At 46.3% G+C, this 71613-nt stretch overlaps 1 protein-coding gene across 1 annotated transcript; it reads left to right on the top strand.

Moving 5' to 3' along the window:
- Positions 1-35427: 35427 nt before the first annotated feature.
- On the top strand, positions 35428-70693 carry JAG1 (jagged canonical Notch ligand 1). The gene is made up of 26 exons (XM_019734916.3): positions 35428-35984; positions 36395-36700; positions 45182-45233; positions 50333-50587; positions 52414-52474; positions 56229-56359; positions 56798-56917; positions 57352-57465; positions 58673-58786; positions 59389-59502; positions 59894-59940; positions 60388-60561; positions 61054-61204; positions 62031-62195; positions 62649-62762; positions 63274-63387; positions 63489-63602; positions 63716-63832; positions 64324-64351; positions 64817-64902; positions 66065-66178; positions 66806-66915; positions 67009-67242; positions 67444-67575; positions 67767-67917; positions 68719-70693. The coding sequence occupies exons 1-26, from the start codon at positions 35904-35906 to the stop codon at positions 69174-69176; spliced, it is 3657 nt and encodes a 1218-aa protein (XP_019590475.1). The 5' UTR covers positions 35428-35903; the 3' UTR covers positions 69177-70693.
- The last annotated feature ends 920 nt before the right edge of the window (positions 70694-71613 follow it).

The raw sequence follows: 71613 nt of genomic DNA, 5'->3' as shown, positions 1-71613 counted from the left end.
GGGGAGGGTGTGGCCACCCTTGATAAAAAGCATAAAATCAAAGGGCAGGAACCATGGAAAAGAGACCCAGGGACATCCTAGAGCAAACCGAGCAACCCAGCCTACTTGGTATAAAGGAATTCCTCTGTTGGAGAACTGTTTTCCCTGCCCTACAATCCACCCATACGGTAGAAATCCACACAAACTAGCTTAAGCAAAGTGTGTGTGTGTGTGTGTGTGTGTGTGTGTGTGTGTGTGTGTGTGTGTTTATGAATCAAGAGTGTCTCATATAACTCAAGATTACAGAATTTAGTGGGGCATCATGAGGAAGCTGGAGAACTATCAGGAACAAACTTGTTCTCCTCTTTTCCTTTTTCTTCCTCTCTGTCTCTACATACTCTTCGATCTCTGCTTCTCTATGCTTGTGGAGCAAAAGCACCTGTGCCAGCCCGAGTCCACAAACCACTCTGACTCAAAGTAGATCTAGAAATACGAATATCTCATTCCCTGGGTTACTTAAAATCTTGGTCAGGACACAATAGAATCAACTCAGTTCCCATGTCAGATGTCTCCCTTCAGTCCAGTCATCTGAGACCAAGGAGAAAAGGATTGTCTTGTATAAAGATGGTATCAGGGGCTTGAGCAGGAGTGCAGATTAAGTTAAATGGCATGGAAGACTAATTTTTCCAAAAACGTCCATAGCAATATTTCTGGCCTCCTATATGCCTCAGAATCTTGTCACTTCATACTCTGAGACGTGGGGCCTATGTGCCCTCTTGAATCTGGGCTGGGACTTTTGACTGCTCTGATGTAGCCAATAGGCTATGGCAAAAGTGGTGCCATGAGACTTCCAAGGCTGCTAGGTCATTTAAAAGACACAGTTTCTGCCAGGTGCTTACTTTTCTCTTTCTTTCTGTTTGTCTTTCTACCTCCTCACCTTTGGGAACACAGCCACTAAGCTATGAAGAATCACATATTCCCTGGAAAGTTCAGTTGTCAGGGTTCCAGGATTCCCCCCGGCAACCCCACCAAGGCCTCAGCTGATGACAGCATCAGAGGACTTCCAGGCCCTACCTCAAAGCTCTTCTAAATGACCCTGAATCAGATGGAGATAAGCTATCCCCACGAAGCCCTGTGCAAATTACAAATCCATAATCAAAATAAATGTCATCATGAATGAATGAAGGAATATTGTTGCTGTTTGCTGGTTTTAGCCACTTGGCTGTGGGTAATTTGTTGTGCTGCCATAGTAACTCGCTTCAATGAGCATTGGCATTCCCATTTTCTTGTCCCTCATTGAACGTGTGACTTCCCGATTGATTAATGATAAGTCTGATCCTCTGCTTTCCTTGTCTGGTCTGCCCCCCTCACTACTACCCAAGTCACGGAGCAGAGAGGGTAGAATTCAGAGACAATAGATTAATAACTGTGAGGATTATTTGGAACTATTATTTCTAAGCAGTCTATTTGGTCTCAAAACAAATATCCCTTTTGGGGTTAGTTGCCCTTTGCCTAGAAATCCAGCATCCACAGGACATTGAGAGGTCCACAGTGACTCACTCGTGTGTGAGTGGGGGATCCTTCAGGATGCAATTTTCTTGGTCTCTTCTCATGGTGATATGACCAGAGATTCTTTTTCCCACTGCAGAGGATGAAAGCTAGAGAAGAAAGAATGAAAGGGGATAGTTGAATGAGCAGAGATTCTGTGTGAGGGGCAAGAATTGAAATCTACTGGGTATTCAGCGCATTTTTTGCTTTTAAGAATAAAATATGCAGCCAATTTGTCTGCTTCTGTCTTTCTAGGATGCCAGCATTCCCAAGAATGATAACTCCTTGGATTTCCATGGAATTGGGATGGGCTTGGCAATTGTGTTCCATGGCTGTTTCAGAGAGCTGTCTCCTGAGCTTTAAAAATGAGAAAAGCATACATAGTGAAAGCTCCGCTGACAGCTGGCAGCAACACCGCCAGGTAATGTTGTTCATCTCTGTGTCAGGCCCCATCACCACCCCCCCCCATTATTTTCTAGGCAGCACTGCCAACGAGACTGAGAAATGTCTCTCTTTCTTCCACACTCTGGCTTTTCAGGAAACATAACGCATGACGCTTACTGGAGAAAAGAACGTGCATAATTCTCAATGAAACTGAAAGGAAATTTTGAGAGGGTAAAAAATCAATCACTTGTTGAAAAGTGATTAATAAAGAGGATTTTTTCATGAGGGTCACAGATTCTCAGAGATACCTTCGTGTTTTTCAGTCAGCTCAGGCCCACACCTCTATCATGTCTCAGGAAACTCCAAGAAAAATACATTGTAAAATCCTGGTAATAAACACTTTTTACACAAAGCAAATGAGGGTAAAAAGAGGATACATTGGGTGCTGGATGTTGTGTTACCCTTCCTTGGCAGTTCTTCGGACTCTAGCTTTTCGTTTTTCTTTTTCTTTTTTTTTAATAGTTAGACATTTATCATTTATATACCTCACAAAGTGATAACCCTCCTCCCCCCATCTACTACCCCTCTGACATCGCACACAGCCATTACATTTCCACCGTCTCTATTCTAATGCTGTACTCCGCTTCTTGTAACTATATATATATATATATATATATATATATATATATATATATATATATATATATATAATTGTAGATGACATTCAGTATTATTCAGCTTCAGCTTCAAGCGTTCAGTGATGCCCGATCACTGCACTGTACACCTGAAGCTGAAGCTGACTCTAGCTTTTCTTAATGTTTGCGATTGATCCCAACCCTAAACTTGTCTTTAATGCATTTGATTTCATGTAGAATGACTGCTTTTTCTCAGTTTACTCACAGTTCTGAATCAAAATAAATTAAAAGATTTATCACAAAGTAAGCCAACTTCTCCTGCCCAACTTACCTCTTTGTAGATAGGGAATAGTCAGACCAGTCTAACAGATCGTCCAGTTTTGGAAGGCTGTCTATGAGTAGAAGATAAAATCTATAAACTCTTTATCCTGGCATTTGAAGTCATCCAGAGTCTGTTAACAATTCTCTTTCTCACTCTTTCCAACCCTCTGTCACCTAAACATGTGCAAATTTATGTTCATAGACTTTCTACCAACTTATACATTTTATCTTTTATCAAAATGCTACCCAACCTCCCAGGCCCACCTCTTTTATGAGACCTTCTCCAACTAAACCTGTCCACCTACGGCCTCTTCCCTCATCTGCACTACTTAGCATCAACTAACTCCGATGATGACTGACACTTCAATTATCTTTGCTCCTGAGTGAGAACGTAAGATACAAAGACAAGAACTACGTTTTATACAGCCCCCCTGAGCTCCTAATATATTTTAAATTTGGAGCATAAATATAAAAGCATGTGTCAATGTTCTTGGTTGCAAACAACAACAACTGACAGCAACAAAAAACATAAGGTATCTAAGAATCTAACAAAAGATATACAAGTATTTTACAGACAAATTCTTCATTTAAAGGTCATTAATAAATAGCTTTAATAGACAAAGCAATGAAGCATTTTCGTGAGTGGGAAAACAAAATTGTAAAAACTGTGGATATGCAAATTAAAATATGATTTTAATGTAATTCCACAGTTTTTCATGGACTTTAACAATCGGATCATAAAATCTATATGGAAGAACAAAGGCTCAAGAATAGCTAAGTCAATTTTGAAAAAGAGCACTGAGGATGAATGAAGAAACTCATTTACCCAATATCTAATATTTTTATGTCTGGTGATAGTGATGAAGGCAGTGTGGTATTGGCACAAGAATAAACAGAGGTCAACAGAACAGAATGGAGACCCTTGAAATGGACCCGTTCATACCCGAAAATGTGACATGTAACAGAAGAAGCACTGTAGATTATTGGGGAAACAATGGACTGACTATGTATTAATGATGCTGGTGGGACAGCTCATTACATATGGAATTCTATCCCTACTCTACACCATACACAAAAATCTATTCCAGGGGGCCTAAAGGCCTAATAGGGACAATATAGAAGAATCTGCTTGTGATTTGAGGGTAGTGAAGATTTTTTACCCAACATATCAAAAAACACAGATCACAAACACAGAGATAAATAAATTCAACTACAATAAAAGTTAATGTTTCTGTATAGCAAAAGACACTGTTAAAAAATGCAAAGTCAAGCCACAGACTGAAAGAGGGTATTCAATGTTTGTAATGACAAAGAATTACTATCCAGAATATATAACTTACTCCTACAAATCTGTAAGAAAAAGATAAACGACTCATAAGGGGGAAAAAATAGGTGAAAAATGTGATTTACTGAAGAGGAAATCCAAACATCCAATGATCATCTGTAAAGGTAATCGATTTCACATGTAATCTGGGAAGTGGAAATTGGAATAAAATACCATTTCCCACCCAACAAAAAGAGGTAAAAAATGTTTTTAAGTATGATAATAGTATTAACAACATGAAACAATAGGACACAGTGATGGGCATGAAAATTGATGCAACCACTGGGGGGAGCAATTTGGCAGCAGCCAATATATTTCAACATAAATACACGCAGTGACCCCCGAAATTCCACTCTGAGAAATATACCCCAGGTAATGCTTCTAGGTGATTCCAATGCTGCTTTGAAGGTCAGGTTACTAAAAATTACCTAAAAGTGACAGTCAACACCCCTTTCCAAACAGAGGTAGCATATGAGCTACAAGCTCAACCACATGTGCCCTTAACACCTCAAGGTCTTTAAAGAGGACTCTAACACCACCAAGTATTCATTCCAATGGTTCTCAAAAAGTAGAGGACACTTAACACTGACAGTAAGCTTGATTTTTAAATAGTGGGTAATAGCATCCAATAGTATTCCAAGTCTTCATGGCCACTTAGCACCTCACTATCAGAACGCAGATATGATTTAAAGGAGCTTAATTCCCAAGGATAAAAGGTGCTAAGAGTGGTTTTGTACCTTGCTCACTGTGACCCATCTGAGTCTTTAACCCAAATAAACTTTAACACCAGGGAAAAGGACAGCCCTGAATGAAAATGTCATCATGTACACAATTTTAAATCTGTATCTTACCTGAGAAGACTTTTAAATAGAACCAGGTTTGCAAGAGAGAAAAAGGCTCCGCTATTGACATGGAATGCTTCGAGACCACGTTAATTCAGGTTCCACCTTTACAACCAGAATGGATTAATTATTCTGTCCACTTTATACGAAGAAAGAGAGGCAAAGGCAACTGCAAAAGGTAAACTATGCAAGATTTCCAACAAGGAGCCAATCTTTTGTCTGTTGCTTTTAGTGGCTTCCAGTCTGACCTATTAAAGGTATACCCTCAGCCCCCCAAAAAGGGGAAAGAAACTATAGCTTTGTATTCCCAACGCATGTATCTTTGCTTGCAATCTTGCATTCAATTTCAGTGTAATATGAAGAGGCCTATTCTTTTACAAAACATTCCCTCTTCCCACCAGGCTTGTTTGTTATTTTATGTGTTTCTGCATCATTTGTAGACTCTGCTTTGATCTGCATTCCTCCTGGATGTGGGGTTTCCTTTTCAGCTACCAAAAGGAAAGCTGGTTTGTTTGAAAATCTGTTTATTTGGATTTTTTGCTAGCCTAAAGTCCCTATCTTTATCAGGATGCGCAGAGCTCCGTGTCTGCCAGTCTCAGACATCACTTGTTTTCCCTAAGGAGAAGGCAACTTGGAAATAATACAACATGCCTATTTGTATTTGGAATATTCTGGAAAAGAAGTTTTGGAGGTTTCAGTTTAAAGCTTAAGAGAAGTGATTCTTTACCAGATATATTTAATCAGCAGTGGATCTCTCAAGTTTAACTGAGAAAAAAAGAGTTTCCTCTGTCATTCTCAATTAGGAATTTTCTCAGCAAGCAGGAGCTTACTGGTGTACATAACCAACGGCATCTGCATTTATTGGTATGAACCTGCACCTTCCACAGAGCAAGGAAATCTAGGGCAGTGTGGCATCGCTTTCCTTGTCTAAGCCTGGTCATGTGGACCTAGGAAAAAAGAAAGTCAAAATCATACGAAGGTGACACTATCACTATGTCGCTGTTTACAGAATATTTTCCTTTTAAAAGTCAGTGCTTGACTCAGGGATGGTTACTAGGTTGCAACTAACACCCCAGTTCTGATTAATGAGCTCAGACTGCATGAAGAACCTTGGGTACATTAGGGCTCCGTGGGAAAAGGGAGCCATGGTCACGTGATTAGGGATGCCTGCCGTGGTGTGGAAGGATGTGACACACATAGGTGCTAAATGCACCTAAATGCACAGTGTATCAGATAGTTATCTCTGATGTGCATGTCTGGTGGGTTGCAGGGGTGGGGATTACTTTTGGGGGCAGGGTTATACGTTCCTTAAACCAATCCCATAGTTTACTACGTAGTACCTAGAAGTGATATTGGCTCTCAACCAACATTTCTTCCTAGGAACAGTTCTTAGGAAGACTGAAGCAGTCTATAGACAAAACACAGGGAGGAAATAAAGGCTCTCTAAATGGGGAAAAGAGCAGACATTCTCCTACATCCTCCAAATGCCTCTTTGACAGAGAAACAGGATGTGTTCCCCAAAGAGCTTATGAGACAGTCACCTCATGGGATGGCAGCGGCCAGGACCCTCTCTTTGGAGGGTTAGCCAGCAGGATTCAATCTGGGAATCCAAACAAACTTAGGAAAACAATAGGCAGGACCAGGAAGGAATGGGAATTATTTGTCTGTTTTTAATAGAATCCTGCCTTCAAATTTCAGCTTTGCTCCAGGAAAAAAAAAAAAAAAATCAGTTTTCTTTAAAGTTACACATGAACAGTTTCTGGCTTCAAAAGATAGAGATCAAAATAAACTCCAGTTGTTGCCTATGAACTACCTCTTTTTGCAGGGATGCGGGGCCTCACTCAACTTAGGCTACCTTGGGACAGGTGGCAAGTCTACAAAATAAGACTGGTTGGGTAAAATGACTCCACACTGAGATTTCTCAGTTATTCAAGCAGTTACAAACACCAAATAGCAATTGAGATGGACTTGTTTACACCAAACTCTGGGCTGTTCTGATCTCTCAGCTTGGCTGTCCAGAAGAAGACCTTTGAGTCTCCCAGAACCAGCAGAATCTTTGCACCCCCCTTTGGTAACCAAACCTCAGAAGTCCACATGTTTGAAGAAACCAGGACTATTTGTTAAAACAGAGCGCTTTGTTTTGGCAGAACATTTTGATTAGACTTTGCTCCTACAAAGACATGTATTCACATTATATATGCTATTTATGAGGTCCAGAAAGAGAGTAAGGTGGGGTCAAACTAAATTGAAGACTTCATCCTGGCAGATCAAGGAGAAACAAAAAAATCCCTTGTGGAAAGTTTTGGGTTTGAGATTCAAACTACAAAGGAAGCTCAGCAGAGTAGACAAGAGTGTCAAAAAGATGGGTAGGAGGAGAAGGAGGAGGCCTTCCTTCACGACAATCCTGTAGGCGCGAAAAAAGTATGAGGGTTGTTGGCATATAGACTCTAAATTTGCAAAATTTTATAACACAGCTCACTCTCCTCTTATGCCTCCATGTCTCACGTGCTCAGATGCGACCCAGTGAGAAATGGTAGCTCTCCTTTGAGGAACATTGACATCACACACTCTGGTTTCCATAAAACATCCTCCAAAAGGACCAACATTTGACCTGTATAAATAAACTTCCACTGAGAAGCCCCATCGGAGGCCAGAATCCCAACTAATGGCCCCTAGAGAATTTACTAAAGTTTAATCCTTCCCCTAGGATATAAGCAGAGGCATACGGTCAAGAATCCTGAGCGGGTCTAGGGCAGACTATTCAAAAATTGTGGACCTTGGACCAGCAGCAGCAGCATCTGGAAACTTGTCAAAAAGCAAATTCTTGCCCCCCCCCCCCAGACTGAATGAATCAGAATTGTGGTTGGGGGGGGAGCAACTCTGTTTACCAAATTTTCAAAGTGGTTCTTGTTTGCACTCAATTGTGAGAAGCACTAGGCCAGAGATAGTTTAGGTATCTGTCTAGCAGCTTTCTGAAACGTCAGTCCCTGAAGGATTTTGTAAATGCAGAAGGATAGTGCAGGAGGGCAGGTAGAAGAGTGTGGGTGCCCAGGACCTCGGAGTGAAAAGGGAAGTGGGTAATCACCAGCTGTGCCTTAGTCTGAAGCTATTAAACCAACAGGAATATATTAACTTTGATATTTGGTGGAACACAGGACCCTTCCTGCCATCCTTCTCATTTTTCCTGTGGCAATGCCTCAATTTGGGCCCATCTGGACTTCACCTCCCAGCTGCCCATTCAATTCTATTGTTGTGACGTACCAACAACCTCTCAGACGCACACACCAGCACCCTTTTTCTCCTCACGCATCTGGTTCTCTCCCAGGTTCATTCAGTCAAGCCCAGGACTCACCCTCCTCATTGATCATGGCCTGGCCCCCCATCCACTCTGCTGTTTTCTCAGGTAGAGTCAAACTTCATCCAAAATTTGGTGTTACTGCTATCCTAGATGCTTCAGTTTCAACTCAAATGAACCCAACAAGTTCATAATTGAACAATTGTATAACCTACTGCCTCATTCGTTGGTTACAGTCGACCTTTCTTCCTCTGAAAGTGCCATAGAAACACAGACCTCTTCAGAGCTAGGAATCGTCTCAGAGCTCAGATGTACCAATCATGATGTCTTTTTAAAGAGCTCCTTTAGCCTTAGTTTCTGGGATTTTTTTTTTACATGTTTTAGTTCCTACTCTGTTCATTCAGAAAAAACTTCACTCATTTCTCACTCCCCTCTACTCCTGGATTGAGGTTGACTTTAGGTCGCCACCCCACACCCCATGCAATGATGACCCTGGTGATGATAATGGTAATTGCAACTAAACCACGCGGAGAGCTTACCATGTGACAGCCATGGAGCTAAGTATTTTACATACATCCTTTCATTTTCCCAACAACCCTATGAGGAAGGGATTCCAACCCAATTCTGTCTTCTATTCTTTATGCTTTATTGTCACCATAGTCATAAGAGAAAATACATGCAAAAGTAATTTTGATCTGTGTTAAAATTATCTATCTACAAGAAACACATTCTTCTAAGGACTCTCCCACTCTTTCTGATCTGTCCATTATTCAGTCCCATTTCCCACTTGACAAGTGTCAAGGTGGTATTTGTGTCTCAGTTTCTCTTTCACCACATCTGCTGATCCCCGTTTTGTTATGCGTCCTAAAGTTTTCTTTCACCTTACTTTTCTGGCTCAGCGCTCCTTGAGACACACACCTGATGGACCTTCTGTGGAGGAGGATGCTCTGGTAATGTCATTAATTGATTCACCTGCTTAGTACATGGTTTGTCCAGAGCCAAATTTCAAACTTGGCTACACCTTGGAAGATTTAAACAGTCTCAGTGCCCAGGATCCAACCTAGACCATTTAAACTAGGGTCTCTGGGGGTGGGGCCCTGACATCAATACTTTGGAAAGTTCCCCAGGTGATTCCAATCTGCAGCTAGATTGTGAACACTGTCTACACTGACTGCATGTTTAATGTTCCTGCTACCGTTCTAGTAGTTTTTTGTTTCTTACCAATTACAAAACCCTCCAGGATGGCCCTCATATCTGTGTTTCTCTGATATGCTTCCTGGACCATCCTACATCCAGTGGAAGCTTAATCAATGTTTCCTGCCAAGGAACTGAGATTTCATGGGGGTCTTATAACAATTTTCCTCATGGGGAAGTCACCCTAAATTAGCCACCTGAGATAATTTATTCTCCAAATCCTGCTTGGGTCCCAAAATAAGCCAGAAGGAATTTATTCTTTGATGTATGAATGAAATTTGCTATGTTCTTTCACTTTCCCTGTAACTGTATGAACCGTGGAACTCTTATGAAGAGTCTTGTCCCAGCCTAGAAAGACCTAAGAGGGTCTGGGAGCATGAGTTCTGGAATAAAAAGAGTAGATTTGGTGCTCATTCTGGATATATCAGTATCTTATGACGAAATTTCTTAAAATTAAGGAATTTGGCTATAAGATCACATATTTGTTGGTGGCAGGGGAGAGACCCCAAGATATGTGGCTATAATTGGCAATAGGGTAAAACAGTCTTAGTGTTTTCTTTCACCGTTTCTAAGATAAAGTGTAAAAATTTGGGGAAATCCTTACACTGAATAACCCATAGGTGAAAGGCTATTCACACGCTCTCAAACCATCTCTACTTTGCCCCAGCAATTTTGCTATCTTTTCTGAAGTGAATGCACAGTAAAAGAAAATCCAAGTGTTACTTTTCCTTGAAGACCTTATTTTCACCACTGTCAGAGGTTATGAGTAAAAGATTCTAGATTAGGGAAGAGTCGGCTTCCCGGATAGGATGTCAAATCATGTGACACCTTTCATCTCCTGTCCAACATATGAATTAAGCCCAGGTTTACCTCAGCCAACCACACCTCAGTGAAAGAGAGTGAAGAGGATTTTCAACAGGATTAAATGATATGAATAGCTTTCAGGTTTCCACTGGGGGCAGAGCTGGGGGGAGGGGGTGCTGCAGCAGCTGCTCCGAGGAGAGAATAAAGGATTTGCTGAAGCTTTGTGACTCGGTGTATCTGCTGAGGATTGATCTGAGAGCCTTTCTTAGCCTCCTTTTGGCGGGAGAAGAAGGGCTTCTTTTCAAAGTCACATTATCTGGCAACAAAGCCTGACCCAGGAGGGTGGTGTTTGGGGGATTGCACACTTGCTGGGGAGAGAGGTGGGCTCAAAGCTTCCCTCAAGAAGAAGGCATATGGGACTCAACAGATGGGCCTAGAAGCTGGGAGGGGTTGGGGGAGGTAAGCCTAGCCTCCCTGACTTTCCCAAAACCTCTGACCTCAGCCTTCTCCCAGGTGGCTGGTGCTCTTGGCAGCTACCTCCCTGAGATCCTGAAGTGAAGGCTTTGAGAACTGTGTGTGCTTGGGAGCTGGGGGCAGTGTGTGGCATGCAGCTTAGAAAAATCATCAGCTATTGCTAGAGCAGTGCAAAATGGTGCAGCTGCTCTGCAAAGCAATTTGGCAGTTTCTTATAAGCATACACTTACCATGTGACCCAGCAATCCCACTCCTAGGTATTTACCTAAGAGAAACGAAAACTATGTTCATACAAAACCTTGTACACAAAATGCTTACAACATGTCTGTTCATAATCGCCAAGAACTGAAACAACCCAAAGATCTGTCAGCTGGGGATAAATAAACACACTGTGGTCAATCCCTACCATGGAATATCACTTAGCAATAAAAAAGGATCAAACTGTTGATACACCAAACAACATGGATGAATCCCAAATGCATTATGCTAAGTGAAAGAGGCCAGACTCAAAAGGCTGCATACTATATGGTTGCATCTACATAACATTCTAGAATGTGAGAGCATAAAGCTGTAGAGAATAGGTGGAGGGGCTGAGTGCAAAGGGGCAGCATGAGGAGATGTGTGTGTGGGGGGTGATAGAATATTTGTATCTTGATTGAAGTGGTGATTACACAACTGTATGCATTTGTCAAAATGCGTAGAACTGTGCAGCAAAAGAATGAATTTTACTATATGTAAATAAAGAAAATAAATTAGTAACAGTTATGTCACGAAAGGTGTGAAGAGAGGTTTTAAAACTCCCAGCCCTTGTAGCAGCTTTCAGTATAATTCCACACTGCCTTTTCCTGTCAGTGGTACCCAGGAAAGCAAAATGGATTGTTCTAGATTCCCATCACATTTTCTTGCAGGTGGTGAACAGGTGACCACATGCTTCCCAGAGGAGATACTGGTAGGACACAAGCAGTGGGTTTCTTACTCTGACAGTCCCAATTCCTCCCCCTTAGCTTTTCCTCCCTTCTCTCAAGAAGAGTATGTGACCTTGGCATTTTTCCTTGGACTCATTCTTTTAATATACATCCTCCTTTTGTTTCCTCTTCAAATTTTTCACCGACAAATTGAAAGGCAAATTGTGCTGTGCATGACATGACTAAAGGACCATTCAGGACCTCCGATCCCACCAAGGAACATCCAGGTTCTGCACTGATGCCAGTGGAGTTGAGAACCTCACTTCTCCAAGTGTGTTCCAGGACCAGCAGAGTCAGCATTAGCTGGGAGCTCATGAGAAATGCAGACTATCAGGCCTGCCCTAGACTTATAGAATAAGGATCTGCCTTGTAACAAGATGCTCAGGGATTCATAGGCACATTAAAGACCAAGAAACCCTACTTCAGGTTCAATGACATGATCATTTAGATCCCCACTAGCTGTTGTGGGAAGAAGAGGGCCTTGGGTCTCAGCTAACACTGATTCTTAGTTCTACTGCTTACTAGCTGTATGCCCCTCATCTCAGTGAGTCATTATAAAAATATATAACCTTTGGAACCTCAGTTTTCTCATCTGTAAAATGGAGCTATTAATGTCAATTTTATTGTATTGCTGGGCGGGAGGGGGGGGGGTTAAATTATGCAATATAGGAATGCAGTGCTACTGGACCTGGCACAGACCATAGGTTTATGTACCTCAGTTTCCCCACCCTACTCCTCAACCTACCTGGCCAACTTGATATTTGTTGCCAGAACATTGAAGTCAAATCTCAAGCCAGATAAGACATTTGAAGGAATTAAATGGAATGTGGGTGGGCAGGGGAAGAAGCAGATGACTTTGCTAATTATCTATATATTTTCAGAGTATGCTATATTGGTGGTTATCAGTTTTGTCCCTGAAATAGCACCACCTGGGAACTTGTCAGAAATACAACTTCTAGGGTCCTACCCCAGACTTACTAAATGGAAACTCTGTGTTAGAACCTAGTAATCTGTAGTTTAATGTCTAGGTGATTTTGATACAGGCTAATGGAACATTATCAAGTGAAACCAAAACCCTACAATTGCATTACAATAGCCAAGATACAGAAGCAACCTAGGTGTTCATCAACAGATGATTAGATAAAGAAGATGTGGTACGGACATGCAATGGAATATTACTGGGCATAAAAAAGAATGAAATCTTACCATTTGCAACAACACAGATGGAGGGTATTATGTTAAATGAAATAAGTCATACTAAGAAAGACAAATACCATATGGTTTTACGTATATGTGGAATCTAAAAAAACAAAATAAACAAACAAACAAAACAGAAATAAATTCACAGATACAGAGAACAAAATGATGGTTGCCAGATGGGAGGGGGGTTGGGGAAAGTAGGTGAAAAGGTGAGGTGATTAACAAATTAATAGTTACAAAATAATCATGGAGATGTAAAGTACAGCATAGGAAATATAGTCAATAATATTGTAAGAACTATGTATGGTGTCAGATGGGTACTAGATTTATCAGGTTGGTCATATCATAAATTATATAAATGTCTAATCACTATGTTGTACTCCTAAAACTAATATAATATTGTATGTCAACTATAATTGACAAATAAAAGAAACTTCATTAACTTCCTAAAAAAACCCTACAATTTCTGCCTTTGTTGAAGGCCTAGTATAAAGAAGAGATACTTAAAGAGATTTGCTGGAAAGCTAAGCTATTCCTTCAGCTTCTAGATTACTGGTTTTCAAACTCAGTATTAAAATATACATGTGTGAAGGGTGGCCGGTTAGCTCAGTTGGTTAGAGCATGGTGCTAATAACACCAAGGTTGCCAGTTCCATCCCTCCATGAGCCACTATGAGCTGTGCCCTCTTTAAAAACAAACAAACAAAATCACATGTGTGAAGACATGTCTAGTTCTGTTGTGATGTATATTGCCAGTAATTTGCAACTGATTGTTCAACTAATTTATTCAGCAACTCCTTATATTGTTCTTGTTGCATGTCAGACACTGCTCCAGGCTCCACTAATACCGTGTTTCCCCGAAAATAAGACCTAGCCAGACAATCAGCTCTAACGTCTTTTGGAGCAAAAATTAACATAAGACCCAGTCATATTTTACTGTAATATAAGACCAGGTCTTATATAACATAACATAACATAACATAACATAACATAACATAATAACATAACATAACATAACATAACCAGGTCTTATATTAATTTTTGCTCCAAAAGACGCATTAGAGCTGATTGTCCTCATCCAGCTAGGTCTTATTTTCGGGGAAACAGGGTATAATAGAATGAAACCTTAAGTGATCCAATCATGAGCAGTAATTGGTTGGTTAATCAAAATGTTAGTTAAAAATGGAGTCATAAAATATGACATACACAAACCTTTTACTTTAACATAAAACATATGAATGGATATTTATTCTCCCATCTTTTGTTCTAAGAAAAAAACTTTCTAAGTTGCCAGTGTTGCATCTTATTGGTCATAACACATTATTTATAATTTTTAACTTTGTTTTCCTTAAATTGGAATGAAAGTTAAGACAGTTGGAAGCCATCTGAATGCATAATCCTTCTATATTTTTCAGATTTTCCCCCCCATTCTTTTAAAGTTGTCTGGCTTACATTCATTAAATAAGAATTCATTTTTAGGGGCGGCCGGATGGCTCAGTTGCTTAGAGCTCGAGGTCTGAACAACAGGGCTGCCATTTCGATTCCCACCAGGGCCGGTGAATTGCTCTCTCCGCAACTAGATTGAAAACAATGAGCTGCCGCTGAGATTCCGGAGGGGCAGCTGGATGGCTCAGTTGGTTAGAGTGTGAGCTCTCAACAACAAGGTTACCGATTCAATTCCTGCATGGATGGTGGGCTGTGCCCCCTGCAACTAAAGATTGAAAACGGCAACTGGACTTGGAGCTGAACTGCGCCCTCCACAACTAGATTGAAGGACAACAACTTGGAGCTGATGGGCCCTGGAGAAACAGACTGATCCCTAATACTCCCCAATAAAATTTATTTTAAAAAAAATTTATTTTTAGCGACTGACATTTATTCTCAAGTTATATTCAACTTAGTTTGCATAGAAGTGACAGCTTTCTTTTAGTACTCATATTTCATCATTTATGTAATAGTGAGTTAAATGATGTAATTACAATAACAAGTACAACGGGCATATACAGGGTTAGGAACACACCCAAACCGACTATTAGAAAATGCAATATTCCACCCCTCTTTGGAACAGAACTGGGTCTATTAGTTGCAAGAGTTCTCATGCTGTGCGTAGCAGTCAGGATTTATTAAAGAAGGGATGGAGGACATAGGTCAACCAATGATTAGGTTAAGTAATGATAGTTATAAGAGTCTCTATCATGATTGTATTAGGGGAGCCTGCAAGTAACTTATTTTTAAAGGTAATTTGAGCAGACTCAAGATTATTCCTATAATTATGTCTCCCTAACTCACATTTCAGCTTGCTTTCTCAAGTGGAGGCTATTAGGATGGTCACCCAGGTTATGCTTAGCTCACAGAAGTTTACTAATGGCAATTATTACTCATTGCATGCTTGCAAGCAATTTTTGTGGTTCCGTTTTTCTTTAAAATTTCACCTATACAGGCTGTATTAGCTATTTATTGCCACAGTAGTGCTGCATAACAAACCAGCTCCAAACTTACTGACTTAAAAGTACCAGGTGTTATTTCTCACAAGTCTATGCGTTGGCTGGGCCAATTAGGCTGATGTCAGTTGGGCTTCCGGGTGTGTCTACAGTCAACTGCTGGGTCAGATGGAGGCTGACTGCTTAAGGAAGATCTTATCTGGGACCGCTCAGTTCTCTTCCACACAATCCCTTATTCTCCAGCTTGTCCTATGGCAATGGCAGAGTCTTAAAGCAAGAGGGAGAACAGAAGCGCACAAGAACTCTGGAGGCCTAAACGCAGAGCTGGCACACCATCACTCAGCTTCATTCTGCTAGCCAAAGCAGGTCACGGGGCCAGCTCAGATTCAAGGGGTGGGAAGTAGGCTGCACGTCCTGGTGGGAGAAAATACAAAATTCCGTCCCGAAGGAGTGTGCATATGGGGCTGAGGGTAAAGAGTAGGGATGGTTTTTGCAATTAATCATAATTTATAATTATGAGAACAGGAAAGAATAGATGAAGAAAGCTTAAGAAATAAATTTAAATTCCCTGAATCCAAGTTTATAACCTTATTACTACTATGCACGGAATGGAGGTCTGGAAGAAATCGAGACATTTATAAAAACACGAAGTCTGGTATCTTTTGATATCAAATTGGCCATATCATCATTTCTTCTTGTAGAATTTACATTTTTTGAGAAAGCTAACTGGCTTATTTCACTACTTATGTGCTTATAAAAGACTTTTTGTAAGCATCCTACCTCACCAAAAAAAGGGGCCGATAGCTCATTAGTTTTAGTTTCCAGAAAAAGTTTACTGAATTTCATAAAAATCTACACATTTACGTGAGCGGAGATCTCAAGTTTAAAAAGAAAAGAACAGAAGAAATCCACTGTGTCACTAACCTGGGAAATCATAACAATGGAAACTGGAAGATTAGTGAGCTCAGAAAAGCTGTGTTATTAGAGTCCATATCGAGTGAATCTTTGGACAGGGTGATTTGTGAATGCCTTTTGAACAAGAACCATTAAATTGTTAGGAATTTAATCTGTATTTATTTCCCACACATGAGAATTTATTCAGTGATTAAATAAATAGTTGCCGAGCAGCTGTTAAAAAAACAAACAAAAAAGCCACTGAACTACATAGTTAAGGATCATCTTTAGATTAAGCAAAACTATCAGAAAGATGTATACTTGGGACCATATTATCGTTCCTCCCTTACCTGTTACTACTCTTGTCCCCACCCCCATCCAGCTTTGAGCAGCGCTTTTGTGCCCTGCCTTCAATTTTCAATGTATACCATTCTAAGAAACAGTTGCATTTCTCAGCATTCTATAATATAGGACCCAAGCCCCCCCACCAAATGTTTATAATTATATACCCACACATATGTGGATATCTTTCATAACAAAATACCAGGGAAAGCCTTACTTGGATGAGGGACAAGCTTGTTGGCTCTACATGGGTTAAGTTAATCTTGAGGCTGACTGTGTTGTCTTGGTCACTCTGGCTATCTGTGAACTTAGCACCTGTCGTGCAGAGTGTCATGCGGGGTCTCTGGTCCCACTCCCCACATAAGCACGCAGGATACGGTGAGGCCAAAAAGAAACATCCACGAAGCCATAGATAGGGGAGTGATACCACTATATTCTCGCTGGCAGCTGGGTTGGAGACACAGGAAACAGGAGCCACACTATCTGCAACCCGCCGTCCACTTCTCTGCCAACCAACCAACCCCTGCTAGCTGCAATCTGCCCTGCTAACTGCAATCTGCACTTACTAGCTCAGCCACCATCTTCTTGCTAGCCCCCATTTGCTGCTAGCGTAGCCACAGCAGTTATTATTAGTGGCCAATGGCTCACTGGTTAGAGCTGACAGCCAACTAACCACAGCTGATGGTCATCCAATCACAGTTGATGGCCATTTACTACCTGAGCCAGTACCTTTCCATGTGATACCAAGAACCTGGAAACTACACTCCTGGCTCTGTCCCCATAGCATCCAATTCTCAATTCAAGTAGTTATCCTTGACCTATCAACACCTGTCTCCATTTATTATTTTTTCTCCCTGATCTTGGTCTTTTACCTTTAGCTCTAGTTTCCTCAGCCATTGTCATGCAGGGTGTCATGCGGGGTCTCTGGTCCCGCTCCCCACATAAGAATGCAGGCCATGGTGAGGCCAAAAAGGAACACCCACAGAGCCATAGATAGGGGAGTCATACCACTATATTCTCACTGGCGGCTGGGTTGGAGACACAGGAAGCAGGAGCCACATGATCCGCAATCCACACTCCGCCACTTACTAGCTCAGCCACCATCTTCTTGCTAGCCCCCATATTCTGCTAGTGTAGCCACAGCAGTTATATTAGTGGCCAATGGCTCACTGGTTACAGCTGACAGCCAACTAGCCACAGCTGATGGCCATCCAATCACAGTTGATGGCCATTTACTACCTGAGCCAGCACCTTTCCACATGAGGCCGAGAGCCTGGAAACTGCACTCCTGGCTCTGTCCCCACAGTCATATTTGTTTACTTATATATTTCACCTGGAAGTTGCCTGATTTTTTTTTTCTTTTTAGAATATCCTGGTATATAAATGTATACTTGGGTAAGTAACTGTGAGAAATTCCAGTTATGATACTGAGCTCAAGATGAGACAACCAAAATACAGATTTAACTAACCAATATTTCTAACCAGTGATGCAGGACGGCAACATGGAGAGGAAAGAACATTTGATAATGTCTGCATAACGGTAGATTTTTGTATTCAACGTGGGTTAGACCTTAACGTGCATATAAATCACCTGGGGATCTTGTGAAATTGCAGATTCTGATTCAAAAGGGGGAGTGGGGCTGAGAGTCCGAATTTCTATCAAGCTCCCAAGCAGTGCCAATGCTGCTGGTTTTTTAGACCACATTCAGAATAGCAAGGGATAGAGTATATAAAAAGCCAAACTATGATGACCAACTTTGAAGCATTTAGAGTTGACTTATTTGCTGCAGCCATTTGGTAAATATGTGAGTGATGGATCCTTGAGAAGTCAGTTTAGAAAGCAGACAGGTCCATGCCATCTCACTCCTGCATACGAGGCTCTGCTAGTTCTCAATCAGTGGCATCAACTTCACATTTGTCAAAAACTGGCTCGTAGATTCTATTTGTGGGAATAGACCTGAATTCCCATCCCACTCGTTTATTTTGCCATGGCCTCATAGAGATGCGCTTCCTCCGAAATCACTTGTTTACTTATATATTTTCAACTTCCCATCCAGGATGGGGAATCTCCCTCTCTCCTGCCACTGATAAGTGGTCTCAGCAACCTCTGAGTGATTGTCTTCAATGGCAGGGACTACAAGATCTGACAATTAAATTCACGAACTTGTTGCAACGATGTTGCCGACCTTTTTTGATATAAGAGGGATCATTCATTATTAATTTGTACCAACTGGACAGTTAACCAAGTTTTTACTATTTAGAAGTGCTGAAAAGGCTGCATGAAAAAGAAGAAAACGAACTCAACTTTTCGCCAACAATTCATGGTTCTTGCATCATGGCAATGCACCAGCTCACATAGCACTGTCTGTGAGGGAGTTTTTAACCAGTAAACACATAACTGTATTGGAACACTGTGGGGACAGAGTCCCAGACAGCAGTTTCCAGGCTCTCAACCTTATGTGGAAAGTAGCTGGCTCGGGTAGTGGATGGCCATCAGCTATGACTAGTTGGCCATCAGCTGTAACCAGTTAGCCACTAATATAACTGCTGTGGTTATGCTAGGGGGTTGTTGGTTGGTTGGCAGAGACGCGGACGGCAGATTGTGGCTCCTGCTTCCTTTGTCTCCAATCCAGCCGCCAGCGAGAATATAGTGGCATGACTCCTGTATCTATGGCTCCGTGGTGTTCCTTTTTGGCCTCACCATGTCCTGTGTTCTTGTGTGGGGAGCGGGAGCTGAGACCCTGTATGACACATTGCTCAGTGAGCAGGGTATGGTGCCGGCCAAAGCTCTCCAAAGGGCGGTGGAGCAGTTTGTGCCTATGAACACTCAGTCTCAGGAAGCCCTTAAGGAGTGGCGCTGGGAGCAGGAGAGGATGTGGACGGTTCTCTGACCAGCATAGAAAAAACTGTGCAGCTGCCGGAGAGCTGGTGGACCCCCGTGGAGGGGTGGGAAGATGTGGACGGTTCTCCATCCAGCATAGGCCAGGGAAAGCGAAGGTCGTTGCAGCCATGTGGGCTGGGAAGTGCTTGCTGGGGTGGCCCAGATGCAGGACTTGAGGTCCCAGGAAACACTTGCTGAGTCCTCGGTGGAAGATGAGGGTGAGGTCAAGGTCATCCCTCATTCCCAGGTTGGGGAGAACTTGGAGCCCTAGCCCTGCAAAGAAGGTCCACATTGTGAGGCCAGCACACAGCCCTGGCGAATGACTATGGACTATGGGGAATTGCCTTCCATCCCTGATTGATGGATCTCTTGACTCTTTGTTTGGTAATGAACCACCATGTAGTGAAACTGGTGGATGTTTGTTTCCTGTTTCTCCCCTGGCTGCCAGCAAGACGGTGGTGCAGGAAGACCCCTTGTTGGGGTACAGGTGAGTGTTTGCTTCCTGTGTCTCAACAAGCTGCCGTGGAGAATATGTAGGCACCTTGGCTGTGAGCCACTATTGTTCCAGCACGGTACCCTGAGGAACCCTGGCTGTGCCCAGGATGTCTGGCTGTGCCCAGAAAGACTGGCAGTGCCCTGAGAAAGACTAGCTGGGCCCAGGGGGTGGGTGGACATCGGGGGACATCCCCTGGGACATTACTTGAACTGGACTGAAACTTTCTCGTGAGCTGGGTTCCAGACATAGGGCCTCTCGCTGAAGACACTTGTCGTGTGGATTGTGAGGTGATACCCTGGAGGGGTAGAGTGTGGGCACAGAGTCCCAGAGAGCAGTTTCCAGGCTCTCGACCTCACATGGAAAGGTGCTGGCTCGGGTAGTAGATGGCTATCAGCTGTGACTAGTTGGCCATCAGCTGTAACCAATTAGCCATTAGCCACTAATATAATTGCCGTGGCTACGCTAGGGGGTTGTTGGTTGTTTGGCAGAGAAACGGATGGCAGATTGCAGCTCCTGCTTCCTGTGTCTCCAACCCAGCCGCCAGCGAGAATATAGAGGTATGACTCCCCTATCTATGGCTCCAGTGGTGTTCCCTTTTGGCCTTACAATATCCTGCGTTCTTGTGCGGGAAGCGGGACCAGAGACCCTGCATGACAAACACCCTCCCTACTCACCTGATCTGGGCCCCAATGACTTCTTTCTTTACCCGAAGACAAAGGAAATATTGAAAGGAAGATATTTTGATGACATTCAGGACATCAAGGGTAATACGACAACAACTCTGATGGCCATTCCAGAAAAAGAGTTCCAAAATTGCTTTGCAGGGTGGATTAGGAGCTGGCATTGGTGCACAGTTTCCCAAGGGGAGAACTTTGAAGGTGACTGTAGTGATATTTAGCAATGAGGTATGTAGCACTTTTTCTAGGATGAGTTCATGAACTTAATTGTCAGACTTTGTATATCCAAGGCGGCCTGTTACATTAAGGAATAGCTCTTTTGAAAATAATGTTTCTTTCTGCTGAGTCAAAAATCAACTTGCTTGTAACAAACATATGAAAAAATGCTCAACCTCACTAATCATTAGAGAAATCCAAATAAAAACCACAATGAGATACCACCTCACCCCAGTCAAAACAGCTATCATCAATAAATCAACAAACAATTGCTGGCAAGGATTGGAGAAAAGGGAACCGTCATGCACTGTTGGTGGGATTGTAGATTGGTGCAGCCACTATGGAAAACAGTATGGAGGTATCTCAAAAAAATGAAAAGGGAATTACCTTCCGACCCAGAAATTCTACTCCTAGGTATCTATCTGGAGAAATCAAAAACTCTAATTCAAAAGAATTCATGCACCCCTATGTTTATTGCAGCACTATACACAATAGCCAAGACATGGAAACAACTGAAATGCCCATCAGTAGACGACTAGAGTAAAAAACTGTGGTACATTTATACAATGGAATATTATGCAGCCATAAAGAAGAATGAAATCTTACCATTTGCAACAATACGGATGGACCTAGAGAACATTATGCTAAGTGAAATAAGTCAGACGGAAAAAAACAAATACCATATGATCTCACTTATATGTGGAATCTAAAGAAAAGAATAAATGAACGAACTAATCAGAAACAGTCTCAGAGACGTAGGGGAAAAACAGGGTTGCTGGATGGGAAAAGGGGTCGGGATAAGGGTGAAGGTGAGGGGGTTAGAAAGCACAATCGGTAACCACAAGACTGCCATGGGATATGAAAGTTAATTTGGGGAATGTAATCAATAATGTTGTAAAGATTTTGTAGGGTATCCGATGGACACTTGTCTCATTAGGGAGACCACCTCAGGGGTGATGTAGATGCCTGATCATTGCACTGTACACCTGAAGCTGAACAACAGTGAATGTCAGCTATAATTATATATATATTTACAAGAAGCGGAGTACAGCATTAGGAATAGAGACAGTGGAAATGTAACAGCTGTATGCAATGTCAGAGGGGTAGTACATTGGGGGAGGGGGTTATCACTTTGTGAGGGATATAAAAAATGATAAATATCTAACTACTACATTGTTTTGTACACCTGAAACTAATAAAAAAAATCTACTTGCTTGTAACATCCACCCACTGAGCCTACTCTGCCATTTGCAGCATCTCAAGTCTGCTCCCTCTTACTCAAGTTAGCCTTTCCAATAAGGCAGACATGCCTCCTTTCCCCTCATCTCCAAATTAGACCCTCCTAAGTCCTTCAGTTGCTCTCCTTAAAGCTCTGCATTTTTAGACCTTTTATTACCTTCTTCTGGACATGGCCACTTGGTCAATATGTCTCTTTAAAATGGTGCCCAGTATATAACCAAAATATTTGAAATCAGGATCTCAAAGAGATATTTGTAAACCATGTTTATAGCAGCATTGTAGAAAAGAGGCGGAAACAACCCAACTGTCCATCAACAGATGAATGAATAAACAAAATGTAGCAAATACATACAATAGAATATTACTCAGCCTTACAAAAGCAGGACATTCTGACACATGCTACAACATGGATACACCTTGAAGACATGCTAAATGAAATGACAGTCACAAATAGACAAATGATGCATCATTCCATTTACATGAGGTACCAAGAGTAGTCAAATTCATAGACAGAAGACGGAATGATGTTTGCCAGGAGCTGGGGGAGGTGAGGAATGGGGAGTAGTTTAATGGGTACAGAGTTTCAGTTTGGGAAGCTGAAAAAATTCTGGAGATTGGTTTCACAACATGTATGTGTTTAATACTACTGAACTGTAAAAACAGTTGATGACAAATTTTGTTATGTGTATTTTACCACAAATTAAAAAAAATCATGCCCAGAGCTAGTCAAACCCTTCAGTTGTGTAGAGGCTAGCACGGAATATGCCAGGGCTATGATTTTTCCTTGATTGCTAACCCCTTACATTTCTCGTCACCCAGCCTCAGACTGTGCTCTTACTCTTCTTAGTAGCTGCATTATACTATTAAGGCATCTTACACGTGTGGCCTATTAAAATCCCTAGCTCCACTTTACATGAATTACTGCCAAACTACCCTAAAATAATGTAATTGACGTCTCTAGTTTTCACTTGCCTTTGAAAAAATATCACTTCCATGGATGTAAGCCATCTTTTAGAAATTAAATTTTCTCCTGTATAGTCATTCTAAGTTTTGTGTCTCTTAGTTTTATTTCCAAAAGAAAATAGAATCTTTAGAAACCATTTCTGAATGCTTATGAAAATCTGTGTATCGGTAAACCTGTAGCTATGACTACTAAGGATCTAGAAATTTATAGGTAGCACTTGTGCCAATATTTCTCTGCTCAAGCTAGTGTTTCTTTAGCATCCTTGAGTGCTCTTGGCATAAAAACAATAATAAAAACAACTACTTACCTTCCAAATGAAAATTTAAACTTAAGCTTTGCAATCATCCACTTTTTATGTTCTTAATAACTTCTAATTTAGAGAAAGCCATCAGTAAAGAAACCATTGGCTTGAGAACAAAAGTGTCAAACACAGACACAGTCTTGTAATTTATTGAGAACCATTAACCCAAACATGAAATACAGGGATTCGAAACCCTGTGGCTCTTGTTTTGCTGGCAGGTGTAATCACCTTTCTTTGACTCTTGCATTTATGTATGTTTTGAAATTTTCTCAGATAACTGAATATATTTAGCTCTCCTTTTTGCAAGTTCCAACAATTACTTTGATTTAAAATTTTTTTTAAAGATCTGGAGACAGATTTGCGTTTGTTCATGTTTGGAAAGCTGAATGCAAAAGAGATGAAAAGGTGCTCATAGACTGAAGTGTATTGTGGTAGTTTCTATGAGGGCTAAAAACAAAAATACTTTTCCTCTCACTCTAAGTTCTTCTAGCTGAGCTAATCAAATTGAGACAGATTAACAGGAGAAAATCAAATGTTTAATACATGCGCATGGGGGAATTAACATAAGCATGAAAATTCCAAAGCCAGTGAGGCAACATTGGGTAAACATGACATTTTGGACAATGGAGAAAAGGGGGGAACGGGGTCTTAGATTTCAGAAGTGAGAATGAGGGACTCACAGCTAATTGAGGAAGAGCAGTCAACACCAGGCAGGTAAATTTTTGCTAGGCAACTCAGAAACAATGAGACGCAGGGGGTAATCTAGTAAATATGTTTGGAGTCTTCCTGACTAATGCTAGGGTGGAAATGCTTAAACTGATTATGCCAAGGTTCCCTTCCTGAAGCAGGTGTGCTTTTTTTGTTTTTGTTTTAAATCTGAATATCTTTAAGGAAAAAGGGAAGTAAGTTTGTTGGGCTTTAATTTATTTCAATTCAAAATAATCTGCATTCTTGGGTAGCACAGTCCAGTGACACACACTCTGACCCCTACATTTCCCAATGCTACCTGCTTCTGGAAGTATAATCTCCAAAGCCTTTTAGGGGATGAAAAGGATTGTGAGAGCTCAGTCACACTTCGAAATTATAGACAACTGTTAGTTACATTTAGATCAATCAACTATACAAATGGACCGATTTGGTTTTTTAAAAAATGCTATCCCAGAATATCTATGGGTCAAGTCATCTAGGCGTCATTCACAGAACAGATAACTCTAAGTCATCACCACAAGACGGAGGGTGACTGAATCATTTACAGTTGTGTTGAGATTGCCAATTTAAGAGTGCCCAGGATTTTTTTAATTTTTAAAGAAGACTGTCACACGGGGAGTCATGCGGGGTCTCTGGTCCTGCTCCCCACATAAGAATACAAGATATGGTGAGGCCAAAAAAGAACATCCATGGAGCCATAGGTAGAGGAGTCATACCACTATATTCTCACTGGTGGCTGGGTTGGCCCCAGCCTGCCATCCACTACTCTGCAATCCACAACCCGCACTCCGTCATGCTAACTGCAATCCGCGCTTGCCAGCCACCATCTTCTTGCTAGCTCCCATTCTTCTTCTCTGCTAGCGTAGCCACAGCAGTTATATTAGTGGCCAATGGCTCACTGGTTACAGCTGACGGCCAACTAGCCACAGCTGATGGCCATGCAATCACAGTTGATGGCCATTTACTACCTGAGCCAGCACCTGTCTATGTGAGGCCGAGAGCCTGGAAACTACTTTCTGGGGTCTGTCCCCACAAAGACTCAACTGTAAAAAAAAAGTACATTTTCTAAGTGGAACTTTTTCTTCCTAGCTCCAAAAAACTATGAGAAATCATAAAGAAACTTTAGTTTTAATTCAAGGAGTAAAATGAGGAAATTAGTCCTACGGTTCCTGGATTTTACATCTTGGGATTTTTTTGTGACTGTCTGTGATTGGCTTGTTAAAGGCAATGTGGACACATACTTATTTTTCCTGATAGGTTTCCATGTAATGACCGTGAGACAGAGTGGGGGCAGGATAGACAAAATTCTAAATACCTGAGCTCAAGGCAAAACCAAAACAATGTTTAAAACAAAGCTCATACAAAATTACTGTTGATAGTACAAAAAATTTGTAGTTCTGGTTTCCAAAGAAAATTAATTCAAATCTCTTGTGTATGCAAAATGAAACTGAAAAAAAAAAAGGTTGGATTTACTCAATTTATGCTTGAATATATAAACTTGTGGCCTGGTTATGGTTACTGTCGTGCGGGGAGGCCTGCGGGGTCTCTGCTCCCGCTCCCCATACAAGAACGCAGGATATGGTGAGGCCAAAAAGGAATACCCACGGAGCCATAGGTGGGGGAGTCATACCACTACGGTCTCACTGGAGGCTGGGTTCACTGGACGTGCGACCTGCTGTCCGTTTTGTCTGCAACCCACCGACAACTCTCTTTCACTCTCCTCCACTCTCCTCCGCTCTCCTTCGTAGCCGCAGCAGTTATATTAGTGGCCAACGGCTCAATGGCTACAGCTGACGGCCAATCAGCCACAGCTGATGGCCATCTACTACCCGAGCCAGCACCCCTCCACGTGAGGCCGAGAGCCTGTAAACTTCTTTCTGGGGCTCTGCCCCCACACTCCACCCCTACAGGTTCTCGCCTCACAAGCGTCTTCCGCGAGAGTCCCTGTGTCATATTAGCCTACTGACACCTATGGACGAAAAGAAACGGTAGTCTTAGGAACCAACAATGGCAAATCCCTTCCATCTGGGAGGATACATGCCAGCTTCTTGTCCTGGGAAAGGAGGGTTGCTGCCACTGGCACCTTTCCCGGTTTGTGGTACCAAACCTTTATGGCAGTGCTCGGGGTCCCTTGCATAGTTTCAACATGTAACAGAACAGGGGACCCCATAATAGGCCATAGTGAGAGCACATAGTTTCCTCGCAAAATCATCCCGGTATCGGGACCTCTGTATACTACAGTCACTTGAGGTGGCCACTCAGCCACCACCCCTGGCGTCACTTGCAAATCATGAGTCAAACCGGCCCCCCATGGGGCTATCAGACCCAACCACCGACAGTGGGGGCTTTTGACCTGCCAGGGCCAAGTCCATTGCTGCCGTTCCCCTGCTTTCAAGCATGTGGGTGCTGGCAGCAAAATGTTCCCATTTCTGCCGTAGCCTGGCTTTAACAGAGTCTCACTTGTGGTAACTTGTAATTGAATGGGAGCGGCCGTTCGATGTAGCAGAGCTTCTACTGGCGCAGGCCCTCCCTTCCGTGGTCTCTCATTCAGGACTCTCAGGACGTCCCATAGACGCGAGGCCCAGTCACGCATCGTGGGAGGGTGTTTTGACACCCGGAGACCTTGCTTCAAAAGACCATTATAACGTTCAATCATGCCAGCTGCTTGTGGATTGTACGGGGTGTGAAACAGCCATTGCACGTCCATCCTGGCAGCCCAGCGCTGCACTTCTTGCCCCGTGAAATGGGTACCCCTGTCACTTTCAATGACTTGGGGGCGCCCATAGAGGGCGCACAGCCGTGTAAGGGCGACCACTGTATGCCGCTGATCCGCAGCCGGACAGGGCCAAGCAAACATCAACCCCGTAGCAGTGTCCACTGCTGTAAATGCATATATCGCATTGCGGGCCTTAGGCAGGGGTCCAATGTAATCCACTTGCCAGCGAGTGAGGGGCACCCTCCCTCGTGTAATTTGCTGTGTCTCCCAGGGGAGCCTCCGCCTTTGGGGGCTATCCTGGGCACAGACGGCACAGTCATAGCAGGCATCTGCTATCTCCTGCCATTTCAAAGGCAGGCCCCAGCGTCTGCTCACCTGCCACATGGTTCGGCTTCCAGCGTGCTGTAATTTCCTATGCAGCCAATGGGCCACATCAGTGGCCGGAGCCCGCTCTAACCATCGTACACGTGCTAGGGCGTCTGCTTCATCATTACCTGGGTACACTAAGGGGGAGTGACCTGTGACATGCATTAAGGTCACCTCCTTTCTCTGCCCTAGGTCCCAGAGGTCCTGCCACATGGCTTGACCCCACAGTGGACGGTGTCCCACCAACCAGTTTTGGTGTTTCCATGTAGGCAGCCACAGCGTTAGGCCCCGGAACACCGCCCAGCTGTCAGTGCAAATAACTAGGGGCCCAGGCTCGTGGCTGATCACCATCCACACAGCCCGTAATTCAGCCCACTGGCTACTCTGGCCCGTCCCAGTGTCAAACCAAATGGTGTCTGTTTTGGGCTGCACACCAATAGCCGTCCAAACAGCTGCAGCCCCTCGGCTAGAACCATCGGTAAACCAGGCATCCTCAGGTACGGGGGACTGTCCTTCTTTGTAGGGCGAGGGCTCCAAGTCCTCCCCTCTAGGCAGAGCACTTGGCTCAGCCTGGGCTACAAGCTCCACAGGCCCCAGGACCTGTTGTAGCTCTGTGCTCAAAGGGCTTGAACTAAGGGTGCTACGTTGCTCCAAGTAGGCACCCCACTTGGCGAGGGTGGTGGTCTGTGCCACCCCCGTTTTGGGTCCCTGGGTCCACGTACGGACCCACCCCTGGACAGGATACGTTGTTCTAACCAACACGCGTGCTGTTCCTGTGATGGCTTCTGTGGCCACTAGGGCTGCATACACAGCAGCCAGCTGTTTCTCTATTAGAGAGTAGCGGACCTCCGCTCCTTTCCATAATTGGGACCAAAATCCCACTGGCAACCGGAGACGCTCCTGCCGTTGCCAGAGGCCCCATCCATACCCCTCTTGGGTTACATGAACATCAAGTTCAAATGGGCGGCCGGGGTCCACTACTTGCAGAGCCTGTGCCTGCTGCACTGCCCGTTTTGTGGCAATGAAGGCTTGCTCTATAGCCTCTGTCCAATCCCATGAGGCCCCCTTTTTTATCATATTGTACAAGGGCCTTGCCATTTGTGCTAAATGGGGTACAAACGCCCGCCAATATCCTAGCAAACCCAAATACGTCTGCAGTTGGGAGACCTTGGTCAGCCGGGGAAAGGCTTGTATTTTGTCAATGATTGCCTCAGGTATAACCTTTGTCTTACCCGACCACACAACACCCAAAAACTTGACGGATAAGCCAGGGCCTTGGACCTTTTCCTCATTCACCGCCCAGCCGCGTGACTTCAGGTGGCGGAGAAGAGAGGGAGCTGCTTGCTCTAAATCAGAAAGAGAATCTGAGGTTAACAGAATGTCATCAACATAATGAAACAAGGCCACAGAGGATGGATGATCCCACTGTGCCAAATCCTGGGCCACAAGCCCGTGGCAGATAGTGGGGCTGTGCAAGTATCCTTGCGGAAGGACTTGAAAAGTCCACTGACGCCCATCCCACGTAAAAGCAAACTGCTCTTGACACTCGGGTGCAATGTCAATGGAGAAAAAAGCATTGGCCAAGTCCACTACATAGTGATATGTCCCCAGGCGGACAGTCAGACGATCCATTAAATCATGAATTGAGGGCACTGCAGAGTGCAAGGGTGGCGTCACCTTATTTAACTCCCTATAGCCCACAGTCATTCGCCAGGTCCCATCTGGCTTCTTGACAGGCCATACTGGGGAGTTAAAGGGACTGTGCGTTGGCCTCACAATATGTGCCTTCTCCAATTCCAATATTGTACGACCGATCTCCTCCTGTCCTCCTGGCAGGCGGTACTGTCGCACTGTAACCACGCGCCAGGGCTGTGGCAACGCTTGAGGAGGGTGGTGAGCATGCCCGCGTGTCACCGCTTTCACCACCCTGATCCGGAGACGGAACTCTCCTACTGACGTCTGTAAGCTGAGGCCATGTAGCACGTCCACCCCTAGAATATATTCCGGAACGGGGGAGACATAAACCTTGTAGGTACGAGGAGGGAGCCTTCCTATACCCAGTGGTAAGGAAACGGCTTTCACAGTCACAGTTTTTCCCCCGTAGCCATCAATGCAGATTGCTGGTCCAGGGAACAGTTCTGGGTTCCCATAAACGAGACTGCAGTCAGCACCAGTGTCAACTAGAGCCAAAACCCTCTGTACATTCGAAGGGGACCAATGTATGGACAGTTCCACGTGGGGCCTCCGGTCCCTGCTCGTCCCCTCTGACCGGGTACCTTGGCCCCACCCCTAATCAAGCTGCAAGGAGTCGGCCTCAAGCGGCGGCATGAAGTCCTGAAGGGACACGGGTCGCGCTTTCCCAGACTCCTCCTTTATGCTTCTCCGGAATTGTTGTTCCGGATGCAACTGTTTCCAAAGTTCAAGCAGGAGTGCGTTGGGTTGCTGGTCTATTTTTTCCTGATCAACCCCTGCTGCCACGAGATCACGCCACATCTGTGCGCGTGTTACTCTCTGAGGCCCGCGACCTCGCCCCTTTACCTTTGGTGTGGGCTTCCAGGTCTCAACTGTGCGGACCTCCTGTCTTAATTTCCTTCGCCTCCGGCTTTCAACATCCCCTAGGCTGGCCATGGCAGTTGTAACTTCATGGATCCGTCGCCCTACATACGGTGTAAGAATAGCAACCAAGGATCCAAAAGCACTCGCAGGCGCAGTGTCCAAAACCAGATCTCTCATGCTGGCAGTAAAAAGCTCGTCATCTGGGCCCTGCATGTTGAGGTTAAAAATAGCATGTCTCATACCCATTTCACGGATTATTTGCGTAAGTTCTGTATATGACTGCCATTGACTCACAGTGTCTGGCAGCTCGCCAGCCTGTTCCCATACGGTGCGTACCGCAGCCGTGAGCCACGCCATTAGAGAATGGTTGCCCTGGTTATTGGCCAACCTATGGCAGTTTTGTAACCTTTGTCGCAGGGACGGATGTACTGTCACGAAGGCTAGCTTTTCCATCTCGCCTGGGGAGCAGAGAATGCTGTCTGCTCCCTCATCCCATAAACGTAACAGCCAAGCCGAGACTGGCTCTCCAGGGTGCTGTCTGTACCGCCTCCCCAGCTCCTGCAACTCAGTGGGAGTGTATGGGGTGTAGGTAGTGAACTCAGTCACATCTGGGTTGCCGGCAGCAATGCCCCCGGGGCCCAAAGGTTGCTCATGCTTTACCTTGTGCTTCATGATGGGCCGGGCTTGGGGGTTGGGAGGTACATTTTCTCCACTTGCTTCCTCTGCCTCAGAGTCTCCACCTTGGGGCCCCTGTTCTAACAGGCGGACCCGGGCTTCCAGCGCGTCCAACCGGGACACCTGGTCAGGCACCTGGGCCCTTTCATTAAGCACATTTTCTGTGTTGAGACTCAAAGCCGTGAGGAACATCCAGCCCGCGCGGCCGGCTGTAGCCCTCTCCTCCTCCGGCAACTGCTCAGCCAGAGCCTGTAGGGCCCTCTCCACGCTGGCTGGAGAGCCGTCCATCTCCTCCCACCCCTCCTTGGGGGTCCAACTCTTGAGAACAGTGGCCACCGAACACCATATACTGTGTGGGGGCCATACATCCTCCTGCCCAGAGTCAGACGCCATTCCTACCTGGTCGGAATCTTGCTCACCGTGGCAGGTGTCTGAGTGGGTGGAGGCCTCCTTGTAAGCTATCCACATGCTTCGGATCCTAAGGCCGCAGCAGACCAACAAAAGGAGGACACCGCCTTCTATGCCCAAGAAGGTGGTGTGCCAGCTGGAGGCTCGAGTGTCCCAGGCAGACCGCGCCTCCCGTTCCCGGTGTCGCTTCTCATGGGCGTCCCGAAGCTGGGCTCTCACACGAACAAACCGCTCCACCATGCTTTGGTAGGTTTTGGCCTGCACCGCACTCTGCTTACGAAGCTGAGCTTTTATACGTGTAAACTGCTCCAGTACATTCCGGAGTGTTTCAGCCGACACCATACCCTGCTCGCTGCGCCATTTGTCGTGCGGGGAGGCCTGCGGGGTCTCTGCTCCCGCTCCCCATACAAGAACGCAGGATATGGTGAGGCCAAAAAGGAACACCCACGGAGCCATAGGTAGGGGAGTCATACCACTACGGTCTCACTGGAGGCTGGGTTCACTGGACGTGCGACCTGCTGTCCGTTTTGTCTGCAACCCACCGACAACTCTCTTTCACTCTACTCCACTCTCCTCCGCTCTCCTTCGTAGCCGCAGCAGTTATATTAGTGGCCAATGGCTCAATGGCTACAGCTGACGGCCAATCAGCCACAGCTGATGGCCATCTACTACCCGAGCCAGCACCCCTCCACGTGAGGCCGAGAGCCTGTAAACTTCTTTCTGGGGCTCTGCCCCCACAGTTACTGTGAGAGCTACAACTTAATCCTGATTTTTTAATATCTAATTTTGTCTAGTTTGTTGCCCATAGATCGTTTTCCACCCCTCTTCTTCTTGAGCATGTCTTGCGATGTGGAAGGAGAGTAATCCACACAGGTGGCTGTGCTTCCGTGGGGAACTGGCTGGGCAGAGTTATGGGGACTGGCATTTTCTGCGATGATAATGTGGTGGAACAAGAAAAGAACTCATGGGACAGACACATCAGTATCCTTTGGTTTTGCTGGAAAGGGACAGAAAGATGTCACATCTGCTTTTCCATGGAATAGGGCTTGTGAACTTGCCTGAATGTCTCTACAATATTCAAACAAAGAAAAGGGAAGATATTAAAGGACATTTTACATGCCCCTTTATATTTGACCTTCCTCTCTTATTTATTGGAAAAAGAAAGGAATTAGGAGAAAGGCATGCAGGAAAAGAACCAAGTTCCTTTTGTTCTTTACTGTAATCTGCACTATCGTCCCTTACAAGCATGCCCTCCACTCTGTAGTGCAATATTTTGTGTTGTCCACTATATTCTTTGCATCCTACACAATATCTGGTCCATCAATAACTATTTTCCTCAACATTTTATAGTGAAAATTTTCAAACGAGAAATTTGAAAAAATTTAGCTACTGGCATGACCACCACGTGGATCCAATCATTAGCATTTATTTTGCTTCAGCATCTCTCGTCAGCCATCCTCTACGCATCCATCAATCTAATTCCAAGGCATTTCCAAGTTGCAAATCTTTTCCGTTCCCTCTGAATACTTCAGCACTCATATAATTAAGTCAATTTGAATATTACAAACTTTTTTCTTTTGAACATGTGAAATACACCAATCTTAAGTGTACTATTGAATTTTGACACACACATTTGTACATCTGTGTAACCCAAACCCTCAAGATACAGAACATTACCCCTGCCCCACAAGAGGCCTCCAGCCCATCCCAGTTGTCTCCACCCTCCTATCTCTCCAAGCAGTCACTCTTTATTTTTTACCATCGATTAGTTTTGCCTAACCGATGTAAGAAGGTACGTGTTCTAGAACTCCATATAAATGGATTCATACAGTATGTAGTCTTCTTTTGCTTAGCTTATCACTCAGCATATTTTTGAGATCATTCACGTTTGTGCATGTAACCTAGTTCTCAATGAATATTGATTTGCTTTTTATCAGTGTTGATTAACCAGGGCTTTACATTGACTAATTGTATTTAAATACAATCATAAGAGCTTGAACATCTTTCATTTATGCTTTTGGCGGCGGAGGGGGGGGTGGTTCAGCACTGCTGTTTGTTGATGACTCAATAAAAGTAGGGCAAATTTTGTGGAAAAAGAAAAAAGAGGTATCATCTTTTTAAAATTAAAGAAGATACTCACAGATAGTTACGGTTTGAGCACATGATACAGGCCAGACAGTAACTGACTGCAGCTTTGCCTCTTCACCGGTGTAGATGTGATGGCTAAATGCAGCATTTTTCACAGGAATGTTTTTTTTTCTGGAATGTTCACTTACTTTGGCTCTACCCAAAGGCAGGATGTGACCTGGCCAAGGGAGAATCTGCATATTTGAGTTCCTTCTGCAGTAGTTCCCCATTCGCCAGGGAGGCTGAGAACTGGCTGCTAGGAAGTGGAGGATAAGCTTCCACTTGTGTCTGTTGCGATAAATGTGACTGGCTTTTTGGGGGAGTACCAATTAGTTGGAAGAGTCCCAACTGAAAATTTTCAGAGAATCCCATCAAGCCCACAACTGTCTTCTCTAAAAGTGGCTTCCCAAGCTCAGGGAGGGTGAGGGATACTGTGCTATCTGGCATGAGAATTTTGTGTTTGTTAGTGATTTGACACTTGTTAGGCTTAATCAGATAGTTTCGACCTTTGGGAAATCTATGTTCAATTCTTATTAGTCAAGGGGCTAAACTCACCTGTAGCTTGGAGCTGACCCAGCTTTGCGTGCAGCCCAGATGGATAGATACCTGGAGGTACCTGCACTCTCAGGTACCCTCTTGGGTTAAGTCAGGTGGCTGGATCTAAACTCATCAACTAAAGGCCTGACTCCACAGCCTCCTTCCTGAGGGATGTGTGGAGGACAGGCCTGCGGACACAGAATTAAAACAGGTTCAGGCATGGGGAACTCCAAGGGATTTGCATTTTAAGACCTCACCAGCCTTCATGAATTATGCTTTTACCAGCACCAGCATTTTGCATTTAAACCATTACTTAGCACCCTAATTAGGGGAAATTTGTAGATGGAGGTGAGAAGGGGGCAGAGTGGAGGTAGAGAAGATTGGTTAATGGAAACTGGTAAGAAACGGCTATATAGCAATACAGTTGACAACTAGATGCCTTGCATTTAGGATAATTGGAGAAAGTGAGAACTGGGGCACATTAAAACAAAATGCGCACGTTGCTACTGCCTATGCCAGCTGCAAACTTGTTCTGCTCTTGGATATGCCCTTTTGAAAATACGGTTTTTTAATTCTCTCACCAATGAGCATTAGACGGGCCCCATTACCATTAAGAAGGTACGTTTCTTAGGTACACTTTTTGGACTGTTGAAATTCCAAGATTCCTAAACCATCCTAAATAGTCACGCTTTTCCGTAGTACATACCCAATACAAGGACCAAGACTGTCCAGCCCACTCTTTAGTGGAAATCATTCTTTTCCCTAAAGAGGTCCCCTCAAACGCAGCAGCAGGTCTGCTAGGAGAGGGTTTGGGAGAGGATTCGGCCAGCCCACAGGTTTCCTTTGACCTTGGTTATGACCCGGAGTGTCGCTGTTAATTGGGAGGCTCGCCTCAAGGTGGAAAAGAGCATTAGTTTACACTGTCATCCCAGAGAAGCCAAGTTCTGCTGCCGGGCGATGGTGGCGAGATGGTCCCTTTCAGGCTCATCTCTTGCCACCCAGAAAGCTGCTCGGAGGCCGCCTACAGGTGCAATCCCGGCACTGCGCGGCCTGGGCAGCGTTGCTGGGAGGGTGTGAGCCCAAGCCTACCACTATCTCGGCCTACCCCTCCCAAAGCCCGAGCCTGGCCCCTGCGTGCCTGCCGCCCTCCCCCGGTTTCCCCTCGCCTCTGCTCTTGTGCGGCTTGGAAAGGAAGCTGAGAGGGCTCCGCAGCTCGGATTTGGGAGGGGGTTGGGCGCGGCCAAGGCTTCCCCTCGAATCTGTGGCAAGCCTGGCTCCGGGAAAGTTTTTCAAAGTTCCCAGCAGCGCCTGCCCAGGTCGCCTCCGCCGGGCGAGGAGACGGCGGCAAGAGCGCCAGCCTCACCACCGCCGCCACCTCTGCCGCTACTCTCGCCAGCAGCGCGCTCTGGGCGGCTAGCTCGCTCGCGGGAAGCGGGCCGGGCTCCCCGCGGGCAGGCCCTCCTGGGGCGAAAGCCGCAGCTGACGCAGGCGGCTCGGAAGGCGGAAGCTGCCCCGGTCCGACCGCTCGGGCAGCGTCGCGGCGCCTACACCTGGGGCCCCGACGGTCGGGCAGAGGCGCCCGGCTTGAGGCGCCCGAGGGGGAAGGTCCGCGCGGGTGGGGCCAGGGCGTCCCTGAGCAACAGACACTTCTAAGTTCTTCGCCGCACCCTCCCCTCCTTCCCGCCTGGCCCACAGAGCCCGAGGGCGGGGGTCTGCACTGGGCCCCCGGACGTCGAAGAGGTGCTGCGAATCCCTGAGCCCCCAACCCCTTCCAAGTTCCTCCCAGTACTCCCCCTACCCATCAACCCGGAGGGGAAGGGGCGTGTCCGTTCAGGACACGCCCCTCATGAATATTAACAAGCGCGCATGCGCCTGCCGGGCGCGCTGGGTAAAGGTGGCTAGTCTCGGCCTCGGCTCCCAGACGGGCTCTCCGAGTCCCTCTCCGAGAGCCGGGCGGGCACGCGTCATTGTGTTACCTGCGGCCGGCCAGCGAGCTGGGCTAGGGTTTTTTTTTTTTCTCCCCTCCCTCCCTCCTTTCTGTGCAGCTGATCTGAAAGGGAATAAAAGGCTGCGCATAATCATAATAATAAAAGAAGGGGAACGCGAGAGAAGGAAAGAAAGCCGGGAGGTGGAAGAGGAGGGGGAGCGCCTCAAAGAAGCGATCAGAATAATAAAAGGAGGCCGGGCTCTTTGCCTTCTGGAACGGGCCGCTCGTGAAAAGGCTTTTGAAAAGTGGTGTTGTTTTCCAGTCGTGCATGCTCCAATCGGCGGAGTATATTAGAGCCGGGACGCGGCGGCCGCAGGGGCAGCGGCGACGGCAGCACCGGCGGGAACACCAGCGCGAACAGCAGCGGCGGCAGCGGCGTCCCGAGTGCCCGCGGCGCGCAGAGCAGCGATGCGGTCCCCACGGACGCGCGGCCGGCCCGGGCGCCCCCTGAGCCTCCTGCTCGCTCTGCTCTGTGCCCTGCGAGCTAAGGTAGGAGCCCGTCGGGCCTCCCTCCCAGCCCGCCCTCTCTTTTCCTTAGCGGCGCCCTGGACGCCTGCGGTTGAGCGCCGCGAGCAGGGTCAGGAGCCCTCGGTCGCCTGGCTTCCCGACCGTGCTCCTGCTCCCGCGAGGCTGCACCTGAGCTGGAGGAGCCCCCGGCCTCCTAAATGTATCGTCCAGCCCGGGCAGAGAGCGCGTTCTCTCCGCTCTCAGTCCTCCGGGGCAGTCGTCGGATTTTTCTCGTACTCGTGCATTCTCTGCTTGGGAATCGCGTTGAGTCCTGCTCCCAGTTTTGCAAAATTATTTTCACTTGGCACCGAGTTCTTGTCGGGGCGGGCGGGGAGGGGGGGTCTCCTCGAAGGAAGCTTTCCCCCGTGCTGACCTCCCTCCCTTGCCGGCAGGTATGCGGAGCCTCCGGCCAGTTCGAGTTAGAGATCCTGTCCATGCAGAATGTGAATGGGGAGCTGCAGAACGGGAACTGCTGCGGTGGCGCCCGAAATCCGGGGGACCGCAAGTGCGCCCGCGACGAGTGTGACACATACTTCAAAGTGTGCCTCAAGGAGTACCAGTCCCGCGTCACGGCCGGGGGGCCGTGCAGCTTCGGCTCCGGGTCCACTCCTGTCATCGGGGGCAACACCTTCAATCTCAAGGCCAGTCGCGGCAATGAACGCAACCGCATCGTTCTGCCTTTCAGTTTCGCCTGGCCGGTGAGTGACGGACGCTGGGTGGGAGGCCGGAGCAAGGTTCGCACCCGCGCCTGCGGAGCGCTGTTTTCTGTTGGGAGAGGGATATAAGGGCCTTGGCTTGAAACGCGGCGCTAACTCGGGAAGATTTTTAAGGTGGGGAGTTATGCAGCAACATTCGGCAGGCCCCATCCCCGCCGCTTTTTGCTAAGCGCACTAAAGTGGGGACTCCAGAAATTGTGGGGCAAAGCTCCCCGGAAAGCAGTTTTAACTTGCAACTTGAAGGCCCCAGAATAACACCCCCACCCCCACCCCACGAGCCAGGAGTCATTATAGATGATCTTTGCTTAATCGATTAAACCTGATGCGCCGTTGAAGGCGACTCGGCTCAATTCTGGCCTTCGAACGCGGTCCAAATTGGCACCCTCCCCTTTCCCGTGAACGGCCCGGAGGGCGGGTGTGTCCTTCCTGGAGGGTGTGGAGGGAACCCGTTTCCCGCTGCTCCCCAGGAGATTTTGGTGCGTGCGGGGGCGCGCTTCGGGCTAGGCGCAAGGGCGCGGGGGCGGCCCCCGGAGGTGGGGGTGGTTCTTCGGGCCTTCTCCTAGCTGCCGCCCGGGGAGCCTCCGCCCCCTGCCGGCCCCTTCCTGCCCTCGCCCCCGCGCGGTGTATCCTTGTGGCCTTATTTCCAGCGGTTCCCGGGCTCTGGAACAGCTGTGTTTGCAAACTTCCCGGGGAAGGGCGGGGGTGCCCCTTAGTCCGGCGGGCGCACGGCCCCCTCAAGCTTTCGGGGGCGTGCCAGGGCCTGGAAGGGGCGGCCCGCTGGAGGCAGTCCCTGAGGGTGCCTGTACGTGGACCCGCGCCGGATTGCTGCTCGAGGCCCGGGACCGCACTGGCTGAACGTGCAGCAAGGCCCTTGCAACATCCCGAAATGGGTGGAAGGAAGATGGGCGCGATTGCAGAAGGGGAGGAAAGGGAAAAATGTTGGTGCCCTCTGCCCTGCTCCTCCTGTCCAGGAGGCGTGACTCATTGATAGGATTGGGGCTTGGCTCAGCCTGTGCTGAGAGGGTGGGTGGTGAGGGGAGGGGGAAGCTCAGTGCCGCGGGGAGTACTCGCTGCCACGTGCTCTAATGGGGTGCACTAGGCTGCCTCCTATCCGCAGCCTGGGGCTGTGATTCCCAACTCAGTGAGAACAGGGGAGAGTGTCTGTCTTGTGTGTGAAGCTTGGGGTGGCCCCTCAAGGCCCACGTTTACAGAAACTGGTGTTGTAAAGTGCTCTCTGCTGTGGGGGAAATAAGACAGTTATCAGAAACATGCCATTAAAAGGGGCTTATAAAAACTTGTGGTATGGGGAGTTCTCTGTCAATAGGGGCTGCTGCTTCTGTTGTGGGGTTTCATTTTTGCCAAGCGTGTTTATCTTGTCTGTTAATCCCCTATTAGGGAAAACTTGAAGCTAAAGAGGTTCGCCACATTTTTAATCTGACTGTGAATACTGTTTGCCCTTGAACGTAACCTATTTGGAGTTTAGGGGGAAGGGGCCTGCAGGTGGTTCCACCCTCTGAAGGATCAGTCTGAGCCCCCTCACTTTCCTCAAGACCATAAAAGGAATCCTATTAGTGATATGGAAAAGCTGCAGGCCTGGCTGAGCTTCATTTTGGAGAAGAGGGTCAGAGGGAGGCATGGATGAAAACAGGGAGTCTTGCTTGCTCCCCAGGCTGGCTGGGGAAAGTGACCTAGAAGGTGTGTCTTTCCCCTTTTGACACTTGGCAGAGAGGCCTGGATGGGGAAGGAGTGGAAGCAGCGTGTGAGGGCAGAGAGATGATTGATTTCCTGGTGCTGTTCTGTGGTTTCAGGCCCACGGGTCACCAACCATGAAATAGACTTTCTAGAATGGGGGTGACTGCTGGGGCTACACTGAGAGTGTGGTTCTTTTGAAGCTGGGCCAAATGCATGTATCACTCATAAACAAGTCTCCACCCTGCTACACCAAAAAGGCCTGCTGTGAAATATAAGCTTTACTTCCAAAGAGAAACCGGAGTTTAGGTGTATTGTTTTAGTTTATTTTCCTGAGTGCAGTTGGAGAAACACCAGTCTGTACCTTTCAAGAATGATTCCAGGGTGAGTGTTAACTAACGTGAAAGCACTCAGGTAGACAAATAAGTATGGAAGTGAATAAGCACAGCTTCACTCGCTTTGGCAACTAAATATTAATAAGCGTGTCTATTTAAAACTGATTTCCTTGAATAGCTAATAACTGAACTTGGTTCAGAATTCAAGGTTCACAGGATATATGGTTTAGGCAGCCACAATTTCTGTTAGCAGGGTCCTCCCAAATGTTCTGTGGTTCAGAGAGCATGGTAGAAGTTGAGAAAGTTGTATAATTCATGTCTTGTTTGGAATTACAACCCCAGTCAAACAACTGTTCATGTTCTGGAGAGGAAGAGGAGGAAAATATTTGGTTAGACATGAAATATAATCCCCCTCCCAGTGTCCATGTGGGTAGCTCTGTAGAGGTGGGGCTGCCCGCTGGATAGTACCATGTTATGTCCCACTTGGTGTCCACTGCCCCAGCTCCAGTCTTGTGGTAGTTTTCATTGGTGGCTTCTAATCACCATACCAGTGCTGCTCCCAAGGGGCTTCACTTGAAGCAGCTAGCCTGATTTATGATCCTCCAATCTGGGGACCCAGTGATAAGAACATACGTGGTGAGAGGGTAATTGGGCTGAATGGGAACTAATTTGGGAATAACCATTTATAAATCACTGAAATGGTTATGTTTCCCCTCCCAAACTTAGTGCTAAATCCCAGTAGTGCCTGTTTATTAAAAATACCTTAGTGTAATTACCACTGCCCATTCCCAAAAGCTTTTCAGGAACTCAGAACCCTGGTTAGCTATAGTGATGCATTGCTGGCCCTAGGGTGAAATGAATCCAGAAAAACTTTGAGGGAAGCAATTGCGGTATCTAGTCTCACAGCCTCCTACTTGAATGCCATTGGCACTGATAAACGGCTTGCTGAGCTCAACTTAATTTTTCTAGGAAAATCCAATGAAGTGTGATTGCTGCATACCAGAGGGATGTCAGCTTTGGCCTTCTTCACACTTTTAAGGCCAGAATGAGCAACTGCCAGGGGTTTGGGTGAACTAGATGCCGGCAAGGTTAATCACAGTACAATTGACAAGTCCTTGACGTTGTGCCTTCGTATTTCCCAGTCCCTAAGCCTTCACAGATGTGGCATGGACACGTGGAGGGCAGAGGGATGGGGTCCTCATTTGAGACGGCTCATTTCTGCAGCCAGTATGTGCAACCCATGTGGTCAGTATGCATGCAGACCGATACCACACGTGTGTTTACGTGCTCAGAGCAATTGAGTTAATGCACGTGGAGAAACCACTTTGAAAACACCCTTTGCACTAAGACACCTACCTCAGAGGAAAACAATGAAATGACATGTCTGCATTGCAAAGCCAGGCTTGGGGGAAAGGCCGAGCTGTGCTCACTTTGCACCAAGTGTCTCTGCAGCATGGCTGCTTCCCAAATGGAATCCTTATTCAAGGTACTTGGCTTTTAATAGTTTTTTCCTCTTCCAGGTGTAACCTCCTTGTTGTCTTGTTTCTTAGCAACTTATTCAAACTTCCAGTTACTTACATGAGTTTGGAACCCACCAACTCCCCACCCATAATTCTACAGAGACTGCAAACATTTTTAGAGAATGGTGTGAATGAAGCTTTTGGCATCAAGACTGTTGGGAAAGTTGGATAGGTAAGGAGGGGAGGCAGCAACCACTTAGAGGTGTTTAGCCTCCTAGAAAACCAGTGACCTGAATACTGCCTAAAATCTGTACCGCCAAGAATGATAGGGGACCCTTTGGACAGAGGATAAGTGGAAGGTATTGCATGGAGGAAACACGTTATGCATGAAAAAGCAAAGCCAAGGCAACAAGGAGTCTTCATGGTCCTGATCTGAAAACAGGAATGCAAACAGGCCTTGGCTGGATGCGGAGCAGCCACTGGCCCATTTTAGAGCTAGAACTTGGTTCCGATGTCAGCTTTTCAGGATTGGTTCCAGTGCAAGAGTGCATCATCTCTGGATGTGCATACAATTAGCATCGTAATCCATAAAGGCAAATGTTTTTGAGAATTCCGCCTTAGTGAACTTCCAGAGGCACGTTCCTACCCCCAGCAACAACCCATAGGTTAGGTTCTGAGCTGCTGAGAAGGGTGACACTTGGCTCCAGCTTTTACAGACATTTAATAAAATAGAACGAAACTTAAACTGTTTTTTGAACTTTAGGAAGATGTATTAGGATGCATGGGAAGTCATGATTCTTGCGTTTTCTAGAATGGTAGCAGAAGAGGGATAGGATTCTGGGTTCAGAAATGTCCTGTCTTTATCTTGACTCTTGGGGCCAGGTGTCCCTATTGTGACTCCCTTGCTGGTTTCTGAACACTGTGGACTGCCTTACCCCGTGGCCCTTATTTTTATGGTGCTAGTGACACTTGTCACTGGTGCCGTGCATGTGCGGGGAAGAAATTCCACAACATGGCTCCCAATGGTTAAAAGTGGTACGTAAATAGTGAAACATTCAGAGCCCTCTACCAGCTCAGCCCAGTTTTTGTGCACTTTTGGTAAATAAGTAGAAAGGCTTCTTGTTCAGGCTTGCTCGGTGTGAACCAACGGTTGTGCTTGGCTGGCTTCTCGGTATTCTATCTATTAACCTCGCCACCCTTTTGTAACTGGTGCATTTAATTATCAGTGGGATGCTTTTCAAACAGGTAAGGGTAATGATGGGAAAGGGGGTGGGGGCATCTCATTGAGTCTCAAATCTGGATATGAGCTCTGGGGCCCACTTGGTGGGTCTTTGAGGTGAGCTTTCATGAGAAAATCACCCTTTGTAACCAGATCGGACTCTATTGAAATGTCAAGCCCTGTAGACTAAATGGGTTTCTACGACTAAAGTCTTCTTAGTTTGGATGCTGTGGGTTAGTTGTCCATGCCTCACCTGGCCAAAACCCCGTGATACGGGAATTGTTTGTGCCAGTATGCGTGTGCCCATGCATGGAATCTTGGACACTTTTATTTAATGTCTGTGACCTGAATATTTTATCCTCTGGCCGCCCAGACGCAGGCAGGACAATACTGTGGCCGAACTGACTGAATGAGGATTACAGAGAATAATGTGGCCTCTCCAAAAATAATGCTAATACAAGGCCAGCAACAGGAAGTGACAGTTGAGTCAGCAGAGTACAGGGCCCCAGACAAACCCAGGGCTGAGTGCCTCTGTACAATGGCCCCGTGGGCACATGGGGTATTCCCAGGGTGTGAGTTCTTCGGGCCTGCCTGTCATAGCAGCCTGAGGTTTTGGACACTGCACGCGTGCCGTTTGGATGGCGGTTTGTTTGTGTCCGTCAGCTTGGCAGGAGTGGAGGCAGCCGCTTCTCAGGGCTTGGTTTGGCTGCCACTATTGCCAGGAAAAGGAAGCTCCCAGCTGCCAACACAATTACCTTTGTTTCTTACATCCCCCTTCTTAATGTGGCAATTAAGTGCTTACCACTCTGCCTGGTGCCAAGGCAACCACCATGGATGGGATGGAGCACAGCACATAGCCCTCCCACAGCCCCAGTGCTGAGGCGGGAAGGAGGTGCTTGGGGCACCCGGTGGCCCTGGGATTCCTTGGGGCTTAGATGCCAGGACCCTTTCTAAGTAAAACCCCATGGAAGTCCTCCCCAAAGGTCATTCTGAAAGCTTACCATTCGTCCTTCCTGCTGTGTGACAATGAGAACCTGCCGCTATGTTGCCGTATTTCCTTGGGCCTGGAGCTGGGAAGGTGCAGAAATGATTCACTCTGCAAACCCAGACTGAAGGTCTGTTAGTACCCATCCCTCCTGCTTTGCCCCCAGGCCATTTTTCTGGGCAAATTTAAAGGGGTGGGGGGGATGGAAGCTGAGTGATGCATTATAAGTTTTATTTTTATAGTTGGAAACCAAAAAAAAAAATTCAGGTATTTGCCGTTTTGTATGTGGGTTTTTTGGTATGAACTCGTTAAGTTTGAATACTCAGCCATCTTCTTGCCTGGCGCTCCTTTCCCAGCCCGTGGGAGGGCCTGTGGAACTCTGCTGGGGGTCAGGTTTGCAATGGTGAATTGGATGTGACATGATCATAGTGGATTGCTGATTTGGGCCTGGTACCTTGCTTTGATGGCATAAGGTGTGAGTGGTTTGGAGTTTGGGTGTATATTCTGGGCTGTACAGAGGTCAGGTGTGGGCCTGGGAAAAATTAAAATTCCCTAGCAACTAATAATCATTGTTAAATTATCTTGATTGTCCATCTGTAGTGTGGGGATGGAGTGGGCAGTAAGAGTGCCTCCTAACAGGGGCTGTGACGGGAACCCTTTTTTCTGAAGGCTGGGCAGGAGGAATCCTTCTGGCCCAGGAGGTGAGTCCTAGAGCCATAAACCCTCCTCCGAAACAAGGGAAGAGAAGGTTCAGGGCTCTTTTTTTTTTTTTTTTGGCAAGGCTTTGTTGTCAACCGTGCAGTCCCCAGCCCTCACCTCATATCTACCTCTGAGAAGGCAGTTTATGGAAAATCATGAAACAGCATCGAGAGCTTTGTGCCATTCTATTCCCTCCTGGTGGGACAGGGTTGGTGAGCAGCTTCCGACGTCTTTCCAGTTCTGGGGAGGATGAGCCTGGTAGACAGCTTGGTCTTCCAAGTTCTTGTGCAAGACCAAGGATGCCTTCTTCCTTGAGCAGGAAGCAGAGTTAATAGTGTCACACCAGCTCAGTCCCGGGACGCCTTCCCGTTCCATGGTGTTTGCGGGTATTATGTGTTTAGAGCTTGGGCAAGTCTGTCGAAACTGGGTATCAATGCATCTAATCAGAAGATTAATTACAACAATGTGTGGAAGTGAAGAACGTTGGTCTCATGATCAGCAAATGAAGGGATTAATTATACAAAATCAGCCCCACATCTGGCCTCATTTTGACTTGGCTCACGTCAAATCAGTAGAGAAATATAATTTCTTTCTACTCTCAGGGAAGAGTCTTGTAATTTGTAGGAAGTCCTAGAAAACTTAGAGGCTGTAGATAAGGTGTAACTTTCACTAATAAAATATTAACGATGACAACAATGGGTTTGGACCGATGGCCATTGACAGGAGAGGGCTGGGTATGTGCCCCAGCTTGCCCGGTTTTGCTTGCTTTTCTGAGCATTTTCCCACAGTTATCAGTGAACGAAATGGAATCCTACTCTGCTTTGAGTATGAAACATATTTCGGCTGTGTTCCAAGGCAGGGTCTATCACAAGATATTTTTATATTCAGAGGCGGCCTGCTGTATCGCTGTGTGAGCAGTAAGCTTGCCTTGAGTTATGAATGAAGCTCCTTTTCTAGTCCTGTCCGTTTTTGCCTTCACTTTGTAGGTTCCTTTCCTTGGTGAGTGTGTTTGTTGGCATGGCATTGTTTGATCAATACACGCTACAGTTTCCGATGTATTGGTATCTGACAGTTAGTGACAGCACAGGGGTACAACAAAAGGGTTCATGCGCCTTTCTCCCCACCCCCTGTGATATATTTCTCCAGCACCAAGATAGCAGAAAGTTGATTTAAACCCTGGTGTTTTGTGAGACTGACCTCATTCTAAATTACAAATGAAGATTTGAGTAAAAGTGGGAATTTGCTAATGGCTTGGATTTTGGGGGGAGGTGGAATTCTGAGATAAGCCTGGAAGATAAAAGGTGCCTTCAGTATAATAGCTGGCACCCCGCCAGTGTCCAGGGAATTCGTTTAGTTAGTGAACTCTGATTATTCTTGGAATGTTAGATCTTATTGACAGATAAGTTCATCAATAAATATAACCAACCCTTGGATGTGTGGTTATTTCTCCCTTTTGTGCTTTCCTCCCCAGAGTCTGCCCCCCATGTACCCCAATTTAGGTTGCTGCCTTTGTCTTGGGAGTCTCTGCACCTACCAGCCCCCCCCCCCCCCCCCCCCGCCGCTTCCTAGAGCCACCTGATACTTGTGGGAGCCTAGATGGTCTCACACAGGCCTTTCAAAGGGGTTCTGAAAAGGAAAAGGGGGCCTCCCTGGGGACCGCCCCACCAGGCCCAAAGTGTAACCTTAGCAATACCCAGTCCTCTCTGGATGGGTCCCCCTCCCCTGGTGCAAATACCTGGTTAGGTTAGCTTAGAATAAATTCTTTGTGTGTTTTTCTCATGCACTAGAATTAGGATCTGGAAAGTTGGAAAACTGTATGCTAAGTGTTCAGCTATAGAGAGATAGCATTTCCTGACGATGACTTTGAGCTGCCTGCATCATGCACCCCCACCAGGCAAAAGGAGTCAACTGGGGGTGGCTGCTGGAGTGGGGAGGGGAGTTGGGTGACCTCAGCTCGACAGCAAACAATTTTCATTTTGGCTTTATGGTTTTATTTGGCGGGGTGTGCAGGGAGGCCAAGAGAGTATTGAGAGCTGACCCCTATTTCTGAATACTGTGTTGTTTATCTGTTTGCAGAGGTCCTACACTTTACTTGTGGAGGCGTGGGATTCCAGTAACGACACTGTCCGTAAGTATCACAGCGAAGGACTTGTCTCTAAACGTGCGTTTCTGGAATTGCAGTGCTTGGCATGGCATATAGTAGTTGTCAGAGCTGGATGTGTCTCCTGGGTGCTTCAGGGAACTTCTGCTACCCCTGCCATCTGTCCTCTGCCCCCTCGGGCGAAACTCTCAGTGGAGTCTTCCATAACTTCCCCTAGCCTTTTTGCTTAGAATATTAAGTGGCCAGGACAGATTCCCAGTTAATTCAGTCCCTGAATATGGCACTAGATTATCTTTGGGATAGAGATCTTAATGGTTTTACAACTTTAAAACCTTGTAGACTGCTAAAGGATCAAAGTAGTGACTTTTTAAAAGTCCATTTAAACTTTAAGTGAGCGTTTAATCTCTCATCAGAAAGATAAAGCTGGCAAAGGTGGTGCTGGGCTCTAAAGACCGACCTTGAATTTCACTTGGTGGGCAGGTGAGCTTCCAGCCGGTCAGGGTTTCCCACACTGCACACGACAAACCTTTCATTGAAGCGGAATTCCAGAGCCTCCCAGCCATTACACTTGCCTTGTTCCCTTTTGAAAGATGACTGTTTTCAATGCAGGTTGCTTTCCAGAATAGCTATAAAGCTGGGTTTTGGTGGGGAAGCCATAGAGGGTGTTTATAGAAATGGTAGCAGTCTGGCTTACAGGGTAGTCTTTGCTCTTTATTGTAACTTAAACGTATGTTTCCCCTCTGTCAAAATTGCGAGTTCCCTTTTTGGCTGCAGAATCTGTGTGGTTGTCATTGGAAAACTTGATTCACGCTGAAATTTCAGTCTGCATAGGAGGAAGGCTGGATCAAACTTTTTGAGTGTCTCATCCCTTTTTTCCTCTATCTCACTGACCCTTCCTTTCTGTTTTGGCTGCTAATGACATTTCCCTGCCCCTTTTTCTCGCCTTGCTTTCTTTTTATTTTTCCTGCCTCTGAGAATGGTGAATGCCCAGAGTGAGACCAGTGAGGGCTTGGTATATGCTAGGTTGGGTCCCTTACGGGCTGTCTGGCTCATTGGGTCACTTGGGGCCACATGGTCATTGCTGAGCCCTCGTGTGTCAGAGGCTCCAGGTCACTTGGACCACTCCTCTTGCTTTGATATCTGAAGTCCAGATTGGTGGACTTCCTCCCTGAGGGGCACCGCTGTCGCACTGAGGTGTGGTGGGAGGGCGTGTGTGACCAGCCTTGGTTGTGGCTGATGCCCGTCAGGGTCATAGACACCTCTTTGTTCTCTGTCTTCCTCCCTTGCCACAGGGATTGTGTGCACATTATGTCACTGTGACCTGCTTACAATGGTAACTAAGCATTGGAAAGGTTGGGGAGGGGGAGAAATCGTTTTTTCAGATATTCTGGTGCAGACGTGCTGTTCTCCTCCCCCTCCATTTTAGATGTTAAAACAATGGTGGAGAGAAGAGAGCTGGGTCAGATACTTGTTAGGGCATACAAGGGACTTGAGGGTCTTCCACTGTCCCACAGGTCAAGTTATCTGTGCCCCTGGGAATCCAGTGCCCGTAAAGATCTGCCCATGGTTGTCTGCATTTTGGGGTAGCCCCGTTTCGGAGATCTGGGGCCTCTCATCTCTTGCTGGGGATATAACCAAATCCTTGGCAGGGCGCAAGGAGGACTTGGGCAGGGATAAAGGGCTTTCTGACCTCCAGTCTTGGAGAGGGGTTGCCACACTTTTTCAGCCTCTCTTTTGATGCTTCCAAGTACATTCAAAGCAAAATTTGACGTCTTCCCTCTCCAAAAGCAGATCCGGCCTAGTTCCGTTTATGGATGCCTAGCATTAGCATTTGAACACCCAGTACTGCAAGCCAGAAATCTGGACCACAACCCTTTTGTACCTCTCTCTCAGCATCCATATCTAATCCACCTCCAAAACCTTATCTCCGAATCTAATCCACCTCTGACAGTCTTATCTCTAACACATTACCAGTGTCCTGCCGCCTCCCCTGCCATTGCACTGGTCCAAGGCACCATCTGCTCACCCCCTAACTCTTAACAATAGCGGCTTGATTAGTCAACCCCTGTCTACTGTGGTCTGTCTGCCTACAGTGCTTTCTCCATTCTCCTGCCATTCTGGCCTTTTCAGAGCATAATGTTTAATGGTCACTTTTGGTAAGAGCTTCCTGCTGCTCTTGCAACAAATCTTTGTGTGGCCCTCAAGGCCTTGCACAGCCCCACTTTGTTTCCCTGCCAGCTCTATCTTATATTTCACATTGTCATCCATCATATTCGTATTCTAGTCATACCCTACCAGTCACCTTTCTGTCCTCAGATGCCTCACATTCTCTTCCACCTCTGGGCCTTTGCACATGCTGTTCACTCTGGAGTGTTTTGTTTTTCACTTTCTTCACCCTCTGCCCCTTCCAAGGGACTAGACTCCATGAGGGCAGACTGAGTATGTATAGCAACATAAATGGAGTTGCTTTTTGGGGCCCAAACAAGTTGCAGACATCCTGGCTTCAGATTAGAGGCAGAGACCTGAGTTTTGGAACAGAGAATCTCACATCAGCTGTCCAGTGAACCCTCACAAGTAGTGCCTGGCCCAAGGAAAGCCCAGGTGCTGTGCATGTGTTAGAAAGTATTGTCTAAGGCTGGCCCTCTTGTCATCAGTCCTCTAAGGCCATTTCTATTATATTTTACAACTGCAGTATATAGGATATAGATTTATCTTTCTGTCCCAGAGCAATGGCTTCAGTTTATTAGGCTTCTCAGTAGATATAGGTAAACACAAACAGGCATTCTCAAGACCAGGTTTTCCTTGTAGCTTAGCCTTCTTGGCTAAGGGCCCTGCCTGTTTGTGGGTTGCTGAGGTCCTGGGGTTATGCTCAGACTTGCCTCTCATTACCTGCTCCTTGGCCTGCAAGGCTGTTGTGGGCCCTCGGTGCTCCACCTTCATGCAGTGAAGATTGTGGGAAGGCCTGGTAACTTCCTTTTCCAGTCACAAAGCTGACCTACCAAGTGAACTACTCCAGATGCACTTATGATGCCCCAAGCTGATAGGAGGTGTGATTCAGGAGGGAGCAGCTTAGAAACAGGCAGCAAACTTGCTCTCTCTAACCCAAATGCCAGAAACCGTGTCACAGACAGAGGCACTGGACTCTCTGCCGCTTGGCTGTTAAGAAAAGTCTGTCAGGCAGGTGTGAAGTTAGTTATACATATCTGTTAGCCCCATCGAGGGTTCTGAAAGGATCACTTCGCAGCATTTCTTCCTGGAAATGAGTAGGGAGCATACTAAGCTATTGAAAATGACAGTGTCGGCCTGTGCGTGTAGGACTGGCCTGGACTCTGGTACGAATTGTTTGTTGTTGATACCTGCTGGAGAGAAGCTAAAAGCCTTTGGGCCATGGCAAGTGTGTTTAAGTAATTCCTTTATTAAGATCTCATAGTCACATGGTGATAGCTCAGTATACTTTTTAATTGAACCAGCAGAGCAAACACACAGTTAATGGAGGGACATTTTTGTCATTCTTTTGCCTGTGTTTATTTGCAAAACTTAAGATAGTAAAGTGTTTTCTGCAAGTGGTTCTGTGTGTGCTGGGGTGTAAGTCTGCAGGTATGTGGGCTTGTTCAAGGCTTGTCTTGCCCGCAAGACAGTTGAAGAAATCCAGAGGGTGAACATCAGGGCCATGCTGGAAGTGGAGTGTGGATGAAGCAGCTTAGGTGTTCCTTCTCTCCTGGTCACCTGTAGGGTTTGCATAGCCTTATAAATGAGCACAGGCCCCGGGCCTAGAAAAACGAGTGTGGGTGGGTAAGAATCACAAAGACATTGCAAGTAGGTACTAACACGGTCTCTCCAAGGTGGCCTTGAATTTGACAAGGTGGTGAAGGGTTGGTGCTGGCAGGTTTAAGAAAACAAACACAAGACCAGGCTGGGTGCTGACTTACTGCCGTGCTTTCTTTTCACATCCCTCCCCTGAACTCTTGGCACCTGGTGTTTGGAGCTATTTTAATACCTGTCTTTTCTCAGATTAGATTATAAGTGGCCTCAGGGCAGGGACCACTTCTTCCTGAGAGCTGCTTGAGCTCTGGGTGTGTTTATTTTCCTCAGGAGGCACCCTTTAAGGAGCGTGAGGTGGGTCAAAAAGCCCCTCAATCTACCGTTCTCTAAACTGGGGTGAATTCCTTTCGCATCTGTCTTCTGGGCAAATGTGAAAGATGAAATGCATCAAGCTTGTAGTAATTGCTATTTAAATTTCTATTTAAAATTGCTATTATAAATTTCACCAGCTTAAAAGGTGGTGAAATTTGTAATTTTTAAAAACATAACTCCTTGGCTTCCAGTGAAGAGTTTGAAAGTCTTTCTAAAGCAAGATACAAAACTCTAAAACCAGAAGAGAAAGATTGCTAACCTTGACCTGAAATGATGAAATTTCTCTACATTCCACAACAGGCTACTTTCTACAATATGTAGAGTTTTTGCAAATCAGTCACCACCAGTGCAGTAGAAAACTTGATAAAGGGAAGAAGCACGTGACAGTTCACAGGAACAAATACTACAAATGGTTTTGTAAACGTGTGAAAGGGTGCACACCATCACTTAATTAAATGCTAATTACAACAAGAGATACTTCTTTATCTATCAGGCAAAGATCAGAAAGTTTGATAGTACATTGTTGGGAAACAGTTTCCTGTGCTGGTGAGAGGACAAATGACAGGCCTTCATTGGAGGTAGTTTGGGGTTGTCTGTGGACAGACGGGGATTGGTTGTGCATGTCCTCTTTGAGTCAGCACTTCCATTTCTAGGTTATTTCTTTCTCTCAGAGGCATGGGCACATATGTTCAAGAATGTTTGTTGTAGCTTTCCTTAATAGCCAAAGGCCAGAACAACCTAAACTGGAACTAGGTAAATTATTTCCTTGTACTTCCAGACAGTGAAATACTATGCACCCAGGAAAAGGGTAAATAACTGGTAAGGGTGGTTGCCTCTGGGCACAGGGATGAACTTTGCATTTTCTGCCCTTTTGTACTGTTTGAATTTTGTACCATGTGCATTTATTATTAAAAATAGCCAAAATGGTCAGGGAAGAAGGCTCTGATGTGAATGTTAATGCAGTTCATCTTTGTTTTCCCCTTTGCCTCTAGAACCTGACAGCATTATTGAAAAGGCTTCTCACTCGGGCATGATAAACCCCAGCCGTCAGTGGCAGACACTAAAGCAGAACACAGGGGTTGCCCACTTTGAGTATCAGATTCGCGTGACCTGCGATGACTATTACTATGGCTTCGGCTGCAATAAGTTCTGCCGACCCAGAGACGACTTCTTTGGACACTATGCCTGTGACCAGAATGGCAACAAAACTTGTATGGAAGGCTGGATGGGCCCCGAATGTAACAAAGGTATGTGGGCGTGTGCCGAGTGGGTCAACCAGCTCTGTGTGTCTGTCGCTTCTGGTGTCAGTTCTTACCCTCTCCCTGCATTTACGTGGCTGTCTCAGGTGGGGTGAGACTTTGGCTTTTTTCTATGCCTGAAGCACGCAGATGTTGAGCTTAGAAGGCGGCTGGCTATTGGTACCCCATCCACCAGCGGCTCTGAGGGAGCACTGTCCTTGGTCACAGCGGAGTCACTGCATGTCCCATCCATCCATCGCACAGTCTGTGAATCACCTGGGGTACAAAGGCCAGCCCCCTTTGCCTTAACTGTGCGACGGTTCACACTCCAGAGCTTCCCCTGGGATCAGGATGAAGCCAGACTCCCACTGAGACCACGTCCTTGCCCAGCTCCTACCTCTGCCCTATCTGGTACCTTCCACCTCTTTCTCCTGTACCCGAATCCCCTTCTCAGGCTCTGCTTCTACGCAACCTGACCTAAAACATGCCAAGTGGGACTGTGTCAGCCTAGTCAATGTCTGAACAGATAATCCTGTAGGAAATGACAGCCCCTGAGCTCGAGGTGGCCTTAGGGCAAGGTTTCACTGGGCATCTTTTGGGGCCGTGGCAAGTGGTGAGCCTGAGCTTTCATACTGGTGTAGACTTGAACCCATCCGCAGTGGCACAGGCATCCCTCAGAGCTGTGGTTCGGTTCCAGCCCAGCACAGTAAAGCGGGTATTGCAATAAGTCCAGTCGTCGTAATCTTTGTTGATGGAGGGTCTTGCCTTCAATTAAAAAAACAAAAAGAATCGGTGAAGCACAATAAAGAGAAGCACAATAGAATGAGATATGCCTGTATGAGCTTTCAGATGTGCTATCGACTGTCCCAGCCCCTTCTAGAATTCAGTGAATTACCACATTCACAGATATTCACAGAATTGTCTGTGTTCTTTACTTTTACAAAGCTCTTGAGTCTTAGCAAATTGATGGGTAGTTCTAGTAAAGTATAATAGGCCCTCACGAACATTAATGTACTCTGCCTATTTCACATAATTTGATAAATTCTTTCAAGATAAACATGAATTAAAAACATTTTTGAACTGTGACTGAAGGGCAGGGTGGAGAGGAATTTGCAGTAATACTGGGTAATACTGCTTTCTTAAAGAATTGGAGACAAGAGTTTTAAAAGGATGATGTTTCCGGGCTCCATGTGAAAGAATTGATAAATATATTTTAAGTAGTTGGTATTCTAAACATCAGTAATACCGTGTTTCCCTGAAAATAAAACCTAGCCGGACCATCAGCTCTAATGCGTCTTTTGGAGCAAAAATTAATATAAGACCATATATTACTTATTTTACTATAAGACTGGGTTTTATATAATGTAATATTGGCTTTGTCAGTCCCATGGGATTTTTGAGACCCAGGCATTTGGGGGTGGGAGGGAGGTTAAGGAGGCTGGGGGTGGGGGTCATCTGAATGTGCCCGGATGGGGCAGAGTGGGTGAGCTGAGGGAGAATTTTACCTCCTTTTCCCTTTGGTGAGGTGGGAATTGACAAGGGAGCAGAGTAGCTATTGTTTGGAGAGACTGGATGAAGACCCCCTCCCCCCATCAACTTGCCTACATTTTTTGTCCCTAAATAGTATCATGTTTTGAGGATCTGCTAGCATGACCTTGAAGTTTAAAGCTGGATTTGTTATTTGGGCACTTCCCATCTTCCTCTCCTCACAATGGACTTGATACAAGATCTCTTAAAATTGTGGATTTTGTAGGCTTAATGCAGTAGGCCATTTTCATGGCACTGGCGGTACAAGAAACGGGCCGTGTGCTGATGCATCCTTCTGTTTTTTACAGCTATTTGCCGACAGGGCTGTAGTCCCAAGCACGGGTCTTGCAAACTCCCAGGTGACTGCAGGTAAATGACTAAATTGTCTTGTTTTTTGTTTTAATACTTTTTTTCTGAATGCAAACTGAGGACTGACTTTATTGTGAATACGTTTCTTTGGAAGAAAAGAAAGCTTTAAAAAAAATTCAAATAGGCACATCCAAAGCTTATTAAATTATACCAGCTGTCCAGTGGAATGCACACACTTCTCTCGTAGGAAAAAAGGAAACTCTTATGGGCATAGTCAGTGACTTCATGTAGTAACTGTTCTGTAAATTGATAACACGTTTTTGTAATCTTCCCCATAACGTGCTAATGGACTAGATGGAGGGATGTGGGCATGTTTCTTTGCGTCTGTCTCCGCCCCTGCCCCGGTTTCCATCTCCCAGCCCTCCCCCACTTTTCCCATCAATAGGGGAAAGTGGAGCATTCTTTAGAATGGGATTAGTACAATCTCCTGGCCCCTTTGCAGGCGGGAGACAGGCCTGTGCTGAGAGGTTAATGGTTGCGCTGGAATCTTGTCAGTTGAGCCTGATGGATGTAGACTTTGCTGCTGGCCTTTGAAGTCTGTTCTTTTATGATCCCAGACAATGCAGAAGCCAAATGAGACCTACCCCGACTGCTTCCTGATTACAGTTTTGGGAACTTCTTGAAATGTACATGATACCAATTTGGGAAAGGCTTGCTTCAGGAAATACTGTTCGTGCTGTGGCATTTTGACACAATCTCACAATTTACTCTTCTTCCTCTCATATATTACGGATTAGATTTAATGTGACGCTAACTGGGTCCTTTGGGGCCTGCCATGTTTGCCCCCAAAGCTACCCTGGTTTAAGCCAAGGAAAGCTTATAACACAGTTTAAACCAGTGCATCTGAAGCTAATGTTACATAGGGCACTTGTCACAGTGCAGATGCTGAGTCTGTAGGTCTGAGTCTCTGCATTTCTAACAAGCTCCTGAGCAATGGTGCAGTTGCAGATGGGGCCATACTTTGGGAATCACTGTCCCCAGAGTTTGGTACTCCCAAGTTAGTTCCCCAAATTACTAGGGAACTGTCAATGCAGATTCCTCAGCACCACCCCATACCTATGAATCTCAGTTTCTGGGTTTGGCCCGGAAATCTGCATTCTGACAAGCCAGTCACATTTGACAGGACCGTCTGTGGCTTTTAGCACCCCCCCCACCGCATCTGTTCCCCTCCCATGCAGCGGGAGCGCTGGGCTCTGAGGCTTGAAGCTGAAGTGGGAATGAAGACAGTTGGATGTATAAAAAAACAAATTGACCTGAAAATAGTCTCTTCCTCAACTTCAGAAAGATAAGATTATTTTCTGGAAGGCTGAGGGGGTTTGCATAGTAACTCCCATCGGTGGCGGCTGACTAGTATTTAACAGCATTGCTGTCAAACGTTGAGCAGGCATCCACCTCTAACTGTGTAATTAAGGGTGTTCTGGAGAAAGTCAGATCAGCAGTGCTATTAGCCACTCCGGTGCTGCTCTGCTCTCAGATGAATATCAGCGGAGGCCAACCACGATTTCTGCTACTGTCATCAGAATAAACTCACTGCTGCGCCCTCTCAGCCAGAACAACAGGCTTTGTTTCCAGAATTTAGCCCTTTCTCTTTCGAAGTCTCACCTCCCACTCCCTGCCCAGACTCGCACCAGTGCCCTTATTTACTTAAGGTGCGACTTTCCCACACGTCATTTGCATAGTCTCTCAACCCTTCTTCTCCCTCCCTTGAAAGAAAATCAAAACAGAACCTTCCAGCTGAGGAAGTTCAGGTTCTGTCCTGCTCCAGAAATAGTTGAATGGCAAGTTACCTGTCAGTTGTCTTTTGGATTATGTATTACAGAGGTGTTTTTTTTTTTTTCCCCCCCACTTGAGAAAACTTTCCTGGTTTTGTTGTTCCCAAGTAGACTTAGAGTCCTTTTTCTGGGCACACATGCTTGCTTTATTGCAAACGGGCCAATAATATCAAACTTAATTATGAGTCATCATATGAGGAAAGTGACTTCAATTTCTCATGAGAACCTTAATCATATGCTATTAAACCTGGGGATAACTTTGTGATACCTCTTTTAGGGTCAGTATTTTTGTTTTCTTTTGAAGTCATCTGTGGCTTCTTATGGTTCCTTTTTTATGCTTGGCGATCCTTCTCATTAATTAGGAGGTGAGGTTGGGTCCTCAGCTGCCTTTTTTTTTTATTAGACAAATTGAAGAGGTGTAGGGATCCTTAATTTTGAAGGGAATAAGAGAATATGATAAAAAATATTGCTGTTTCCAAATCAGTTTCTTCTTCCTATCTTTCAAGCTAAGAATATGAGTAGCAATCTTTAATTGAATTGCCCCCCCACCTCCCAATGACTTGAGTGTCCAGTTTTTAAAAATTTTTACTAGATTTATTTTCTTATTTCGCTCCTTTAAATAGTCACTTGTCATTTAGACTCATGTTCTGTTTTACATGAAGCAGAATTCTGTCAGATTAATTTTAAACCACACATTCTGGTGGTTCTCTGTATTGGGGTGTGGATAGCTTGTTGATAGAAGTTAGGAAACAATCCGTATTCTCAGGGGTTGAGCTGGTTCTCAGCTGAGAGTGATTAGCTATTAGCTGGATCCCCATAATTTTCCCATGACAAGGATTTGTTCGCCTGCCTCCAGATCTCTGGAAACCGAAAGCCTTTCCTTCTTGGGGGTTGCTTGTTTTTCAGTTACAGCAGAGAGGCTAAAGGGGGCGTTGGTTCTGACCATGGCTTTTCCCAGGTCCCATTATGGAAATATTTGCCTCTCCCTGTTCCTCACGCACACCACCTTCTTTCCACCATCAGGCCTTCCCCCAACCCCCCTCCTATTTGTGAAAGCTTGATTTTTGAGAAGGCAGTTAAAGTTTCAGAGGGCTTGAAACTTGAGGGGTGAGTGGTTGAGATCCTGCCCTCTCTCCCACCCCAGGTGAAGGTTTATGTTTGTGTTTTTGTTTGGGGATCAAAGGCACCATTTGGCCTCGAAAGAGTCCGATTAATGAGGCACTTATAAAGGAAACTCGACTCCCTTCCCCAATACTAGATAAACTGAGTTGACCTTCCCCCCCCCCCCGCCCAAAGTGAGAAATAACTATAAAATAAGCATAAGCAGCCACAGTAGTGGGTCATAAATCATCTATGGAATTGGTTCTGAGAGCTGTTGCTTCCCTCACCCTCCCTGCAGAAATGGGTTCAGGGTTCCTACCCTCGTCTTTGCCAAAGAAGGTGCCCCCTTTCCCTCCTTGTTTGATTTCATAAAACTTCATCCTAAAGCAGTTTCCTGCCGCACTTGGTGTCTTGTTGCATTTTTGTGCACTGGGGTCGTGACTTGCTGTTTAGACAAAGAGCTGAGCCAAGCTGCTGTGTAAAAATTGCCCGAAGTGCCGCATTTGCGGAGACTTTCACATGGCTATTGTTGTCACTCGAGAGTCCTTCCTTTCCCTCTATAGTCTGCCCGGGGATTGATTTATTCCACCCTCGGCTCATTCCTGTAAGCCTGAGAAGAGTGGCTTTGTGAAGGGCAGCCCCACACCGGCCTCTCCCCAAACAGCCCTCCCTTTGTCATGTGTCGCCTGGGAGGAGACCTTGGCCCAACTATGAAAATGTTTGTTTAGAAGGAGCCCCTAGACAAACCTTTGAGAGGCTACCATCCTGTTACCCAAAATGAAACAAAACAGAAAAACCCTGGACTTGGCAGCCTTGTCTTAATGGCACAGATCTTCCTGACTGTTCTAGAGACTAAAGTAGGGTGTACTGTCTGTTTCCAGGTGCCAGTATGGCTGGCAGGGCCTGTACTGTGACAAATGTATCCCGCACCCGGGGTGCGTCCATGGCACCTGTAACGAGCCCTGGCAGTGCCTCTGTGAGACCAACTGGGGCGGTCAGCTCTGCGACAAAGGTATGGCCCTCAGGGATGGGATCCGGGTGGGACGGGGACCTCAGGAGGAGCCCGAGGTCTTAGGGGCGGGATGGCAATTTGGTTTTTTAATTTCTTTATTTTTATTTGCAGGGGCTTTTATTATAAATCTGTTTAAATTTGCTTTTAATGTTATGGTTTGGATTTTTTTCTTTTCATTGAAGTATAATTGACATGCAGTATATTACTTTTAAGAGTAGAACATGATTTGACATTTATTTACGTTGCAAAGTGGTCACCACAATGACTGGTTACCATCTGTCACCTTACAAAGTTAATACGCTATTATTGACTATACTCCTCATACCTATGACTTATTTAATAACTTGTGGCTTTTAAAAGAGGAACGGGGTAGAAACGCAGCAGGTTAGCAGTGTTTGCATCTTTGAGCGACTGACTTCTTCGGGGTCTTCTTGGCAGATCTCAATTACTGCGGGACTCACCAGCCGTGTCTCAATCGGGGGACGTGTAGTAACACGGGTCCTGACAAATATCAGTGTTCCTGCCCTGACGGGTATTCAGGACCCAACTGTGAAATTGGTAAGTGGTCCAGGAGGAATGAGATCTCTGTGTTGAATTTTTTTGCACACTAGGCTTTCAAAATATACTTAAGGATTCATAGAAACAGGAACATATCCTTTAAAGTTAAGACTTGTGATCCAGCAGTGCTGTGGGTCTTTGCGACTGCCTTTAAGTCACTCCAGTGTTTTGGGTAATGCTGACTAGCATGGGAGGCAGTGTGTTTGTGATGCGATGACCCTGGCTCCGAGATACCTTGAAAGGTGGCTGGAGACAGCTTAGCGAGAAAGAGGACTTCCTTTCTTCCGTAGACACAGCAGGGTGATATCACACGCTTGCTGTTATTTTTTGAAACAAGCTTAAGCTGGTGGCCCAGGTGTGGGATCTGGTTGTGGGGAGAGGGTGTGAGTAGCAAAAAGCAGCGTCCCTTGCTGACTGCCATCTGGGTTTTGCAGCGGAGCACGCCTGCCTCTCTGATCCCTGCCACAACAGAGGCAGCTGCAAGGAGACTTCCCTGGGCTTTGAGTGTGAATGTTCTCCGGGCTGGACTGGCCCCACCTGCTCCACAAGTAAGTCTGGGCCTTGGCCTGTGTCCTTTCTAGAGGGTCATTGTGTTGAGCTACGGGGTTGGGGCAGATACCTGGGCACATGGTCCAGTGTGAGGTCTGGGTGATATATCTTTCTTGATGGGAGGGGGTGAATGCAGTCAGTCTGTTGGGGAGTCTGGCATGAGGTTCTGCCCTTTGCACTTGGAAGGACCCCCATACTATCTGCTAAGTTAGCACATATGTGGCTGCTACTGGAAGAACTTCGTCACGGCATAGCTCCTAACTTTGCATGTGCTCCTGAAGCTCTGCCTCCTCCAAATTGAATCATGGAGAGTCTGTCTACAGGGGGGGTTGTCACTACTGAATTTTGTCATGGGGGCAGGTGGTTATAGAGTCACCATGGCTACCAGACTTGGCTGCCCATCAGAACCGCCTGGGTGCTTGACAGTACAGTTCTCTGGGTTCCACACAGTTTCCCTTTGGAACTGGAGAGTCTGTATTCTTTAACAAGTTCCTGGGTTTGAGGTGCAGCCAGGTCTGAGAACCACCATCATCAGCATCCTTGAGAGCAGCGCTCAGCGTGGTTCAGGATGGGGTTTTGGGTCGGATGGCCTAGGCTGGCATGATAGCTTCCACACACCACCGTCAGACTCTGGCCACATACTCTCCCCATGCTCTGTTTAAATGGGATAGTGGCAATTCCCATCTCCAAGGGTTGGGAAGACTCAATGAATGAATTTACAGAGAGAGCCTGGCACCTACTAAGTGGACAGTAGATGAATTCTTAAGAGACAGCTATACTCCAGTACAGAAGTGGGGAGTTGGGGACCCCAGGTGTGTTATTTTGAGACAACTCTGAGAAATAGGAAGAACAAGGTTTTCCACCAGTAAAAAAGTTATTTTTCCTTTTCTTACCGACCTTTTGAGCCATGATGAAACTTTTCTTTCAAAATAAAGAGTAGCAGAGGTAGATGTCCCATGTGACCAGAGGGTTGGTGCTCTGGGGATCCAACTGACTCTCCCTGCCTACTTAGGTGGGGGATTAAATGATCTGGGGCAGTGGAGGATTTAAAGCTAAAACCAGGCCTTACTGTCATTGGAGCAGTCACTTGTAGCAGGTGTCTGGCTCTTCAGTGAAGGCCCCTCATATGAGGGGTGGTATTAAATTATCTAATTGTCAAACAGATTGAGATTAAATTGCCAACCCTCTTTCATTTTTGTCAAACAGACATTGATGACTGTTCTCCAAATAACTGTTCCCATGGGGGCACCTGCCAGGACTTGGTTAATGGATTTAAGTGCGTGTGCCCGCCCCAGTGGACTGGCAAAACGTGCCAGTTAGGTAAGAGAGTTCCTGCCCCAAGGTTGACTTTGATAATCAGAGCTGTTAAGGAAGACGAACTTGTAGCCAGCTGTGTGAGTTTGCATGCCATCATACTAAGAAGTAATTTATGATCAATAGTCCAGCCAGCGGGCTTGGGAGAAGTCACTGGAATGCAAATGGACTAGCTCTTTTAGGCCCTGTGGGAAAGTCGTGGAACTCCTTGAACCATGTCAATCGTCTGTCCAAGGACTGTTCAGCTGGGCTCCAAACCGGGATGATCTCATGAGGAATGAGCTGTCTGCATTCTTTTTGCTACATTTAAATCCCAGCAACTAGGCTGTGTCGGGTTTTGCACAGAAATGCCTGGTGGCTTTGCTGTTCTGATGGGGGCCGTTGTTAACCAGCAGACAGAAAGTTATCAATTAGCATTCCTTATTGGATGATGTCTATGGAGAGATCAGATGTTCAAAATAGAGGGAACCAAGTGTCTGTTATTTAGCTAGCTTCTTAAAATGTCCTCTATTTCAGACAAACTATTGGTACAGTGTTTTGGGGGGAGGGAAGGGAAATGGGGGGGGTAAAACTCCCCTTCCTCACTGCTCATCCTCATTTTCTTTCAGATGCAAATGAATGCGAGGCCAAACCTTGTGTCAATGCCAAGTCCTGTAAGAATCTAATTGCCAGCTACTACTGTGATTGCCTCCCCGGCTGGATGGGTCAGAATTGTGAAATAAGTGAGTGACTTTGTTTTGATTTTCATGAAATTTGGTTGTTGAAGGTATTTGCCAATCTGTAGAAGACTAGAATGGTAAAAGGAAAATCTTACGGAGGGAATGTTTTTGGAGTGATCAGTGCAGAAATGAAAACATACACTTTATCGGGCTCATTAGCCAGTAAAAGGGCCACGTTCTGATAAGGTGGCTAAAACAATGATGTGAAGTTTCACAAGCTCAGTCTGTAAGAATTAGGGAGGGTTCCCACCCAGTGCAATAACCTTATCTCACCGGAAGCACACAGGAAATCTGATTTGAAGGCTTTATCTGTCCTGAGCTGAGAAGGCTTTTCAATTAAGCCCAATTTCAATGTAAATTGCCTCTTTAATATGATAACTTGTTTATTTTTTAGATATTAATGACTGCCTTGGCCAATGTCAGAATGACGCCGCCTGTCGGGTATGTAGATCTTTGCTGAAATCCAAACCTTAATGATGGACAACAAATTTAAGATTTGTGTGGCCCTGGGAGAGCTCTGTCCCTGTGAGATTTAAAAATGCAGGTGAAAAGTGAGTCTCTGGGAGTTCCACTTGGACTCATGTTAACCACCCCCCCACCCCCCCCGGATTCATCTTGAAGGCATTAATATAAGACCCGTTCTTATATAATGTAATATAAGGCCGGGTCTTATATTAATTTTTGCTCCAAAAGACTCATTAGAGCTAATTGTCCGGCTAGGTCTTATTTTTGGGGAAACAGTAGGAATTCCACACATTCGAGAGACTTTGCATTTGGCTATTTCAGTGAATCAGCTGAACCACAACAGTCATGATAAACCACTGAAGCCCTGTGTTTGTGAATACATAGGAAAAAAGCATGTGTTTCTCCCCCCTTCTCCTCTTCCAGGATTTGGTTAATGGTTATCGCTGTATCTGTCCACCTGGCTATGCAGGTGATCACTGTGAGAGAGACATCGATGAATGTGCCAGCAACCCCTGTTTGAATGGGGGTCACTGTCAGAATGAAATCAACAGATTCCAGTGTCTGTGTCCCACTGGTTTCTCTGGAAACCTCTGTCAGGTGAGCAGAACCTCTGGCCAAGTTCTACAACAGGAGTCTCCTCCTGCTCCTCCCCCCACTCCTTCCCCCTCCCTTCCCTCCCTCATCCGTACTTCCCCCGCCCCCTCCCTCTTCCACTCTTAATGCTGTGGCTGGAGTATCTGTGAAATCTGTTAACCTCCCATTGACTAGGGATCTCTGCTAGACAAATGCTGGTGGAAAGAGATTGATGAGTGATTTTCTTGGTTGTATCAGTAGCCTGTCCATTTCATTGCCCTGTCCCTCCCCCCCCTCCCCTCCCGCCCCCGCCACTCAGCTCTCTCTCACTCTGCCCTGTTTTTTCCAGCGCATACCTGGACAGTCTCTAGGACATAACTGTATTATGCAGGGTGTTCTCCTAACAGAAGCAGATAAAGGGGTCAGATTCCAGAGTCTGCTGCCCCAGAGACATTATAATCACACCTTTGTTTTACTTTGTTTCCTCTTCCCCCACCCCGCTCCTGGTCCTTGCAGCTGGACATAGATTATTGTGAGCCCAATCCTTGCCAGAACGGTGCCCAGTGTTACAACCGTGCCAGTGACTATTTCTGCAAGTGCACTGAAGACTACGAAGGCAAGAATTGCTCCCACCTGAAAGACCACTGCCGAACGACCCCCTGTGAAGGTACCTCCCTCCCCCGGGCTCCTGGCTTATCTCCAAGGCTGCTCCTCTTTCCCCACTTACCACTGCCTTGATACTGAGAAGCAGTGTAGGTGAAGAGATCCAAACCCTCTAACCTGACTGCTGAGGGAAGTCAGGACACATGGAAGCAATCTGTTCAGGCCCACCTGTGCGAGAACCATGTCTCTAAGTAGCCCAGGGGAGAGAATGTGAAATTCATACTGCATTCCTAGTCTGGGGTGGGCTGACTTGCAATGCTGAGACAAATTCCTCAGAGCAGCACTGTCAGGATTTGAAATGTCCGGTATCTGTGCTGTCAGGTACCTGTGCTTTCACGTGTGGTACTCATAGGCTGTGTGTGGCCAGTGGAGCACTTAGAATGTAACTAGTGCAACGAGAAACGCTTATTTGACTGAATTTCAAATCATTGAAATTTAGCCACGTGTGGCTGCTGTATTTGCAGGTTAAGTGTCCTTCAGCCTTGCTTAAGTACGATGAGGTAGGTCCTTCCTTTAGCGAACTTCTGCCGAATTGGGTAGATGTCAAAGGTAGACTGAAAAGGGCCCGCAGACATGTAGACTTTTTAGTCATTTAGGGAGAAAATGCCTTTAAAAACATAAAACTTCTCTCCACCTGGAATCTCAGTGTTGTCACAGCGTAAAATGGCATGTTGCCAGAGTCTTAGCCCTGGAGATGCCTCTTGATTTCTTACCCTAATTAGCCAAAGGTGCCTGTCTCTAGGAAAGCAGGCTTGGTGTATGTCCTTGGCTTAGGAAAGTCATGTCTGATGGGTCAGTGGCTGTGATCTGATTCTGAGTCTGTCTTCTAGTGATTGACAGCTGCACAGTGGCGATGGCTTCCAACGACACACCTGAAGGGGTGCGGTATATTTCCTCGAACGTTTGTGGTCCCCACGGAAAGTGCAAGAGTCAGTCGGGAGGCAAATTCACCTGTGACTGTAACAAAGGCTTCACTGGAACATACTGCCATGAAAGTAAGACCCCTCACCCTGCCCCTGCCCGGCTCAGGGAGAGGAGTCTGCATTGTTTCAGTCGAGACTAGTGCAGGTTTCCCATTGCGTCTAGGATCTAAGACTGAGATGTGTTTAATTTATGAGATCACTGACGCCTCTGAGCCTTCACATTTATTTTAAAATGTTCTGGAATCTTAATAGTTTGGGAGGTCCTCCTTTCTGTAGGAGTGTCTTTCCCATGCCCACCGAGCAGCTTAGCATGTGAGGGTGTTAAATAAAATGTATGAGGCATTTTTTGGAAATGCCTCCCCTGCTTGGGGAGCTGCCTATTGAATTCGAGAAACTGTCCTGATGGAGTTGAGAATTTTGAGGTGCCAAGTGCATTTTCTCAGGAGGTGGCCTATAGAACAGTGCCTGGCTATGGCATTACTCGTCCTTTATTTACCTGTTTTTTTCTTTTTCTTCCTTTCACAGATATTAATGACTGTGAGAGCAACCCCTGTAAAAATGGTGGCACTTGCATCGATGGTGTCAACTCCTACAAGTGTATCTGTAGTGATGGCTGGGAGGGGGCCTACTGTGAAACCAGTGAGTCTGTGGTCTTTTGGGGGACAGACAACTCTGGGATTGTGGGTGGGGGGGTGAATCAACATGAAAAGACTTGCATTTTAATGGGAATCTCTGAAAGTAAGACCCCAACTGTTCCTACAATGGGACGGCATTGCCTGGTCCTGTTTGCGTTTCTTAATGTGGTGACAGCCAGTGGGAAGGCACTTCTGCTGAGGAGCTATGGGATCAGACTGTGTAGTTAGGATGATGTGAATATCCCACTTGCAAAGAAAGGAGTCATCTCTGTTTTGATGCTAATTTCTGCCCATCTTGATTTTAATTTTATGGGAGTGACAGAGGCCTGCCCCTGACATGCCTAACTTGTGCCATTAAAAGTAACCCAGTTGGGGGCTCTTTTACTCCTGGAAAAGGGTGATGGTGTTTAAGTCCTGGGTGGAGAGCAGGGATGGAGGTGGCCGTAGGAAAGGCGTGGTTCTCGTGGATTGTGAAGTGTCCTGTTTTCAGCTGAGTGTCTCCTTTTTGGTTCTAGACATTAACGACTGCAGCCAGAACCCCTGCCACAATGGGGGTTCGTGTCGCGACCTGGTCAATGACTTCTACTGTGACTGTAAAAATGGGTGGAAAGGAAAGACGTGCCACTCGCGTAAGTGGTAGCCGGCTGGGATTCTGACTCAAGGACCCCTGCTTCTGTGTCTTCTGTGAGGGCTCTGGCTAGGGGCTCACACTGAGATCTTCCTCCTCCAGGTGACAGCCAGTGCGACGAGGCCACATGCAACAATGGTGGCACCTGCTATGATGAAGGGGATGCTTTCAAATGTATGTGCCCTGGAGGCTGGGAAGGAACAACCTGCAACATAGGTAACTTTCTGGTCCACGTGATCACCTGTGAGTGTTTTCCTAGGTCTGGCTGTTGCCCCTTCAGACTATCTTGATCCTCAGGGAGGGTGGTCTTGTCTGTTCTTATCTTACAGCCCGAAATAGCAGCTGCCTACCCAACCCCTGCAATAATGGGGGCACCTGTGTGGTCAACGGCGAGTCCTTCACGTGTGTCTGCAAAGAAGGCTGGGAGGGGCCCATCTGTACTCAGAGTGAGTGTCCCCCATTCCCCTGGAACTTCTCCAAGGGCTGTGGGAGCACATCCTGACACCCTCAGGGACCTACAGTGAAAAGCAGAAGCAGAGCTGTTTGATGTCTGCTTCTGCATCACCTGGGCCTGTTCTAATGACTTGATGGGATGCAGCCCTGACCTGGGCATGAGAAAGTCGCCAAAGAGATAAGTGGAGACAGATGGCGTCTCGTTCCCAGCTCTGGTCTGAGCAGTAGCCTGTCTCCTTCCATTCTCACACCCCTTTTCCACCCTTACCCGGGCCTCTTCCTGTGTACATGTGTCCCACACTGAATGAAACAAAGTGTGGTGCAGGCCTGGTTCCAATTGAGCAGAGGTCTGAAGTGCCTTTTGCTGGTGTTAACGACGCCTTTATCATTTGAGTACCCTGGAAATCAGTCGTGTTTTTTCTGAGGGCTAAGACCTCGTTGCCTGTTGAAGGCCTCCCTGTTGAGTTCTGTTTTTCCTTTGCAGATACCAATGACTGCAGCCCTCATCCCTGGTAAGTATGACCACCTTTCAAGCCAGCACTTGTTGGCTGTGCTGTGCAGGGGCCTCACCTGGGGATCTGGTTTAAAATGCAGGTTCTGATTCAGGAGGTTGGGTGGGGCTGCAGACCCTGCCTTGCTAATAAATTCCAGGTGATGCTGATGCTGCGGGTCCGTGGACCACTTTAATTAGCCAGGTTGTGTCTTGATTTAGAGCAGTAATTCTCCATCTTGGCTGCCCATGAGAATCACCTGGGAGCTTTTATAAGTCCCAGTGCCTGGGCTGCAGCCCAGAACTGTCAAATGACTCTGAGGGGTGGGACCTGTCAGTATTTTCAAAGCTCCCCAGGCAGTGGTGAGTGTGGCCAGGGGTGTGAGCTGCTGATGGCAACTGGCGTGGCTCCCTGTGATTGACTGGCGGTGGAGCCGCGGATCGGGAGGGAGGTTGGTAACCATGGTGGTCTTTGCTCTCTTCTTAGTTACAACAGTGGCACGTGCGTGGACGGAGACAATTGGTACCGGTGTGAGTGCGCCCCTGGTTTTGCTGGTCCTGACTGCAGAATAAGTAAGTACTGCCCCTAGCTGGTTTTCTCAGTGGCCTTATTCCCCCCAGGCCACCTCTCAGGCTGAGACTTTTCATCTTTAAAACAATTAAGGCCATGGTCCCCTTTACTTGCCTGTCAGGGCTCTGTGATCTCTTAAACCTCCAGCTGGCTAGATCCTTCCAGGTACCTGCTAGCCCTTCTCTGGATTCTCCTTGTTCTAGGGGAGAGGGCGCCAGCCACAGAATGTGAAGCTTAAGCTACTCTCAGGCCTTAAGGAGAGACTGTGCCTTTCCCCGTGACTAACATGAAATTAGGGTCAAGTGGACGTTAACCACAGCTACGCTGGTGGAGCAGAGTTAACACCAATGGAAGGGACTTTGGACCGTGGTTTCCCAAGGCTTAATCAGGCCCTGGTGCAATGATTAAAACAAAATGGGGGCAAGCGATGCAGTTTTTCAGGAAATTAAAAGTTTATTCTTTATTTTGAGCCTTTTCCCTACTCTTTTCTATGCCTTTTCTTTTATAAAAGTGATAGAATAGTTATGGATTTTTGTTCTTGTCCCCAAATTATTTGAAATTTTACTGGTGCTTGAGATTCCCTAGACTGGGACTGACTGGACTTCAGCACTAGATGGGAAAGCATTGTTTTTATTTCCTGTTTCTAAATCAGGTGTTGACGTAGGTCAGCCTGGGAGCCAAATCTTGCCCACTGCCTGGTTTTGTAAATAAAGTTTTATTGACACATAGCCATGCTCATTCATTTACATACTGTCTAGGGCTACTTTCAAGCTATGAGAACAGAGTTAAGTAGTTATTGCAGAGACACATGGCCTGCAAAGCCTAAAATTCTTCATATCTCACCCTTTTAAAGAACTTGGCTGGCCCTCCCTGTCAGTTGTACTATCAGAGAAAAACGAACTTAATTTAGAATTGCTGCCTCCTGAAATGATTCTCAGCTTTGAAAAGTCAAGCTTGTCGTGATTTCAGGGGGCAGTGACTGGTGGAGACTTTTGGAGTGCTGATGAGCTGTTGTTTATTTGGGTGCTGGTTACACGATAAAAATTCATCCAGCTTATGCTTATATCTCGTGTGCTTTTCTATTTGTATGTGATGCCAATAAAAACTTAGGAAAATCATTTCTGCCTCGTCTCAGAGCCTAAACTTGAACTCCATTTCTCCTAGACATCAATGAATGCCAGTCTTCACCTTGTGCCTTTGGGGCAACCTGTGTGGATGAGATCAATGGCTACCGGTGTGTCTGCCCCCCGGGGCACAGCGGTGCCAAATGCCAGGAAGGTATGTGGGCTCGGCCCCATCTGTCCATGTGGCCTTGGGGTGAGTGGGTACTCTCGTCACTACAGTCACCATTTTGACCATGACTAGGCATTGTGCGCAGGGAGAAAACACGGAGGGGACATAGTGGGGACCACAGGGAAGGGGAAACTGAGAGGTCCCCTCAAAACAGGCTGTTGTTTTTAGTTAGCTTTGCCGCAATTATGTTGTGTAACAAACAATCCCAAAACTTGGTGGCTTACAACAGGCATTGATTTGTACTCACCGGCATGCAAAGCGGGCAGAGTGGGAAGTGCTGTGGGTTGGGCGCAGGTCTGTTCTCTGTCATTCCTCACTCTCCCTGGACTAGCTGCACCTGGGGTGTGTTCTTTTCCTGGCCAATGGCAGGCTTGCAAGAGGCTAAGTTCAACTGTGAGACTGCTTACATCATATCTCCTAGCTTTGCTTTGGCCAAAGCAGGTCACATGGCCATGTGCAAAGTCAGCAGGGCAGGGAAGTACACTTGTCTCTCGTGAAAGGAACTGTTGTCATGTGGCAAAGGGCACGGGTGTAATCATTTCCTAACAGGAAGGGAGTGAAAAATCAAGAGAAAAGGAAAGTCCTTCCACTCACACATTTCCCGCCTTTCAGTTTCAGGGAGACCTTGCATCACCATGGGGGGTGTGATACCAGATGGGGCCAAGTGGGACGATGACTGCAATACCTGCCAGTGCCTAAACGGAAGGATTGCCTGCTCAAAGGTAGGATGTGAGGGCCGCGGCACGTCACCTGAGTTCTGGAATCGCTGATGGGATTTGTTCCTGAGCTGCCCACTCGGGTCTCTCTCTCTGTAGGTCTGGTGTGGTCCTCGACCTTGCCTGCTCCACAAAGGGCACAGTGAATGCCCCAGCGGACAGAGCTGCATCCCCATCTTGGATGACCAGTGTTTCGTCCGCCCCTGCACTGGTGTGGGCGAGTGTCGCTCTTCTAGTCTCCAGCCGGTGAAGACCAAATGTGCTTCTGACCCCTATTACCAGGATAACTGTGCAAACATCACGTTCACCTTCAACAAAGAGATGATGTCCCCGGTACGGAACAACTTCTTTTTCAATTTGGAATGGTGTGTGGCTGCTTTTGCTAAGGCAGGAGCATCTCAAGCTAGTTCTTTGGAGCCTAGTTCCTATCTTACAGCAAAGAGTGACTTCAGTGTAACCTAACTTCCAAGGAACATCAGCCTTTTTTTCCTTCCAGTATCTTACACATGTGTGGACTTTTAAATATCGTTCTAGGGTCTTACCACGGAGCATGTTTGCAGTGAATTGAGGAATTTGAATATTTTGAAGAATGTTTCTGCCGAATATTCAATCTACATAGCTTGTGAGCCTTCCCCTTCCGCGAACAATGAAATACATGTGGCCATTGTAAGTATAAGATCTATTCACACTTAATTATTTGATTGCAGAGTAGCTAGCAAACTTCAGTTAGCCAGTATCAGAATGGAGCAAATACATTGAAAGAGTGCTTGATGGACCTGTATTGTCAAGTAATTTTGAATGAAAGCTACTGGTGGGTGTTCCCTGACCCTCCAGTTTGACAGTTCTTCTTTTTCCAGTCTGCTGAAGACATACGGGATGATGGAAACCCTATCAAGGAAATCACTGACAAAATTATAGACCTTGTTAGTAAGCGTGATGGGAACAGCTCTCTCATCGCTGCCGTTGCAGAAGTGAGAGTTCAGAGGCGTCCTCTGAAGAACAGAACAGGTAGGCATCGGTGGGAATGGTCCCTTTTTGTGATGACTGCCAAATGAATCTCATCACACCGTCCAGTAAACCACCATGTGGGGAGGTCCCCCTCAGAACCCGGCTGCCCCATTTAATTGGTGAGAAAACTGAGGACAGCTGACAATAGCAAGCAAGGTCCTATGGCGATAGGCAGCCTTTTCCCTGCCAGCAAGCTGTGTTCTTGCAGGCAGGCACCCCTATGGAACATGCCCTGTCTAGATCCCGCACAAAGCCCTGTGCAGGCAGGCACTGCTGTCCCCTGTGTACTGGGTGTGCAAACCCTGCCTTGGTGTTCCGTTGTCCTAAGCACTGTGAGACACTGGTTTGATAAGTGTGTTGATGGCCCTGCAGCATGTCCAGATTCCCCTTTACATGATCTCGAGCATCATTGTTCTAGAGAGGCGAGAAGTTGGGTTCCTAACCAGATAGGGCTTTGGAGCTCTCTGTGCTCAGTTCGGGATTCTGATAATTCTGAAAACCAGACCCTATAATGAGCTGCCTAAGTAGCCAGACTCCCCCTGACTGAGCCGGAGGCCACTCTCCCCACACAAAGATGGGGAGCCTGTAGAAGCTGCTGCTCTGCTCAGTCTCTCTGGGGACAGTAGTGTCAGGGTCTCCGAGGGCCCTGGTCCGAGCACTGCTGATCCAACTGAGTTGACATCGTGCAGTTGTGAAAAGGCACTTGTCCCCATGGTGTCCCTTTTAGGGACTAAGGACAGGAGAGCCACTGTTGGTGTTCCTTTGTTCGGAGGGTTCATTGGTGTGGGGCCTGCCTTGCAGATTTCCTGGTCCCGCTGCTCAGCTCGGTCCTCACCGTGGCGTGGATCTGTTGCTTGGTGACGGCTTTCTACTGGTGCGTGCGGAAGCGGCGGAAGCCCAGCAGCCACGCCCGCACGGCCTCCGAGGACAACACCACCAACAACGTGCGGGAGCAGCTGAACCAGATCAAAAACCCCATCGAGAAGCACGGGGCCAACACGGTCCCCATCAAGGATTACGAAAACAAAAACTCCAAAATGTCGAAAATAAGGACACACAACTCGGAGGTGGAGGAGGACGACATGGATAAGCACCAGCAGAAAGCCCGCTTCGCCAAGCAGCCGGCCTACACGCTGGTAGACAGAGAGGAGAAGCCCCCCCACGGCACGCCCGCCAAACACCCACACTGGACAAACAAACAGGACAACAGAGACCTGGAGAGCGCCCAGAGCTTAAACCGCATGGAGTACATCGTATAGCAGACGGCGGTGCCACCTCCGCCGCTAGGTAGGGTCTGAGGGCACGCGGGGCTGTAGTTCTGTAACTGTCCTAGTCCAGTCCGAGGCTGTTGTTGACTTAGAATCCCTGTGTTAATTTAAGTTTTGACAAGCGGGCTTACACTGGCAATGGTAGTTTCTGTGGTTGGCTGGGAAATCAAGGGCTGCATCTCACAGCTATGCAAAAACCAGTCCCAAGTGCCCTGGTGCACGGTCCCTGCCGCCGACACGTCCCGGGTCAGGCTCCCCGGAGCCGGCCCGGCCCCTAGGCCTCGAGCTTCCACTTCTGCCAGATGTCCCGATGGTGATGCAGTCTTAGGATCATAGTTTTATTTATATTTATTGACTCTTGAGTTGTTTTTGTATATTGGTTTTATGATGACGTACAAGTAGTTCTGTATTTGAAAAGTGCCTTTGCAGCTCAGAACCACAGCAACTATCACAAATGAGTTTATTATTTATTTTTTTTATTGTATTTTGTTGTTGGGGGCGGGGGGACTTTGATGTCAGCAGTTGCTGGTAAAATGAAGAATTTAAAGAGGAAAAATGTGTCAAAAGTAGAATTTTGTATAGTTATGTAAATAATTCTTTTTTATTAATCACTGTGTATATTTGATTTATTAACTTAATAATCAAGAGCCTTAAAACATCATTCCTTTTTATTTATATGTATGTGTTTAGAACTGAAGGTTTTTGATAGCATTGTAAGCGTATGGCTTTATTTTTTTGAACGTATTTTCTTACTACGTGTTGCCTATAAGCCAAAATTAAGGTGTTTGAAAATGGTTTATTTTTAAGACAATAGGATGGGCTTCTGTGCCTGGAGTACTAGTGGAGTTCTTTTTTGTACGATGTCAGATGTTTAAAACACCTTCAATAGCATCACTTTAAAACACGTTTTAAGGACTGACTGAGGCAGTTTCAGAATTAGTCTAGAACAGTTTCCTTTTTTTTCTGCTTTAGACTTGAAAAGAGACAGGCAGGTGATCTGCTACACAGCAGTTTAAGGGAACAAGTTGAGCTATGACTTTTAACGTAGCCAAAATGTGAGTGGTTGAATATCATTAAAAATATCAAATTAATTGTGTGAAGTGGGAAGCACACCAATCTTATTTTGTAAATTCTGATTTCTTTTCACCATGCGTATGTAATACTGAACCACTTGTAGGTTTGATTTTTGTTGTTATCTACTGCATTTAGGGAGTATTCTAATAAGCTAGTTGAATACTTGAACCGTAAAATGCCCAGTAAGATCACTGTTTAGATTTGCCATAGAGTACACTGCCTGCCTTAAGCGAGGAAATCAAAACGCTATTTCGAAGTTTAAGATCCAAAAGGCTTATAAAAACAGTAATTTCATTGGTTCACTGTTGAGACCGTGCAGATACTTTGTATTGTCCTATTAGTGTTATATGAACATAAAAATGCATCTTCGATGTGTTGTTCCTGGCAATAAATTTTGAAAAGTAATATTTATTAAATTTTTTTGTATAAAAACATGGAACAGTGTGGCCTCTTCTGAGCTTCTGTAGTTCTCCTCGGCTCTGCCATGTGCCTCTGCCACTTGGCTGGGTCTGTTCTGGTAATCGGGGTCTGATAAATAGGCCCTACTTGACAGGGGCACAGACCAAGAACTGAACCTTTTCAACCACCAAATTCATCAGCTGCTGTGAAGCTGGAGCTGTGAGCGCCCCATCTTTGGGGCCTTGATTCCCCTGTCATTCAACAGCAAGTGTGAATATTGCTTGAATAAACACCACTGGATCAATGGCCTGCAGTGTGGAGGTGAATTGTTTGTGAGCACTCACGGGAAATGCCCACTGCACTAAAAGGGCTTTAAATAGCTTGGAATTGCTGCTGAGGGATGAAGAGGGAGATTGAATGCTTTTTCTCTTTTCCTGGTTACTTGGATTAATATTAATGTCCTTACATCATTATAGAACACATTCTCATGGTTTTTGTGCACACTTACACCCCCAGGCTGGTTTTCCTCACCGCATAGCAGGTAGTAGTTACGAGATGCTGGGCCCATCTATCTACTTATCACGTTCCCAGGAAGTGAATGTTCTGTTGGCCTCGACATGCAGCCTTGGGGTGCCAGGTATCTGGAACCTTACGGAAGTTCCCACCTGTTAAGGGCAGGAGGACTGTGGTTCTCTCACTCAGGGCTGCTGGGCCCTGCCCCCACATCATGAGGTGGGGTTGGAGAAGCTTTGCCTCCGGCACCTCTGCAGTGAGGGATGAGCGGAGGGGACGTGCCCATGGACAGCTTCCAGCAGCTGCTTGGAGTTGACAGGAGTTCCCTGCTTCTGGTTAATAAGCCAAAGCTTACCCTCCTCAGAGCTGTCCCCTAGTGCTGCAACGTTCAGGCCACCCACCACCCACCTCCAATTTCCATAGCATAACTCCAACTGGAGCA

The sequence above is a fragment of the Rhinolophus sinicus genome, chromosome 13, assembly GCF_057876585.1.
Source record: "Rhinolophus sinicus isolate RSI-liver-muscle chromosome 13, RSI-T2T, whole genome shotgun sequence".
Classification (NCBI taxonomy): domain Eukaryota; kingdom Metazoa; phylum Chordata; class Mammalia; order Chiroptera; family Rhinolophidae; genus Rhinolophus; species Rhinolophus sinicus.
The sequence above is the reverse complement of the archived record's forward strand: the minus strand, read 5'-3'. Positions and strand labels throughout refer to the sequence as shown.

Excerpts from the sequence above, each read along its gene's own strand:
- JAG1 (XM_019734916.3), top strand. The coding sequence starts at position 35,904 with ATGCGGTCCCCACGGACGCGCGGCCGGCCCGGGCGCCCCCTGAGCCTC. Across the intron at positions 63,603-63,715 it reads AGGAACAACCTGCAACATAG|CCCGAAATAGCAGCTGCCTA; the intron begins GTAACTTTCTGG and ends CTTATCTTACAG. Across the intron at positions 66,916-67,008 it reads GAAGGATTGCCTGCTCAAAG|GTCTGGTGTGGTCCTCGACC; the intron begins GTAGGATGTGAG and ends CTCTCTCTGTAG.